We start from the raw sequence: 66277 nt of genomic DNA, 5'->3' as shown, positions 1-66277 counted from the left end.
AAATAATCTCAACACCAATTCAGGATTAAACACTAGTTAGATGTACTAGTTAAATTGACGCTTGACCGTTAAAATGGCAAACCAAATAAAAATAGTTTGATATGAAATTTTGGTTATATCACTAATAAATATGTCTATTGACATCCATACGGTTGGATCATTGAAAAATATTTTTAAAATAATCGAAATACTAATTCAAGATTCAACACTAGTTAGTTGTACTAGTCAAACTGAAGCTTAACTGTTAAAATATCAAACCAAATAAAATTATTTTGATATGAAATTTTGGTTATATCACTAATATATATATATATATATATATATATATATATATATATCTATTGACATCCATACAGTTGGATCGTTGAAAAATATTTTTAAAATAATTGAAACACTAATTCAAGATTTAACACTAGTTAGCTATACTAGTCAAACTGATGCTTGACTGTTAAATTGTCAAACCAAATAAAATATTTTTGATATGAAATTTTGGTTATATATCTATTAACATCCATATGGTTGGATCGGTGAAAAATATTTTTAAAATAATCAAAACATTAATTCATGATTCAACACTAGTTAGTGTTGTACAAGTCAAACTGATGCTTGACTGTTAAATTGTCAAACCAAATAAAATTATTTTGATATGTAACTTTGGTTATATCACTAATATATATTTGTTGACATCCAAACGGTTGGATCGATGAAAATTATTTTTAAAATAATCAAAATACAAATTCAGGATTAAACATAGTTTGTTGTACAAGTGAAACTCATGATTTACTGTTAAAATGACAAACCAAATAAAATTATTTTTATATGTAACTTTGATTTTATCACTAATATATATATCTATTGACATACATATGGTTGTATCGATGAAATGTATTTTTATAATAATTGAAACAAAAATTAAGAACTAAACACTGGTTAGTTGTACAAGTCAAATTCATGCTTGACTGTTAAATTCATAAAGCAAATAAAATTATTTTGATATATATATATATATATATATATATATTGACATCCATACGGTTGGATCGATGAAAAGTATTTTTAAAATAATCGAAACAATAATTGAGGATTAAACACTTGTTAGCTGTACTAGTTAAACTAATGTTTGACTGTTAAAATGATAGACCAAATAAAATTATTTTGATATGAAAATTTGGTTATATCACTAATATATATATATATATATATATATATATATATCTATTGACATCCATACAGTTGGATCGTTGAAAAATATTTTTAAAATAATTGAAATACTAATTCAAGATTTAACACTAGTTAGCTATACTAGTCAAATTGATGCTTGACCGTTAAATTGTCAAACCAAATAAAATTATTTTGATATGAAATTTTGGTTATATATCTATTAACATCCATATGGTTGGATCGGTGAAAAATATTTTTAAAATAATCAAAACATTAATTCATGATTCAACACTAGTTAGTGTTGTACAAGTCAAACTGATGCTTGACTGTTAAATTGTCAAACCAAATAAAATTATTTTGATATGTAACTTTGGTTATATCACTAATATATATTTGTTGACATCCAAACGGTTGGATCGATGAAAATTATTTTTAAAATAATCGAAATACAAATTCAGGATTAAACATAGTTAGTTGTACAAGTGAAACTCATGATTTACTGTTAAAATGACAAACCAAATAAAATTATTTTTATATGTAACTTTGATTTTATCACTAATATATATATCTATTGACATACATATGGTTGTATCGATGAAATGTATTTTTATAATAATTGAAACAAAAATTAAGAACTAAACACTGGTTAGTTGTACAAGTCAAATTCATGTTTGACTGTTAAATTCATAAAGCAAATAAAATTATTTTGATATATATATATATATATATATATATATATATATTGACATCCATACGGTTGGATCGATGAAAAATATTTTTAAAATAATCGAAACAATAATTGAGGATTAAACACTTGTTAGCTGTACTAGTTAAACTAATGTTTGACTGTTAAAATGGTAGACCAAATAAAATTATTTTGATATGAAAATTTGGTTATATCACTAATATATATATATATATATATATATATATATATATATATATATATATTGACATCCATACAGTTGGATCGTTGAAAAATATTTTTAAAATAATTGAAATACTAATTCAAGATTTAACACTCACTACAAGAAAAACGCAATCAGACAACACCGATTAGACAACACTCTACCAAAAAAGTGTTGCCCGAATTTTTCATACAACAGTTTTTTTGCAACCAAAAAATTGGCGTTGTCTGACGTTGATTACTACAAGCGATAAAAAAATGTTGTCTAGTAAAACAAATCAGATAAGTGTTTTCAAAATTAAGATGTTGTGTGAATGGGAAGGCTTTAGTATTACTACAACGCTTTAAAATCCATTGTCTAGTTGATGGAGACAGACAACCCTTTCTAAGGTGATGTTGTGCAAATGAGTAAAATCGTACAACGATTTTTAAAATCCATTGTCTGAAAATGATTGAGATAACGTCTTGTTTAACGGTTGTGGAAATGAGACAAGTATTTTTTTCTACTAGTTAGTTAAGCTCGAATCACACAATGTACAAATTAGGTGTTGTCTAAATGATACTTGATAGACAAGTGTTCTACATATATTATATGTCACCTATATTAGACAATAGTCTAATTCTTAAAACCGTTGTCTTTCTTACTAAATTTAAAAACGTGTTGCACAACAAAATATTCAAATAAATCGTTGTCTAGTTTATTACAATAAAAATAGTAATAATTTCAGAAAAAATAATTTCCAAACAATTCATTTTAAATTTTTTAAAAACAAAAAACTCTAATAAATTCCACTTTCATCTAGATTAAATATTTAAATTTTATATTACAAAATAGTTTAATTATCTACTTTATAATTAATAAAAAATTAATCACAAGTGCTTCAAGTTTACATTGTTAATTGTTCAATCCAAACAAGTGTTTTTCGAAAAAGCACGTTATATTAATCTACCTTATACAAGTATTTTTAAAATAAAACACTTGTAACAGTTAGACAACGGTTATCGATATTTATAATCTGTTGTAAAATATGTAATACTACAACAATCTTAAAGAAAAAACTGTTGTAGAATTCCAACAACGACATTTCCTAAAAAACACTTATGTAAAGTAACTTACCACAACATGATTTTAGAAAAAAACGTTGTCTATATTTTTACTAGTTTTAAATTTTTTTCGGAAAATTTATATGCCACCGTTAATTAATTTATACGAGTAACCAATAACTTACACTAAATTAATTTGTGTGTATTAAGATTTCAAATATACCTAATAATTACAACCTACTAATAACATAATACCGATAACGTGTATCAGATCGTTAATAACATTAAATAATAAATATTTATGAATAAATAAGCTAAAAAATGGGCACATTTTTACAACGGTTTTCTTTCTCAGACGTTGTCGTATAAAACTATGCACAACAGGCTTTTTTAAAAATACCATTGTGTGATTCAACAACGGTTTTTTTCTTGAAAACCGTTATTGACATTGTTTTTAAATAACCTTTTTTGGTTATAAACCGTTGTATGAATTTGGCACTATTTATTTGGTTGATATTACATCCGACAATTATTTTATATTAAAAACTGTTGTATGACTTTTGTTAAGACAACACATTTTAAATTTCAGACAACAATTTTTAATGCCATATATTTTTTTGACTTTATTAATATATATTTCTTAAACTGTTGATGTTAATATATATTGTTTTTATTCACTTAAAAAATATTTTAAAATTTTCAAATATATCTTGCTTGAAATTATACCGAAAATGTAATTAAAGTGGTAGTTCCTAAATATTAAAAAAAATACCCCTCCCGACAACGAGACTCGTTCCCGATTTACATGATTAATTTTTAAAATGATTTTCTCGACGATGCAACCAGTGTTGCTTGTGATGAGGTGGCAGGATGTGATTGGTGAAAAAACATTCACTTGGATTGTTGAGTTGGTATAATTAGAACCGTTGATTAAAAGTAGATTTAATATCAGGCTTAAGATTTAAAAAAGTTGATCATCTAAGACAACGGTTTTTTTCAAAAAAACTGTTGTCACAATTTATTTCAGACAAAACTTTTTCATAAAAAACCGTTGGGTGTTGCCTCTTACTAGATTTTTTTCATACCTGAAGAAAAAAGATAAATTTTTTTAATGATTTTTTAGAGGATCCAACCGTACGGATGTTAAGAATTACTCATTTTAGTCACATGAAAAAAGTATTAAAAAATTTGAAATTCATCTCGAATGTTAGGATTAGAAAAATCTGGTAAAAGTACCCCTCCCAACAACGAGACTCGTTCCCGATTTACATGATTAATTTTTTAAAATATTTTTTCGACGATCCAACCGTACGGATGTTAAGATATATCAATTTTAGTCATAAGAACAAATTATTAAAAAAATTGAAATTCATTTTGCATGCCAGGATTAGAAAAATCTGGTAAAAGTACCCCTCCCGACAACGAGACTCGTTCCCGATTTACAGGATTAATTTTTTAAAATGATTTTTCGACGATCCAACCGTACGGATGTTAGGATATATCGATTTTAGTCATAAGAAAAAATTATTAAAAAATTTGAAATTCATTTTGCATGCCAGGATTAGAAAAATCTGGTAAAAGTACCCCTCCCGACAACGAGACTCGTTCCCGATTTACAGGATTAATTTTTTAAAATGATTTTTCGATGATCCAACCGTACGGATGTTAGGATATATCGATTTTAGTCATAAGAAAAAATTATTAAAAAATTTGAAATTCATTTTGCATGCCAGGATTAGAAAAATCTGGTAAAAGTACCCATCCCGACAACGAGACTCGTTCCCGATTTACAGGATTAATTTTTTAAAATGATTTTTCGGCGATCCAACCGTACGGATGTTAAGATATATCGATTTTAGTCATAAGAACAAATTAATAAAAAATTTGAAATTCATTTTGCATGCCAGGATTAGAAAAATCTGGTAAAAGTACCCCTCCCGACAAGGAGACTCGTTCCCGATTTACAGGATTAATTTTTTAAAATGATTTTTCGAGGATCCAACCGTACGGATGTTAAGATATATCGATTTTAGTCATAAGAAAAAATTATTAAAAAATTTGAAATTCATTTTGCATGTCATGATTAGAAAAATCTAGTAAAAGTACCCCTCCCGACAACGAGACTCGTTCCCAATTTACAGGATTAATTTTTTAAAATGATTTTTCAACGATCCAACCATACGGATGTTAAGATATATCGATTTTAGTCATAAGAAAAAATTATTAAAAAATTTGAAATTCATTTTGCATGTCAGGATTAGAAAAATCTGGTAAAAGTACCCCTCCCGACAACGAGACTCATTCCCGATTTACAGGATTAATTTTTTAAAATGATTTTTCGACGATCCAACCGTACGGATGTTAAGATATATCGATTTTAGTCATAAGAAAAAATTATTAAAAAATTTGAAATTCATTTTGCATGTCATGATTAGAAAAATCTAGTAAAAGTACCCCTCCCGACAACGAGACTCGTTCCCAATTTACAGGATTAATTTTTTAAAATAATTTTTCAACGATCCAACCATACGGATGTTAAGATATATCGATTTTAGTCATAAGAAAAAATTATTAAAAAATTTGAAATTCATTTTGCATGTCAGGATTAGAATAATACATTGGTAATGTAAAATTCGTATCACGTGTTAGGGTTTAGGATTTAAGATTTGTACTCGGTGATATTTTATTTATAATAATAACAAATTTAATTTAATTGATAAGAACAATATTTCTTTACACATAGAAGGTTTAATTAAATCAATTTGAATTTAATTTAATTTAATTTAGTCGATAACAACGATATGAACGAAATTTAATTTTTAATAATAAATATTATTAAATTAAATTGAACAAATTAATTATTTTTATTAATACATTTTGGTTCAATATAAAAGTTAGTATAACAATTTTTTACATTTTTTTATCATTATGAAAAATATACATATATGTATAATTCAAATTATTATACTCGAATATATAAATTACTAAATATATGTTTTATTTAAATATTATAATAGATTATTAAAAATATTATAATAGAATATTAATTTAGTACTGGTTAAGTTTGCTTAGGTTTACTTTCCCTCTTTCATTTCTCAATCACAATTTTCATTTCCCTCTCTTTTCAATCGGAGCTCTCATCTTCGGGCGGAGACAGGTCTCTCTCTCTCTCGCACACACAGTCTCTCTCTCGCACACACAGTCTTTCTCTCTCTCTCTCTCTCTCGCACACACACAGTCTCTCTCCCTCCTCTTTCTCTCACACACTCCCCCTCTTTCTCTTTCTCTCTCTCGATCTCTCCTCTTCCTCCCTCTCTGTCTCTCTCACCCCTTCTCTCTCCCTCCCTCCTCGTCTCTTGCTTGATTTATCTTTTTATGTTATACATGCATTAGTGTGTTTATTAGTGTGTTTATTATTGTTTTTCCCTGTGTTTTAGTTTATGTAATTATTGGGTAAGATATATATGCAAAGTGATTTATGCCTACCAAGTGTTTGATAATATGTGATTGTGATTTTTGTGTGAGTTTTGGACTTTGTATTTTAGTTTATGCCATTGTTGTGTAAGATATATATGTATAGTGATTTATGCATACCAAGGGTTTGATAGTATGTCACTGTGATTTTTTTGAGTTTTGGACTTTGTGTGAGATTTTGGACTTTGTGTATGATTTATGTGATATTTGTGTGAGTTTTGGACTTTGTCTGAGATTTATGTCATATTTGAGTGAGTTTTTGACTTTGTTTGTGTGAGATTTATGTGATTTTTGATTGAGTTTGTGACTATGTTTATTTGTTTGTGACTGTGTTTCTTTGTTTGTGACTATGATTTATGTGACTTTGGTTGAGATTTATGTTTCTTTCTCTGTTTGTGTGTAGATTTATCATAGATTCAAGGAAAACAAAATATGCCTCTGCTCGTACTGACTCTGCCCTTTTAAAGGCATTAAAGAAGAACAAGTCAGCCTCACTGACCGAAACACCAGTGCAGCCCTCTCAAAGTAATTCATCCCTTGTGTCTGTTAAAGGGAAGGCCATTTCCAGCAATTTACAAAATCAAATATCCAAGAAAAGGAAACATGGGAGTCAAGCAGTGGCTGAGAAAAAAGAGGGACTTAAACTCTTGAAACACGGAGCTGTGACAATGCATAGGATTGTACGACGTAAGATCCTGGGCATCAAGCTCCCGGTGCCTTTCAATGCAAAGGGTGAGCCCTACGGTGATGCGGGAACTGAAATGCAGTCTTACATCGGAGTTCTTGCAAGAACTAAAGTCGCAGTATGGTATGATTCATGGATACGTATTTCAAAAGAAAGAAAGAATAAAATATAGGATTGTGTGCAGGTAACATTAATTGCCCTTACTAGTACTTAAGTACACATTGTTGCCTACCACCTAACTTGCACTTAAGTAACAATTCTTAAGAATGTAGATGGCATTTGATGTGCCGCTAACAGCAAGGAAGATGGTGTTGAAGTCGGTGTGCCAGAAGTGGAGGGAGTTTAAAAGTCGATTAACAACCGAATACATCCTTCCTTACCGGGATCAACTTGAGTTGTTGGAGTCTCCTCCAGCTGACTACTCATATATAGAGAAAGCACATTGGGATATGTTTATTTCTGATCATCTCTCTATTGAGTTTATTGTGAGTTTTTGACATTATTTGTTTTTAAAGTTCTTACAAGTTACATTAGGCTTTGTTGCTAATTTTTTAACTATCTGTTATGTGAAAAAAAAGATCCACACTACGCAGAAAAAAGAAGGGAGCTGAATGAATACCCTCACTGCATCTCTTGCAAGGGTTATGCTAACCTTGAACAAGAAATGGTTAGTAATATACACTCTTTGATTTTTTACAAGAGTCATATTCAAACGGGTTGATGTTTCTTAATTTTGATATCTCGAACATGGTTATTCATGGAGTCGCAAAGCAATCCTCAAATGGAGATAGATCGGTCAGCTACCTGGGTTCGTGCATGACAGGATAAAGATGGAAACTATAAGGATCCTAAAGTTAAAGAGATTGTTGAAGAGATTGTAAGTTATTCATTTACCTTTTAATTAAATTTCCACATTACCAAAATATTTGTGATCACCCTTTGATTTTTGGTTAAATTTTCAGGCGGTTATGAAATGGAGAACCAGTGAATGGTGACACCACTGTATTATTTCTGTAGTTTCTTGTTTAAGTATATACGGTTTCTCTGACACGGTGACACCACTGTATTATTTCTTCTAGTCAATTGCATTGGGAGACCAGAGAACAGGTCTAGTTGTGGATTACATTATGAAGGTAAGTAAGCGTGAATCATTTTGTTTTATATACATGCATAGATTAACCAAGATATCAAGAACTAGACATTGGACTCAAACTGCATTCAATCACTGACTAGACTGCTGTTTGGTTAGTGACTGAACTAATGACTTCTATGCTAACAGTTACGAGAAATTATAGCAACCATTGCTAGTTTCCAGAAAACAGTTTGTAGAGCCGTGTTTAAGGGTTTTTGAAACTATTTTTAGGTAATCAGCTAGCTACAAAGCAGCTGAACTATTTACGAAAAAAGAAGCATAATTATGGATTACTTTACAAATCTATGTGCCCTGGTTTACAAATTGCCTTTTGTATATGTTTCTGGCCTCCTTTTATTTGGAAATTTTGAGAATCTAGCATGTAGTTTGTCAATCTTATTTTAAGTGAATTTTATGTGTACTTCGACTTTCTCTACAGATTGTCGGGATAGATGATTTGAAAAAGGAGGTTGACAAAAGAGGAAAAGATGAAGATGTTACAAGCAGGACCTCCCAATCTTCACCAAGATCAACTGCGAGGAAAGGTGGTATCTCTAGAAAGCAGGACATTGACAGTCTCTTCATGGAAGTGAGCCAGGTGACACTATGGGCATTTGTTTATTTTCTATTATGTCTTGGTTTGATTTCACTTTATATTAAGAGATCCTGTTCTTTGTTTTTCTTATAATGTAGGAAGGAAAAGAATATTAACTTAAGAGTGGTTGTCGATTTATTTTGAAGATTGTTTGTTTTCTCCAGATTGGGAAATTGCCTATCACATGCTGTGATGATATTGCAAGGACAACATAGCTCTTGCGGAAGACGTGAAGAGAAGCTGAAAAGGCCAAGTGAGCTCTGAGTAGCCAACATCAAATCCTTGTAGACTCTATATTTTCTTTAATTTGTAGTAGAAATCTTACACTCATGAAAGCAGTGATATCAATATGCTTTTAGCTTTTGTATAACTATGTTGTTGTGATTTCCGATCACGGATTAACTTTAAAACTTTTTTTTAGATTTGCAAAGTTAATTTCATTTGATTACTTGTTATATTTTGTGTAAGACAACGCTTTTAAGAACCAAGCTTCATTAAAATATCATGTCTTTAATACTAAAACAATGCTTTCGAACACAAAACTTCGGTGCAAAATTAACTCTCACAACACTAGTAAACCATTGTCTATATAATATTAAGATATTGTATCAAAGGTATTCATGCAATACATTTGGACAAATAAACAGTTGTATGTATCTGATCATGCCATACATTAAAATTCAAAACTGTTGTGTGTAGAAATTTATTACAAGAGTTCTACGAGCTCAATTTCATTTTTGTTGTCTATCTGAATACACAACAACGTTTATACAACAATAAGTGTTGTAGGATTGGTTTTAATGTTATACCTTACACAACGGTTTTCTGAGTTTGTGAGAACCCTTGAGTAATGTCGCTTGTTACGACGAAAACAAGCAAAAAACGTTGTCTTTTCTAGATGTAATACAACGGGCTTAATCCATAATCATTGTCTGTATAATCTCAGACAATGTTTTTTAGCCGTTGTCTGATCCAACTAACAGACGGCGGCTCAATAGTCAACGGAAAAATAGGGTATCAGACAACGGACATAAACCGTTGTTGAAGCTTGTTTTCCTTGTAGTGACTAGTTAGCTATACTAGTCAAATTGATGCTTGACCGTTAAATTGTCAAACCAAATAAAATTATTTTGATATGAAATTTTGGTTATATATCTATTAACATCCATATGGTTGGATCGGTGAAAAATATTTTTAAAATAATCAAAACATTAATTCAAGATTCAACACTAGTTAGTGTTGTAATAGTCAAACTGATGCTTGACTGTTAAATTGTCAAACGAAATAAAATTATTTTGATATGTAACTTTGGTTATATCACTAATATATATCTGTTGACATCCAAATGGTTGGATCGATGAAAATTATTTTAAAATAATCGAAATACAAATTCAGGATTAAACATAGTTAGTTGTACAAGTCAAACTCATGAAACCAAATAAAATTATTTTTATATGTAACTTTGATTTTATCACTAATATATATATCTATTGACATACATATGGTTGGATCGATGAAATGTATTTTTATAATAATTGAAACAAAAATTAAGAACTAAACACTGGTTAGTTGTACAAGTCAAACTCATGCTTGACTGTTAAAATCACAAAGCAAATAATATTATTTTGATATATATATATATATATACATATTGACATGCATACGGTTGGATCGATGAAAAGTATTTTTAAAATAATCGAAACAACAATTGAGGATTAAACACTAGTTAGCTGTACTAGTTAAACTAATGTTTGACTCTTAAAATGGTAGACCAAATAAAATTATTTTGATATAAAATTTTGGTTATATCACTAATATATATATCTATTGACTCCTATAATATAAATTATAATATGTCTTAATCATCTATTGGTCATATTGGTGCTCAATACTCTTTCATTTCACGATAGATTATCGAAAGGCATTGCGAAATATATATAAGGAATTTTTTATTTTAATAAAAAGCTATTTATATAAAAATAAACTAATATTGATATATATATATATATATATGTTATTATTATTATTTCGCAAAGTTAATAGTATACTTCTAAAGTCAATTTTATATTTTTATAGAAATAATATATTTCCTAATAATTTGTAAAATATTTATGTATTAAAAAATTGACATCTAATTTTTCTAATATTTTTTTTAAATAATCTTTTTAATGATCCATCCATGTAAATGTTAAGATATATTTATTTTAGTCATATACACAAATTATCAAATATAAATATACGATTATATATATTTAAAATAATTATAAATTTTTAATCTATTTAAGTTTTAATAAAATTTTATTGAGTTTCCGATTTTTCCAAAAAAAACACCCCGCCTTTGAGAAACTAGAGATTTTTGCCCGCGCTACGCTTTCTAAATATAATTAATTTTTAAAAAAATATTAAATAATATAAAGAGAAATGTTTACGTAACTTTTCAGTTGAACACTAACACAACATCACTCTTTTACGAAAAAAAATTACGCGAATATATTTTTTCACATATGTTAGAAAGATATATGTTGTGTTGTCATAATTTTTTTTAAAACATAATTAACTAATTTTAAATTTTGGGTGTAATAAAATCAGCGCATGTTTCACTTTTTTCATATGACATAGATTAATTTTAAGGTATATTACAATTTTATGAAGGAAATGATCTAAAAATAATTTAATTAATTACTAAAAAATTAAAATAATTTCAACATTATGAAAATTGTAAAATTTAATTTAATAAACTTTACAAAATTTCAAAATTATGTATATTGTAATATTTAATTTAAAAGAATTTAAATTTATATTTTAAGATTTGGTAATTCATACCCAACATATCTTTAACAAAGTATTGGGTTTAGGCCTATTCAACAATACCCGCTAACAAAACATATAACAGAGCTCCGCAGAGGGAGGATCAATGGCTACTACTTCAAATCACGCAAACCAACTCTCTAAATCAGAAGATTATGAATTTTTTTTGGAGGTTAGTAACCCCATCCATCCATGTTTTAGTTGTTGTCAATTGGTTGTAAAGTTCAAGGTGAGTAGATTGATTAAGACTTTAATTTTCATTCAAATATAAATTTTCAGTATATATAATGCTTCATTTGTATGTATAAGAGTATTCCATGTATTGATGTTGATTGCATGTTTTAGTTCGGAGTCATATAGACAATGATTTGATTTCAAATTGATGTAATTACTTCACCGATGGATGCATGTACTTCTCTAGAGCCAATTGTTAAGATTTCCAATAGTAGATTATTCATGATTTTACTAAGATTTCTGCATGAACTGTTTTGTATTGAGTTTTAAATTTGAATGTTCAGGAACATAAGAGAAAGCACGACTCATGGAATGTTGATGGGGATATGGGTAAATATGTTACAAAATGTTTTTCAATGCTTGTTGGAAGCTGAATTAAAAATTTAGGTATACATAATTAATCAATGTTAAATATAGGTAAAGGACGAAAACCGTTAGGCAGTTTTGTTTCTGCAAATGTGGAGAGAGATGAGGATGGAGCATTTATAAGTGTTTGACTGATTGTACTTGAACGTTATTCAGAAGTTGAATTTATATTGTACCTGACTGCATCATTTATCCAAAATTGCAGAGGGTTCCGTCAAGTTTTATTGATAAATTCCAGAGTAAACTTCATTCCCAATTGCACATAAAGTGCAAGACAATTGTTTGGAATGCGAATAATGATAAGTATCGAAAGAAAATATGCGGCCTTCAAGAATTTATGAGATATTATGATTTAAAGATGTATTCTGTTGTTGTTTTTGAATATTATGGGTATGGCAACTTTTCTGTCCAGTGTTTCAATCCTTGATTCTGAACAATCCTTGATGTTGATTAGACAATACTCAAGTATGGAGGACTTGGATAATATGGAAACCACTCTCTCTATCTATACATTTATTATTTTCCTCATATTTATAAACATTGTGTTTACTTATCTTAAATCTAATACTCAATGTGCTCAATTTAACAGAAACTGCCTACTCATTTGGAAAATTTGTATAAGCGATGGAATGGATTGTCCAGGATCTGTTTGAAACATGGCTGCAGAAAATGGGATGTACTCATGCATTGGGTTGAAGAAAAGTGTTGGTGTGGAAAAGGATGGTCTGGAGTTCTGAAGGAGTTGAATATATGTGCAGGTGATGTTGTAGCTATAAATATGGCTCAAAAGCTACCAGAGATTGTTCTACTTTATATTTTTAAAAAGAAAGAAGTAGAAGCAGAGAAAACAGAAGGTATCTCACATTCTTTTGATATTGCTATGAGGGTGCAACACTTTATTTGAAACATCATTTTTTTAATACCTAGAAGATACAAATATATTTACTAATAAATTTAAATCGGATAATTAACAAACAGGGGATAGGAATGGAAGAAGATCATTTTATAAGATTTTTTTAGGGCCCTTTGAAGCTTGGATATCTTATGAGTAACCTATTGTTTTTTAAAATATTCTTGTATCTTTTTAGTAAATGATCAATAATTCTTTTATGTTTTAACATTGTAACAGACAATCCCGAGACTTTTAGGCCAGGAGACTGAAAAGCAGCTCCTTGGTGTTGAACATATTGTAATCAATGGGATTCTGTGAGATGTGAGATACGATGCTAAATTAAGAATAATTTATGGGCAAAAACAACTGATTAAGTATTTTGGTCTTGTGGAGAATGATATGATATTATTTAGTTTTGATGTGAATGGTGAGTTTTGTGGAAGGATTTTTATGTGTGAAGGAAAGAAAATTACACGATCCACAGCGTAAAGTAAGGGGAGGAGAAGGCCTAGTGGCAAATTTTTTCTCTTTGAACATAATGCTACAGATTCACCTGTTGAGATTGGTATGCCATATGTTTTCTTTCCTTATTTACTTTGCAGGCTCCTTTTACATAGGCACTGGTCGTGATTTTAATATTGTCTTATATCTGTACTTAGAACAAAATGTTGAAATTGTGGATGTGTCAACTAAAATGGAGGTGGAAGGATATGATAACCCTGCAGAATATGGAGTTGATGGAAAATAATAATCCACATGATGCGCAAGTTGCAATGAATCTCTAGTTTTCTAAATTATTGGATGGAAGTCTCTTGAACTCTAAATGTCATGGAGCGGTAAATAATAACATATAAGACTATAATATAACTATTTCGAATACCTTGTTGTATTATGTTCAGGAACAGACTGATCAAATTATGCTAACATATTCAACTGTTGTGTAGCACATTCTTAGAACTATAAGATTTCGAGATCAAATATGAAAAAGTGGAGACATGGTGAAGTTCAGAACGGGCCAAGGAGTTTGGGATACAAAAATAGTTCTGAACGGTACAGCTGCCAGATTTTCACGTGGATGGAGCAAATTCAAAGATCTTGACTTAAAGGAAGATGATAATCCGCGCTTCATATTATAGCAAGACGGTGTTGTTCCAACTTTTAACATTGAAATCAATCCTCCCAACTAGTAATTATCCTCCATATATTTCATAGGATATGTTCTGCTACTTTACAATATCAAGGTAGTTTGGAGACTGAGTTTTCATATTCTGATGTTGTTGGAATAATCTTTGTATCAATTTGAACGTGTTACATGTGGTTATGCTTTAAATTACATTGAATGATGTTGTAATTTTGTGTTTGCATATGCGACTTAAGTTTTCAAGCTGGTGATGAGAACTTGAATCAAATCCTTAATATTATTAAGGGAGTGCCGTTTTATTGTCAATAGCAGACTAATATATAGTTTTGATATATTTTTAAGTTGATGACTCATATGCACATGGTAAATTGTACCTTTTTCATTTTGATACTTATCTATAAATTTGGTTTTTTCTCATAAACCTCTCTATATTTGTAATGATTTGCATATTGTAATGTATAAACTTTTTTTTTTGAAAATCACTTATGGTTGAAATGATAAGTGCATTTGAAAAGTTTCCGATTTTTTCCAAAAAAACACCCCGTTATTGAGAAATAGAACAGTCTAATAATCTAATTGCTTCACATCTCAATATATTTTCAGTCCGTCTTTCTTGGTTCTCTCTCCCCTTCACTCTTCCCCTCTCTTTCTCCCCCTCACCTCTCCTGGTTATGCAAAATCTATATATACATAAATGTTTACTTTAATTCTAGCCTCCTTTGATTGATTTGTATGTTTCTTTTATGGGGGCTTTAGTTATGGTTTCGTTTAGGGTTTCAATTTAACTTCAATTTGGTGTTTTAGTCGGTGTTCAAAACTAGGGCTTTAGGGCTTATTTTTGGATTCAAGGGAAGGCGTCCCTGTCTCTCTCTTCCTAGTATGCACATCTCTCCCCTCTCTCTCTATGCTCATATCTCTCTCCCTCTCTCCTTCCCCCCTCTCTTTCCCCCTCTATGTATATATATTTGCGTGGATTTTGTAAATTGTACTGTAATTAGCTACTGATTTTCTTGTAGTGCTTTATCTGGTAGATTTGTATTTTTCTTTTTTTTGTGTTGCGGAGAGAATACAAAATAATTTGAATTGTGATGAACAGCCTTGTGGGAAAATATCAATAAACAACAAATCAGCTAATATAGTTCAATATAACCATTTCTTTATTTAAGAAGGATTTTGTTTTTCCAGATTGGCACTTGCATATCATATACAATATTTTTGGTGTGTGTAATGCTTAGTTTTCTTCCGAGATGCAGAACAAACCCCTCATTCCCAAAGTTATTATGCTTTATGTACCTGGCCTTGACGCAGGTCTTTACTTGTTACAGTCAAAGGTACTTCACAATTTCAAAGAGTACTGTGGCGTTCCAAGAGCAGTGTCAGCTCTAAAGTTGGTGACATTTATCTTTTCTAGCAGAATATTGGATTTATGCATTGCATTTCTTGAAAGTTTATGCTTTTGGTTTTTTGTTTGTTGATAGTTGTGTAGCAGATGTAATACAGACTATAGATGCTCATCTTACATACAAGGTGAAAAGAAAAACGGATATTGCTCAGCCTATAAGAAAACCTGTTCAGAATCAGAGTTCCAATCAAGGTATATATCAGCTATAAAGTTGTAGACTTGTAGTGCTTTCTGGGTTAAAATAAGTAAAATAGTAAACTATCTTCGATGCAGGAACCTGTGATTCTGTTTTTGATCTATCCTTTGGTGATCTCTCGAAAGATTTACCATTTCCCCTGTCATATTACACACTCACAGAGACCGAACTAGAACAAAATGGTTACTTCTGTATTCAACCAGGTGACAATATATATACAGTATACCATTTCCTTTTTATCCTTTATTCCCTTCAGGTTTAAGTTGTTTGGTTGTGTTGATAAAGCTGATGAGATCCATCTTTTGTGCAGATTTTGTTTCAACACTTCCGTGTCCTTCAGGAGCTCCCACCCACGAAATATTGGCGCTTGATTGTGATATGGTAAGGCAGGGTTCAGATGTTCAGTGTTGTTCGATGTTTCAGGCCTGGAAGTACTATATCATTATTATATGTATATTATATTTCTTTTCAAATATTGAAGTTATGTACTATATTCGTTCTTCTAATTAATTTACTGTATAGTTCCAGATCGGATTTTCTTAGTCAGACTTGTTAGTTATTGATGTTGCGGATTGAATTTTGATGGGATAATGACAGTGTCCCTATTCCATATGCTACAGCAGTATATGTGACTGTATATTCGGTACAGCAGTATATGTGACTGTATATTCGGTACATATATTGATTAATAGGGTTGTAGTGAAGGATATGGTAAGAATATATTGCTTTTTATGTGTTCGTTTTGCTTGGTTTAGGTGGAAAGTTCTTAAAAAAACTTGTTTTATTGATTGGCAGGAAATCTGATGAACCAAGCAAGAGGAAGCCATAATTGCCGGTTGATAAACAGTTCTTGATAACCAGAAATGGTAAATTTAATCTCAATATCTCTGGAATGTTTAGTTTCCTGTAAGATGTTTTTTTTTCTTTTTTACTAAGTTGATAGTTTTATTTTTGTTATAGAAACTTATTATTTTAAAATTGATTGTGATCATTAACTTGTATTATCTATTCTAGTTATAGTATCTTTAGTTAATATAAGTATATAATATTGCCCCATGTGTTGTGTTCAATAAATACATTTGGTATGTTGTTGTAAGAGGGCTGTGTCTAAGCAGTGTATAAAACTGTCTGAATAGGGTTTAATAGGTTCTGCGTAAATGAGAGTTTTCCTCACTTGCACAAATTAGTTGAAGGATACTTGTTTAGGGCTGCTCACAGGAGTGATATATTCACGACTATTCTGATATGGTATTTATAGGTGGGAGTTGCTTTTTGGTTATTCTCCCCATTTTAATTAATTAATTAATTAATTTCAGTTTATTCAGAGTTCTAAAGCTTAACTATTATATTTAAGAATGGTAGGGGAAGTCTTGTGAACCAGAGACTGGGAAAGAGTCAAAGGAGAAGGATACATCAGTTGCCCTAAAGGTATACTTATATAAAAAATCAAGGTTCTCATACTCACTAAGAAAATTAATTGTTAATTGTTAATTTTTTTGGTACTCGAAAAATGTATAATTAGATGAGAATATTTTTACTACAAAAACTTATATTCCCCATTCTCTCTGTGCCAATTATCATCCTGGGTTTGTAATATAAATATCCTCTCTGTGGTACCCCACCCCAATATTATCCTTCAAATGATTCTCCTTGGCAATGTTGAATGTGATGAGAAAGATAATAGTTGGAAAAAGACTAAATTTAGTGTTGGTAAATGCTCATCAATATGGACTAAGTATAAATATTTTATGTTTAATTTGTAATGTACTTTAACATTCTGCTCGTATATGTATAATCTTTCATGTTGTGGAAATTGTTTGCAGCACCATTATTAATTCTTCATGAATATTACCTACAAGATTAATATTACCTACAAGATTACATAGTATTTTACTGCTTCAAACTGGTAACATATTGTATGTGTATGTGACTGATAACCTCTGCATATATACTATGCACAATCACAAAAATACACTGTTCTATATTTAGAAAGGTAACAATGTCAAAGAAGTTAATTAGAAAACCATGGCTAGCTTTACAAAAATCATCCGAGTGTGTAGTAAAATTATCAATTTTCTAAACTGATTACTTTAATTTTTTTAACCTCACCTATAAAATTTAACAATAATTTAGTTTATTTAGAAATCTTTCTTTTCTATTTTTCTCCCATCTAATAAGTTATAAATGATTATACACTTATATTATATGTATGTTGTCACTGTGTCACATGCTATGGCTGAACAAATGGAGGAGCTCGACAGCAAGGTATCTGAACTAACTGTTAGATATTAACATGAACCTCCCTATATATTTCTGCTTTCTATGAAGTATAAGTACCTATAGAGTATGTAGTATAAAAAGTCCTATTAAGAATTAATGAATGTAAACAAAAACCTGACCAAACATCCAATATGTACTCCATCTTACAACTCTTTAAATCTTGTACTAAAAGAATAACACTATTGAGATTAGTTTTTATAGATGTATACAAAATGTGAAAAGTTGACCAAACATTAAATGTATTCAAAGACCCTTCAAGTGCTGGTTTGATTAGTTAGGCTTAGCTTGCAGGGATTTTATTAAGTGTGAAAGTACTGGGAGCTATATGAATTATAAATTGTATGATCAGTTCTAATCTTCTATCATTTCAATCATTCACATATTGTAATAAATAAAGAGCCAAATTCTGTTTTACTATTTTGTATTGGCAGGAACGTCATCATGGAGATGTCAACAAACAGCTAAAAATCAAGGTTTCTTTTAAATTATCTTTGGTACTCATTATCCCTATGAATTTAACATATGTATAGACCTGTGGTAGTCTATTTGCTATTTTTAGCGACAAGAAGTAACTTTTTGATTGTTTTGAAAAATATGCAGCAAGAGTTAGGAGGACAAGAGTATAGGGGTGCTCCTACATTTGGATTTTGAAGATTGAAATAATTATGTAACTTTAGATACTTGGGTATCATGTAACATGGATCACTAAAGATCCTTGTTTTATCATTCACGAGTGTTTCACTTACCACTTTGAACTTGTATTTGCTATTGGGTTTGATGTAATAAAACCATAAATGTATATGTTGTTGGAATTATGCTTAGGTCAAATGTCTTTGGTTTAGAGTTTGTGATTGCATTAGACTTTGAAAGGTTTAGAATTTAAATTGGAAGCTGAAAATGGCTGGAAACTGAAAAATCAGAATTTGGCTATTCTGGAAATACAAACTTACGACGGTCGTTCATCACATATTCAGTCATAAGTTGGCCCCAGTTCCTAACATACGACAGTTTTTTCTGTCGGAAGTTTCTAATTTACGACGTAAATTTGCGTCGTATATTTATGTTATATTTTATCAAGGTGGGACCCACAAGAAAATATCCGACGATTTTTCCATCGTAAGTAACTAACATACGATGATATCTTTCATCGTAAGTAGATTTATTATTTTTTTGAGTATGTGGGCCACTTCTTCCTAACTTGCGACATAATTTTATCTTGTGACGAAAAAATGAACTTACTACTCGACCAAAAACGATGATTTTTTTCTGTCATAAATAGCTCAGTTACGACGATTTCAGTTCAAAAAAAACCGTCGTAAATGGCCAGATTTGTTGTAGTTTAATCTATAACACAAGTTTTTGGTTATTATTTTATGTCTTATACAATGATATTTGTTTCGTTAATTCTATAATGCTAATTTTCTTCCTTTAGGATGGATATAAAGTTAATTTATTAAAATTTAATATCTTTTTTCTGATAAATTTATCTGACTAATTTTTTTCGTGTTTTTTAATTTATTGACAAATTAATATTGATATATACTATCACCAGATTTATCATTCATATAAAAACCTTCAAATTACATATTTATCCCGTTGTTATGGGTAAAAAGGTAGGTTGTATTTAATACTATAGTTAATTTTAGGGTTCACGAGCTTCAAGACTCTATTTGAATGCTCTTGTGATTCGTGACTCAATATGTCTTCACAAGATGCCTACGTACCTTGCCCTATACCAAGGATCAAGTCAAAAAATGTAATTCTGAATTTGTGGGGGCCTTATATAGGCATATGATGCCTTGGATTAGATTAGGGTTAGGTGACTTGTTGGGCAAGTCTCAGATTTAGAATAGACACATGAGTCCTAGAATGTAGGGATTTGCTTCCTTATAGGACCGTGTGGCTTGAGGACTATTCTTTTGAAAGTTTGATTCTGATTTTAATTTGTTTTCTCAATCACTACTTGGGCTAATACTAGGCCTACGAATTTTAATAATAAATTCTTGGTTTGCAGGCCCTTTGTGTCCAATCAATGACATACTAATTATTGGGCCTTAATAACTAGGTTTTGTCTTTGGAACAAATCGAGCATAATTAAAAGCTACTCTTTTAATTACCAAATTTTTGGGAATTTGTTTTTCAAATTTCTGCTATTTTCGACCAGGATCCTGGTCGAAAATTCAGCCAACTCGTGTAGCCTAGTCAGAAATTTTTGACCAGGATCCATGACCTGGAATTCGACAAGGATCCTGGTCGAAATTCGAGTCAGCTGTTATATCCTAGTCAAAATATTTCATCCAGGAACGTCGACTTGGATTTTGACCTCAATCCTGGTAGAGCTTATGGTTAAATTCCTGTAGTTTGGTCGAAGTCTATTGACTAGGATCCACGACCTGCAATTCGACTAGGATCCGGGTCAAAGTTCCAGTCGTAACTTGACATGGATTTGGACCTCAATCTTGGTCATATTAATGGTTTGTTTTAGGCCCTCTAGTTAAAGTTTTAGGATCCACGACCTAGAACACGACCTCAATCATGGTCAAATACATGGTCCATTTTGGGGCCTCTAGTCAAATTTTTTTTACTGGAATCCACGATCTAAAACACGACCTCAATCCTGGTTGAATACATGGTCCATTTGGGGCCTCTACTCGAAGTTTTGGTCCATTTTCTGGGTTTTTTCGATGAATATCTTAATAGATACATTGTTTTTCAGATGAATATCTTCATCTCTTCTGGGTTTTTTCTGTATTTTTCAAGCATCAATTCACTATGTTCTTTATTTTTCATGTATTTCTCCGATAGCCAAAATGAACGTGGTTAAAAATTCAAGTGATTTCCTCAATCGATCAAGGTTTTCTTCTTTGATTGATATGACCAATACTAGGGGGGATGAGTATCCGTACGACGCTTACTTTGATGTGTTTGATCACGTCAACGACTTCTACGACGTGAAGGAGCTGGAAAAAATAAACCTCATGTACAAGGTCGAGAAGTCCTACAAGCTGATTTTTGCTAGTGATGTAGACAAGGCTTTCCATCGAAAGAAGGATGTGAATCTTCAGGGATACAATCAGGGCAGGTGCCAGGTTTCCCTTTCACCTCTTTATTCCCATTCTTCTTGCTGATGTTGGGATTAATCCCTGCAAACTTCCTCTAAATACTTCGAGGTTAATTATTTCTTTTTTATCAGAATATGCTAAGCACAATTTGTCTCCCATAGTAGCTAATTTCAGGAAAAAAATTCAGTTTAAAAAAAGCCCTAACAAGAATCCGGGTTGTGTTTTTTTGAACCAACGCCCTACAATCCCCTATATTGTTAATGGACCCTTATATTGTTAATGGAAAGTCTACCCCATTAGGGAACCCTCTTTGATTCATCTTTTATACAGGTAGTCGACGACAGCCCCAACGATATAATATTGTCCGAGGAAGAGGCAAAGGCCTTCAATATCCTCACTAAGGATAATGGCATATCCCATTCATGGGACCTTATTATGGAGACAGTTCTCTTCAAGCGTGGGCTCTCTCATGTCTCAATGAAAAGTAAGTTTTAACATTAGTCATTATTCTTTTTCATACTTTTTTAGACTATTTTTCCAGTTTTAACTCTTGTTTAATCCTTTATGCAGCGGCTGCTAAGATAGTAGATGTCACCAAGCCTAAAGACTTGGAGACCACTAGGATAAAGCGGGCTGTAAAACTCTTCAAAAACTAGCGCCTAGGGGATCACTTCTCTGAGTTTATCTAGTCCAGCATACCTGATATTTATCTGAGTTTCATTATTTTGTGCTTTTTTACATGTTTTTTCATGTTCATTCATGCACACTAACTCAGCTTCTAAAAACTCATTTATTTTGTTAAGCTTCTTATTATCAGCAATCAAACTATCACATTCAATAGTCTTATATTTAAAGGTAACATGCAAAGAGTACAAGAAAGTTTTCAGTTCAGACATATTATCAATATCAACAGGAAATATAACTGAAGGTACCTTATCAATTCCTGAGGCATTCTCTCCATGAGTTGTAATAGGTGCATAGTATTCATCATCATTGTCAGTTTATGATGAATCCATCCATTCTATATTGGAATTTGTCGTGACCAAAGCTTTTCCATTTATCTTGGAGTACTCAATTTCCAGATGTCCCCTTTCATTACAGTTGTAACATGTCACCTTGGTCGTGTCAAACTTCCTTTCCTTGTTATTCTGACCATCACTCCTTCTGAACTTATCTTTGCCTTGATCAGAGAGCCTTCTGTTGAAACAAACTTTTCTCTGTGGTTTTCCATTCATCATCCTTTTGAAACCTTTCACCGGTATTGCAGCCATCTCAACCACTTGAGGATCATCCATTCCGATTTCAGAATCATCGTCAGTATCTGTGTCAAGATCTGATACATCATCAGTATCTTATTCTTCCAAAATGTTCCTTCTTCTTCACCTCTCACTTATCTTTTCTTTGTCTGTGTGAGTCTCAGCATTAAGAGCCACAACCTTCATCTTCTGACCTTTTCTATTCTTCCTTTGCTGGATCTCCTTGTCATGAGTCTTCAGCATCCCATACACTTCATCCAGAGTCAGTAAATCAAGATTATATTGATGCCTGATTATTGTGGCCTGTGTATCCAATCTTTTGGAAGAGCTCTCAGAAATTTGGTATTTGAGTCTTCCCTTTTATATTTTTTTTGATCCAATGATAGATCATTCATCAATGTTAAAAATCTATCATACATGTCAGTAATTGACTCATCAGCGTTGGCATCAAATTGCTCATTTTCTTGCACAAGAACAACTCTTCTGTTTTTCTTTATTTCCATCGTACCTTGACACTATGCTTTCAAGGCATCCCATATTTCATTTCTAGTCTTACATTCAATAACTTTGTTTGACATCACATTGTTCAAATTATTGTGCAGAATATTCCGGACTTTAGCATCTTTAAGCATTGCAACTTTTTCATCTTCTAACCACTTTAATTTTTCATTTATGGCATAGTGTTCAGGAGCATCTGCAAACATAACCACAATTTTTGTAGGATATTGAGGTCCTGTTTTGATGATATCAACATATTCATCAGTAATAGATTCAAGGAATATCAATATCTTTACTCTCTATATAGAGTAATCAGTTTTCTTAAGGATGGGTATTTTCATGTTTTCATACTTACGTTCAGAAATCTTGAACTTTTCAAATTAACAGTCAATTTGACCGCTCATACACCACTTCTTTTCCTGTAAAGTAATTGTTTAAGGGGTTTGGATACAATTACTAAACAAATCGATGTATTATAAAAGTAAAGTAAGAACATATAAATCAAATAACAGTTTATATTGATCTTTAATAAACTATTACAAAACTCTCTCAAAAATAATATTCTTAAGAGCTTCTAGATTATACGAATACTCGAGTTGTGCACTATAAATTGTGATAACCTATTCCGCGTTTATATACTACACAACTACAAATCAGTCCTCTATCAATTATAATTAATATTACACTATAACTCTAATACTTTACATATCTAAATCAACTACGATCCTATAAATCATCACCTTCTGATTTATCTCACAGTCATGACTTATCATCCAAGTCATTCTTCAACAGATAGCTTTGATCAATGGATAAATACTTTAGCTTCAACGGATAATCATTTATGTATATCAACGGGTGATATCGAAGCTTTCAATGGATAATCATATTTCAGTAGTTGATCATATCCTGATTGTGACATAAATCTAGATCTTCCACTTAGCCAATTCTCAACAGCTATATATGTTTCCTCAAATAGTCATTTCAAACAAATAATCTGCTTAGTTAAATAAGATTTTTAAAATTTTTAAGCAACTTTAATATTCCACTATAACATTCATGTCAACAAGTTCCCTTTTCTAGTAAGTGTTAAATAGATTTGTGTACAAATAATGGAACCGATCATATTTCAAATAAATAATTTCCTAATATATCATATTAATTTTACCTTGTCAAATAAAATTCCTATGAAGTATAGATTTTTTATGATTAATATATCGGATTTTGACTGCGCACTAAATTCACTAAATTTTATATATTACTTATGCCCGAGTCATTTACAATATTGAAGTCATACATCATTAGTATAATACCCTGAATGATGGTGGAGGGGTCACAAATTTGGTATTCAATAAATTTGCACTAGTACAAAATGAGTTTTTACATGGCCTATTTGACGTCACACTTACACAAAATCAGAAATATATGGTAGTATTGTAAGTCATACTATTTAAAACTGAACTAGGTTTACTTTTCGAAAAATGGATTTAAAACTAGCATATACATGTTGTGTACATCTGTTATTTTCTTTACATACGTCACTTTCTCTAGATCATATCCGTGGGTTTTTGAATTTTTTACATCACATTTTTACCTAACGCATATTTTTACATATAATTTATCGTTTACGTCGCTCTTTACCCAATTTAATACTCCATACTAAATATATCCACCATTATAAATTATTATTTAAGCGACATACATTATCTATTTACCCGACACAAATTTCTATTTTTTACTTTTACTTTCTACAATTTTACTTTTCGTCAACTGATATTTTACCGGAAAAATATCATCACTAATAAAGAAAGAATATCATTTAAATAAATCAACACTTGTGATGTTGTTCATAAGACTTTATAATTATTATTTAATAATAATATTTTTATAAAAATAAATAAATTCAATGAGAATTTGAAAATAAATGAAATAATATTATAAAATTTAAAATTTATATATTAATGAATAGAAATATATTTTCATGTTAAATGTTAGAAATCATTAAAAGAAAAAAATTAATACATTAAATTTTAACAAAGAAAGTTGGGCCGAGCTTTTTAATTTGACAAAAACTTGGGCCTAGTTAAAACCTGGTGGGCGGCGGGTGAAAATTAGAAAGCTCGGGTTGAAAATTTAACAAAAAGAAAATAAAAGGGGAGCCGCTCAAACAAACACACATCTCACCCTCTCACAATCGAATTTCAAACGCACATCTTTGGTGGTAAGTGTAATTAGGGTTTTGATTTGGGGTTTTCAAATTATTGATTTCGGGCTTCAAGATTTGGGGTTTCGATTGGGGCTTCTCTAATTGGTGTTAAAGTTCTTCTAGTTTGAGGGGCTTTGATTGATGTTTTCATATTTTATCGGGTATTATTCTTAAATTGAGCTCGTACTAGTTATTCAAAGTTGATGTGTATTGAAGTATTAGTCTCTTTATACTCAAGTATGTTTGTTTGTATGTTTCTGTTTATTTAATTAGGGTTTTCTTAATCTCATGAGAAATCATTCTGCTCCTAATTTGAGTTCCTGTATGGTATATTCAATTATGTTTGAGTAATGAATGGTCTAATTTTTTTTGTTATTTTCACTCTCTCTTTTTATTGTCTATCTATCTTCATTTCTCTCTATTTCTCTTCATTAATGGTGGCTATTACATCCATATTTTTTTACCGAGAACAAAGTAATGTGATTTTTTAGTGAAGAGGAAAACATTTTGTTAACACTTGACAGTACGATGGGTATTATTCATGTTGTAATTCACTTTACACACAAAATTTGTTAAGTTCTTTGATATTAGCGTTTTCATTACTGCAGTAGATTTTAGTTACAGAGGGAGGGGAACTGGGGAGATGAGGCGAGAAACAAACTCTAGACGTGATATCCCCCTAGGAACAATTTTGCAAATGCTGACTGTTATGTTTGATATATGAGTACATAAATGAGGTTTCATATAAATGAAGGTTGTGGATTTGAATCCAGGAGCAAGTACTTATTTGGTAATGCTAGTTTACAGGTCAAATTATGTCCTTAGCTACATGTTAATGGGACCTTGAACAGATTTAGGCTACAAAATGGATGGTCAACAAAGTTCATCAGTGAGGTTTGTTGATTTATGCAAGAGTATCATTAGTTATGGTCTGGTCTTATTAAATTCATTTAGAATATGTGATCAGTTATCTTTTGTGCAATATATCTTTCACTATAATGCCTTGGTTTTTATATTCCTAACCGGGTTATATGGTGCTCTTAACACGTATAAATATTATGATGTTCTGTAAGTTGTGACTTTATATAGATTAATCTTCCTATATATGTTTGCTTAAATTTTTTATTGCTTTCTTGCCTAGATTTAAAATTTACAATTCTCCTCAATCTAGATAGTTTGAAATATGAGATTTTCTAGTAATTGGTAATGCAAAAATCTATTCAAAAGTATCCGTAGCTTGGTTGACATATTATTACTTTTGTAAAAATAATGCTTGATGATTACTCTCTTGACATACTTTCTGTCAAAATTGATGTGCATGAAGTTAAAACTTTTAAGCAATTTTAACATTCCACTATGACATAAAAGTCAACTAATTCCCTTCTCTACTAAGTCTCGAATAGATTTGTGTACAAATAATAGAATCTGTAATATTTCAAATAAATCATTGCCTAATGTATCATATTAATTTATCTTGTCAATTAAAATTCTTATGAAGTATTAATTTTTTATGATTAATATATTTGATTTTGACTGGGCACTAAATTTTATATATTACTTATGCCCCAGTCATTTACAATATTGAAGTCGTACATCATTATTACGATACCCTGAATGATGCTACACAGGGCACAAATTTGGTATTCAATAAATTTGCACTACTACAAAATGAGTTTTTACATGGCCTATTTAAGGTAACATGTAAACGAAAAAAAAAATTGTAGTATTGTAAGTCATACTATTCAAAACTCAACTAGGTTTACTTTTCGAAATATGGATTTAAAACTAGCATATACTTGTTGTGTACATCATTTATTTTCTTTACATACGTCACTTTCTCTCGCTCATATAAGTGGGTTTATGATTTAGAGTAAAAACATATTATAAGTACAGTTATCTTCCATTTTACTTTTCATCAATTGATATTTTACCGGAAAAATGTCATCAATAATAAAGAAACAAAATCATTTCTAATAAAGCTACACTTGTGATGTTGTTCATAAGACTTTAAAATTTTAATTCAATAATAATATTTTTATAAAAACAAATAAATTCAATGATAATTTGAAAATAAATGAAATAATTTTATAAAATAGAAAATAAATATATTAATGAATAAAATTATATTTTCATGTTAAATGTTAGAAATTATTAAAAGAAAAAAAATTAATACATTAAATTTTAACAGAGAAAGTTGGGCCGAACTTTTTATTTTGACAAAAATTTGGGCCTACTTAAAAACTGGTGGGCGGGGGTTGAAAATTAGGAAGCACGGGTTGAAAATTTAACAAAAATAAAAGGGAGCAGCTCAAACAAACACACATCTCACGCTCTCACAATTAAATTTCAAACACACATCTAAAACTCTTACATCTTTGGTGCTAACTATAATTAAGGTTTTGATTTGGGGTTTATAAATTATTGATTTCAAGCTTCAAGATTTGGTGTTTTGATTAGGGCTTCTCTAATTGGTGTTGAAGTTCTTCTAGTTTCAGGGGCTTTGATTGATGTTTTCATATTTTATCGGGTATTATTCTTGCTTGTACTAGTTATTCAAAGTTGGTGTATATTGAAGTATTACTTTGTTTAGATTAAAGTATATTTGTTTGTGTGTTTCTTTGTATTGAATTAGGGTTTTTTTAATCTCATTAGGAATAATTGTGCTCTTAATTTGAGTTCCTCATTTGGTATATTTGATTATGTTTGAGTAATGTATGGTCTGGTTTTTTTTTATTTTCACTCTCTCTTTTTGTTCTCTATCTATCTTCATTTCTCTCTATTTGTCTTCATTAATAGTGATAATTGCACCCATATTTTTTTTACCGAGAACATGTTAATGTTTTTTTTTACTCAAGAGGAAAACATTTTATTAACACTCGACAATACGATCGGTATTATTCATGTTGTAATTTAGTTTACACACATAATTTGTTAAGTTCTTTATTTTCAGTGGTTTATGTAACTCCCCCAAATCCAGGGTCAGAGAATTTGGTCATCACGATAAAACCTCAATTCAAAATAACTTGTTTAATCGATAAGTAAATGCCAACAACTGAAATATAGCATCTGTGACCCCAAACTAAACCCAAGATCTTTTCAGGTTACTGTTCTAGAAACAAGATATCCAAATTGCACAAATAGATTTTCACTTTCTTTTAAAACACTTTTTCAACAAATTCCAATTCAATATTAACCCGCTAGTATAACTTCGAAAAGAAGTATACTAGGCCCAACTATAAAATAACATAATTATAATATAATATTAAATATAAATAACTTTATAAATAGAACTTACATTAGTCCACAAACCTTGGACCAACCACCTTCCAAGAGCTTCTTCTTTGCTTCATCGAATTACGCGGCTAAACCGCGCAAGCTAATCCTCACTGGAGGAGAAATTTAAAAACAAGCAAGTATGATCGAAATAAATGCTCATCAAGTTCATTATAGCATATATATGGTTGTTTTGATATAAAACCAACATCTGCATTTGAGCAGAACATTTAAAAACCATAATTGCCGAATCAGAAGTTTGTTAAAGAATTGTATCATTGTTTCTCACTGTATTTAAAACTCTTTTTGATATTTTCGAGCGAAATACTTCAGCAATACTTTGAATTTTGATGAGAATAAAACTCGTAAAACATTATTTACGAAAATATCATAAACAACAATAACAAGAAGCAATGATTATGGATTGAATTAAAAACCTTATTCAAAACTGAACTCTTGAAATTAATACTTCTTTTGTTGTCATATCAAATTAGATATCAATACGAACTTTGATGCTCAGAAAATCTCATATTGAAGTAACATCATTCATCTATACTAATACCATATTTGATATTTAACAACAAAGTAAGTATCAGCATAAATCAGAAACTGATTTGAAACCGCATTTCACCTTTAATCTAAAGCAGAAACAGTTGATAAATCATTTATTCTATGAATATCAAAACAATTTAGAAACATCATTTTAGATTGGAACCAATTATATTTCATGTTGTTCCTGATGATCAGTCACGAAATAACACTGGTATCTCGCAGCTATACCGTAAATATAGGTACTACCTGTATCACGCAGCCATATGGTACCTATATGGCGCCAGAAAAGGCATATACTCGCCTTGAAATATATTATAGATGGACCGATATCTTGATCACCTATGCTATAATCAGTAACCATTCCAATCTTTAAATCTTTTACTGAAAAAGGAGTCGAATCAATCGACATCCTCAATAATTTTATTCCCCCATTCACTTGGACATGAATACTCGCAACAAAATCAACTTTCTCAAAATCCAAAACATTTATAAATCGAGTAATTTGATAAGTAAAACATTTAAGTATTCTGAACATAGAATAACAGAGTGTACTTGCATGATAAGCATTTTAATTCAGCGATATGTAGAACATTTGTCTATTCTGAACTAAGAATAGGGAAAACAATACTTGCATAATATGATTCAAAATATATATCACTTGAACAATAAATAATTATAGAAATACTTTCCTTTGGGATTTAGTAGTTAGTCACACTCGTAAAGATGCATCTATTCAGACATTCTGTATCAAAATATCACCGTCCTTCTTTTCAACACTTCACTGATATGCTGCTCCTGCGATTGCTAGAAGCCAGATATCCAATACCATTCCATCTCATTCTTTATCCAACACCTTGTCCTGATCACTCGAACAATCTGTATCTATAATTAAAAGATATAATTTAATCGTCTATTAGATAATAACTCGACAAATTGTGTGTCAAAACCCTATCGTCTACCCATACGATAGCCCACACATAAAGGAAACACTCAAACACATGATTCTTGACCCACGCAAGAACGTAATTCACATAGAACATAAGCATATAACTCACATATACATAATTTATATCACATATGACTCGGTTCGTCAAAAGGTTCGACTGGGTACGTTTAAACCTAAAATCGGGTCAATGTCAATTGTCAATTAGATATCGATTCAGAATAACTCGCAAATCAAAAAACCTTGTAATACAAAAGAATTTAGGCCTCAAAAGTATTTTTATTGAAAGCGTAGTATTTTTCTGAGTCTGTACGCGTTCGTTTCGTATTAAACCGACGAACAGTTTATTTATTACGAATAAAATAAGAATTTAAATAAGATTAAAGCAATTAATAATAATACTAATTGATTTCAAATACAAAAATATAAATTTTAAAATCTGAAAATAATTTTTAAATAAATATTTAGGAAAAAGCATAATTAAAAATGACTTTTTCATAATTTTAGGAATTAAAATAAAAATAATACAAATTATCTAAATAAACTGATTAATTATCTGAAATAATTAATCAATTTAAATGAATAAATTTTTTTGAATTTTTGAAAATAATAAAAGAAAATAATTTTTTGGAATTTAAAATAATTAAGTAAATAATTTTTAGAATTTTAAATATAATTAGATATAACTAAATTGATTTTTAAAAATAGGAAAAGGATTTTTTTAATAAAAGTAAAAAGAATTTGTCAAAAACGTTTTTCAGAATTGAAAAATAGGATGTGAAGGATCAAACCCGGGTCAAATGACCGGGTTGAAACCGGGTTTAGGGGAACCTACCGGATCGGGATGAACTCCGACCGGTTTCTTGGTAATCCCCAGATTCCGGCAGAGCTTCGCCGGACTCCGGCGGTCCCAAACAACCACAAATCGGCTGTTCTTCCTCCTACTTCTTCCCCCAACACAAACCCAGTTTGATTAAAAGCAATTACCGGACATGAACGACCTCAAACGAAGCTTAATGCTCTGTTTTCGATCAAAACCGGCCATAACATCGGTCGTCTTCTTCCATTAACGACGGCGAACTCCGGCCATAACCCAACTTCTCCATTTCTGAACCAAAAACGATGATACCTATCTCAAATCGAAGCTATTTCATTGTACAACAGGTTCGTTTAATAAAAAACAATCACCAATCAATTAAAGATTCTGAAAATTGAATTAAAAATTCAAGAACACTCAAGAATTCGAACTTTAAGAATCCTTAACCAAAATTAACGAAATTATATACAAAACCAATCCTTAGGTCTCGAAGAATGATAATCTAACATCAAATGAAACAAACAATTCCTTAAAATCAAAAATCGAATTTAACTAAAAAAATGGCAAGAAATGAAATGATAGAATAATCAACTTTTGTTGATGATTGTTATACCAAAAGTACGGGCTCTGCAAGAGCTTCAAATTGGATATTCAAGCTTCAAGACCGGATTAAAATCACTCTAAAAATCACCAGATTTGTGTTAAGAACAAAATCACACCCCCAAAGATATTCTTGAATTTTGTTTTATTTTCTGAATTTTTTATAGAATAAATGAATAAAGAAATCAGTTTTCAGCTATTCATATTTTCTGAAAAATAAATATCCAAAATCAATTTAGGGTGTTTTCATTCCCAACATTAAAATAATTTAGCCATAAAATAATAGTTACGGAGAATAATTTTAAAAGCGATAAAATATAAAATTTGTATCAAAATTTCCCAAAAATTGCAAATAATGCAAAAATACAAAACTAAAGGGTATTTGAAATACAGATAATTATATAAAAATAAAAACACGAATTTTGTGGGTTTTGACGTCCCGTTGGGGTCCCCGTCGGTTTATTTTTCAAAAACAAAAATGATACTTAAATTAACAGAAAAACCCGAGCACATATAAAATACATTCAGATGTACATAACCGAGATAAGTCGAATACCTCGATAAAGATGCTAATAAACACACATCCAAATTACGGTTTGATTCATTTAAAATACATAACAAATATTCCATTGGATCATATCAGATCCGAAAATAGATTACTTAGCCGCTAAGTAACTATAAAACGAAACAATTTAATACCAAAAGTGGATAATTATCAAAACCGAGCTTCTTATAAGACACCCTATGAGAAAATAATGTAGAAATATCCCGTCTCTCAAGAATACGGGTTTTATTGATTTACCAAAATGATTATCGTATTGGAATTTTTGCGCCGGGATGCGCACGGGTCAAACCGTAATCCGTATCGAAAAAGTTAAATCATGGAAAATGTCCGGAATTACCTGATTAGGTTAGGAAGAAGTTTTCCGAAGAGTTTCGGGTTATAAAAACGTAAAAACGATTGAAGTTGGACGATTCCCGGCTTTACAAAATAGTTTTATAAATACTCAAAAATAATTAATAAATCTATAAATCATTATAAAATCATATAATAGTCCAAAAATTACCATAAAATATAATTATTATGTATATTTTATTCTGGACATATAAAAATTAAAATACTCACAGAATATCACATATAAACATCCTAAACATCAATTCCAATTACCAGATAATTCACTAAAATTCATATAAAAAATCGCATAAACAACTTTAAATAATAATAATAATATCTGAAAATCTGAGATATTACAGTTTACATTTTCATTACTGCATTAGATTTTAGTTACAGAGGGAGGGAAACTGGGGAGAGGAAGCGAGAAACGAACTCGAGACCTGATGTCCCCCTAGGAACAATTTTTCCAATGATGACTGTTAAATTTTCTATATGAGTATATAAATGATGTTTCATATAAATGCAGGTAGTGGATTTGAATGCAGGACCAAGTGTTTATTTGGTAAAGCTAGTTTACAGGTCAAATTATGTCCTTAGCTACAGATTAATGGGACCCCTGAACAGATTGAGGCTACAAAATGGATGGTCAATGAAGTTCATCAGTGAGGTTCGTTCATTTATGCAAGAGTATCAAATTGTTAGTTATGGTCTCGTCTTATTTAAATTCATATGGAATATGTGATCAGTTATCTTATGTGCAATATCTCTTTCACTATAATGCCTTTGTTTTTTTATTCCTAACTGTGTTATATGCTGCTTTTAATAAAGTATAAATATTATGATGTTTTGTAAGTCGTGACTTTATATAGATGAATCTGCTTATGTTTGCTTAAATTTTTTGTTTCCTTTCTTGCCTAGATTGAAAATTTACAGGTCAGTATAGTTCTCCTGAATCTAGATAGTATGAAATATGAGATTTTCTAGTAATTAGCAATGCAAAAATCTATTAAAAAGTATATGTAGTTTGGTTGATATATTATTACTTTTGTCAAAATAATGCTTGATGATTGCTCTCTTCACATACTTTCTGTCTAAAAATTGATATGCATGAATTTAAACGCGCAGTGCAAGTTTTAGAAGCAAGTCAAAGCATAAGTGATCCGGTGGCTAATTTTTGTTGAAATGTTTTTCTTTGTTAGATTAAAAAGTGAACATGAATGAATTTCACTTAATTAAATTACCTACGATTAGTAATTAGTAACATGCTAAACTAGAATTTTCAAAAATGGAATTAAATTTTTATTTTGAATTACGTATTTTTCCACCGGAAGAAAGAAAGTTTAAGAGACTGAGATTCGGTGTTGGCAACAAGCTTACCAGGATCTGAATTTTAACTGTAATATAAATTTGGATCACTACTGTTCACTACTATTCAATACTGATATAAATTTGGATAAGTATTGTTCACTGATCCAAATTTGGATCACTTGGTTTAATATAAAATAATGGTTTTGTTATTCGTAGTTTGTGAGACTTTAAATTAATTTTTATTTTTTTAATTATATAGTTAATAACAAAATATAATTAATAGTTAAAAAAAATTATTTTTAAACTAAAACATAAAATAATGAGAAAACATAATTTTATTAAAATTTATATAGAAGTAGATTGAAGAGTCAGAAGTGCCGGATCCATAAGTTGAGACTATTCCGATCAATTAAAATACTTGATTCCAAGTATTTATCCGATAGAAGTACATTTGTATAAGCATCTACTTGTGGGTTTACATGTTGAAAAGGAAGGACGAGGCATTGGCAATGTTTAAAAGGTCCAAGGCACAATTAGAGAACGGAATAGAGACACGAGTTAAAGCACTTGGGACTCATCGTGGAGGAGAATTATGTTCTAAAGAATTAAAGAATTTGAAGCTTTCTGTGCAGAAAATGGAGTCACATAACAATATACGGTTACGTGAAGTATGATGGGTGTTCGAAACTTTGAATTAAGAGAAGGTGTTGAAATATAATTCAAAGTTTGATTTAGTCATATTATTTGATATTAGTATTTCTATATTTCAGGGTTTGTTTGAGTCAAATAAATTGTGGATACTATTTCTACAATTAAGCTAGCTAGTTGGTTAGTGGGTGTTGTGGATTTATCCAGTAGTCCGTTAGTTGCTAGAATTTCTCTATTCTTGTTATAATGTAGCCTATATAAATGGGCATGTATTGTTTGTTTAAAATTAATTGAAGTTAAAAAGAATAACTCTTTATTCTCTCTGGTATTCTACTGCTACATATACACATACATTATCTATCTGTTAATTTTCTCAACAAATTGGTATCAGAGCCATAGGCACTTCAATTCATTCCAATGGCAGGTACTGGAAGCAGCTTGAGTGCAGCACAACCACTAATTCCAGTTTTCAAAGGAGAGAGTTATGAGTTCTGGAGCATATGTATGAAGACTCTACTTAGGTCTCAGGAACTTGGGGACATAGTAGAGAATGGGTACAAAGAGACGGATGAAGAAAACAAATTGAGGGAAAACAAGAAAAAGGATTCCAAGGCGTTAGTTATCATTCAGCAAGCGGTGCATGATAGTATTTTCTCGCGCATTGCAGCGGCGGGTACATCAAAAGAAGCCTGGTCAATCTTGCAGAAAGAATTTCAAGGTGACTCAAAAGTGAAGGTCGTGCGGCTACAATCTCTTCGACGAGATTTTGAGAACTTAAATATGAACAATGGTGATTCGGTAGCTGATTTTTTGTCAAGAGCAATGGCAATAGTCAGTCAAATGCGTTCTTTTGGGGAGACGGTAAAGGATCAGACTATTGTTGAAAAGGTACTTCGTAGCTTAACTCCTAAGTTCGATCATGTTGTAGCAGCCATAGAGGAATCTAAGGACCTCTCAGTCTTTAGTTTTGATCAGCTAATGGGATCCCTTCAAGCACACGAGTCAAGAATTAATAGATCACTTGGTAAGAATGATGAAATGGCATTCCAAGTGAAAGAATTTGGAAAACCAAGTGAAGGTGAACGTTCAGCCGGAAGAGGTCAGGCACGAGGAAGTTTTCGTGGAGGAGGAGGTTTCCGTGGAGGTTTTCGTGGTGGCTTTTATGGGCATGGACGCGGAAGCTATCAAGGAAGAGACGTATATGATGGACAGAGGCAACAGAGGCAGTCCAGTGAGCAGAAAGTTAACAAGAATGGCATTCAGTGTTATAACTGCAAGGGCTATGGTCATATGAAGGCTGATTGTTGGTACAGAGATCAACGTACAAATTATACAGCAGAAAATGATGATGAAGATTGTTGGTACAGAAATCAGCATGCAAATTATGCAGCGGAAAATGATGATGAAGAGGGTAAGCTTTTTATGGCTCTTATAAGTACTAATTCAAAATCAAGCGATGTATGGTTTGTAGATAGTGGTTGTTCAAATCACATGTCAGGAGATCACACAATATTTCAAGATCTCGATGAGTCACACAAGCTAAAGGTGCAACTTGGAAATGGCAAAGACTTACAAGTAGAAGGAAAAGGTACTGTGGGTCTTAACACTAGCCATGGTAATGTCAAAAATATCCATGATGTTCAGTTTGTACCTAAATTGGGATACAACTTATTAAGTGTTGGACAACTAATGGCTGAAGGGCATTCTGTATTGTTTGATGATGATGCTTGCATTATTAAAAATAAGCAAACAGGGCAGGTGGTGGCAAGAGTTTTGATGGCACAAAACAATACATTTCCGTTGGAAGTTTCAAGCAATGAAGGCATGGCGCTTGTCACTGGTGGAGTAGATAACTCAAAGTTATGGCACTTGCGTTACGGACATCTGAATGTCAAAGGTCTGCAATTGTTGAACAACAGAGGTATGGTCTTTGGACTACCAAAAATTAGTTCTATTACTTTGTGTGAAGGTTGCATTTATGGAAAACAATGTAAAAAACCATTTCCTGTTGGTAAAGCTTGGAGGGCTTCAAAGTGTTTAGAATTAGTACATGCTGATCTATGTGGGCCGATGCAGACTAAATCATTTGGTGGGAGTCGTTATTTTTTACTCTTTACTGATGATTATAGTCGTATGAGCTGGGTTTATTTTTTGGAATGTAAATCAGAAACGTTTGAGAAGTTTAGGCACTTTAAAGCGATGGTGGAAAAACGCAGTGGAGCCTGCATCAAGATTATCCGGACAGATCGCGGGGGGGAATTTGTGTCCAAAGAATTCAGCTCATTTTATGTGGAAAATGGCATTTGAAGGGAGTTAACAGCACCTTATACTCCAGAGCAAAATGGCGTGGCGGAGCGAAAGAATCGTACTGTCGTCGAGATGGCAAGAAGTATGTTGAAAGCAAAGGGTCTTTCGAATCAGTTCTTGGCCGAGGCCGTTGCGACATCTGTTTATTTACTGAATCTCTCTCCAACCAGGGCTGTAATGAATCAAACACCGTATGAAGCTTGGAAAGGCAGGAAACCAACTGTAAGTCATTTGAGAGTATTCGGTTATGTTGCTTATGCTTTGGTGAATTCACAAGTACGTCAAAAACTTGATGAAAAATCAGAGAAATGCATATTTGTTGGTTATTGTATTGCATCCAAAGCATATAGATTATATAACCCTGTGAATGCAAAAATGTTGATAAAAAGAGATGTTGTTTTTGCTGAAAATACAAGTTGGGATTTTTGTGAAAGTAAAGAAAAGGTGCAACAGGTTCCATTATCTGCTGAAATTCCAAGTGAAAGTCAGGATTCAATTCTTGAATCCTCGAAAAATAATGCATCACCAATTAGAGATTCAGCATTCACTCCTAGACAAACTTCAGATGAGACAACACCAAGAAAGTTCAGACCCTTGGTTGACATCTATGAGGCATGCCAATTTGCTCTTGCTGTTTCAGACCCTTTAACCTATGGAGAAGTATCTGTAAAGAAGAGTGGAAAAAGGCAATGATGGAAGAAATGTCATCAATTGAGAAGAACAGAACATGGGAGTTGGTGGATTTGCCGGAAGGAAAGCATGCAATTGGTTTAAAGTGGGTTTTTAAAACAAAATTTAATGCTGATGGAAGTATACAGAAGTATAAAGCGCGGCTTGTGGCAAAGGGATATGCACAACAACAAGGTATTGATTTTGAGGAAACTTTTGTGCCAGTAGCTCGGTTTGAGACGGTGAGGATTGTTCTTGCACTAGCTGCACAACTACAGTGGCAAGTTTATCAACTCGATGTCAAGTCCACATTTCTCAACGGCGATTTGAAGGAAGAAGTTTTTGTTACTCAACCAGAAGGGTTTTTCATCAAAGGCAATGAAACAAAAGTATACAGATTAATTAAGGCGTTGTACGGACTAAGGCAGGCTTCTCGAGCATGGTACACCAAGATTGACAATTATTTTGTTAAAAATAATTATCGAAGGAGTGACAATGAGCCCACTCTGTATGTGAAGAATGAAGGTACTGAATTTATCATTGTATGTGTATATGTTGATGATATCATCTATACTAGTTCTTCAAGTAAAATGTTGAATGAGTTCAAGTTGCAAATGAAGAGCAAATTTGAGATGTCAGATATGGGGTTGCTGCACTATTTTCTTGGTCTTGAAGTGCAGCAACGTAATGATGGGATTTTTATCTCACAAAGAAAATATGCTAAAGATCTTCTTAACAAGTTTGGTATGCTTAACTCCAACCCTGCTGACACACCAATGATTTTTAATGAAAAGTTGCAGCAAGATGATGGAGCAGAGATGGTGGATCCTAAAAAATTCAGAAGTTTAATTGGTGGTTTAAATTATTTAACTCACACTCGTCCCGATATTGGATATTCTGTTGGTTTGATTTCCAGGTTTATGCAACAGCCTTCGAAAATCCATTTTGGTGCAGCAAAGCGAGTCTTGCGTTATATTGCAGGAACCATGAATTATGGGATTATATATTCAAAGGTGTTAAATCCCAGGCTATGCAGATTTACAGACAGTAATTGGGCAAGTTCATTGGATGATAGAAGAAGTATCTCAGCAAGTGTGTTTACTCTGGGATCTGGTGTTATTACTTGGAGTTCAAAGAAGCAGCCTATGATGACCTTGTCATCAACTGAAGCTGAGTATGTTGCCGCTACATCAGCAGCTTGTCAAGCTATCTGGCTAAGAAGATTGCTAGCAGAGATTAATCAAGAGCAAGAAGGTGCAACTGAAATATTCTGTAACAATGTTGCTGTAATTTCCATGTCAAGGAATCCGGCGTTTCATAGCAGAACAAAGCACATTGACATTCGCCACCATTTTATTCGTGATTTGGTTGAGGAAGAAAAGATCACATTGGAGTACTGTAGTACACATGAGCAGATGGCCGACATACTGACAAAAGCTTTGTCCAAGGAGAAGTTCTGCTACTTTAGAAGTATGATGGGTGTTCAAAACTTTGAATTAAGGGAGGGTGTTGAAATATAATTCAAAGTTTGATTTAGTCATATTATTTGATATTAGTATTTCTATATTTCAGGGTTTGTTTGAGTCAAATAAATTATGGATACTATTTCTACAATTAAGCTAGCTAGTTGGTTAGTGGGTGTTGTGGATTTATCCAGTAGTCCGTTAGTTGCTAGAATTTCTCTATTCTTGTTATGATGTAGCCTATATAAATGGGCATGTATTGTTTGTTTAAAATTAATTGAAGTTAAAAAGAATAACTCTTTATTCTCTCTGGTATTCTACTGCTACATATACACATACATTATCTATCTGTTAATTTTCCCAACAAACAGAACGGAGTGGTGGGGTGTAAAAATCGCACTATAGTGGCTATGGCTCGTAGTCTCCTAAAACAAATGGAGATGTCATTCACACCATGGGGAGAAGTTGTAAGGCGGTAAATTTATCTCCTTAATAGGTTGACCACACGTTCCATGAACGAACAGACACCATATGAGGCATGGAAGGGTGAAAAGCCAAATATTGGGCAGGTAAAGGTCTTTGGATGCTTGGTTAACATGAAGGATCCAGGGACTCACACACGGAAAATGGAAGACAGGAGCAAGGTGGTGGTGAGCCTTGGAAATGAACCTGGAACTAAATCATATCGGCTATATGATCCAGAAAAGGATTGCATATTGGTAAGTAGAGATGTGATTTTTGAGGAGGGAAAAACTTAGAAGTGGAGTAAAGATCAGCAAGGTATCCATACATGTAATCATAAATACACATTCACTATTGTTGAAAACTTCACAAATGAAGGACAGGATCTACAACTTTTTAGCAACTGCATTCAAATTTAGATAGTGACATGGCAACGCCGCTATCACAGTCAAGAACGCAAGGCTCATCACAATTGAATCGACAAAGTTTTGGGACTGAAGCCAACCGTGAACCAAAACGCTTTAGGTCCATGGTTGATATATACAACAACACCGAAGAGATCGAGTTAGAGGATGAGTTGCTTTTGATGGTAGAGGATGATCCAAGAAACTACGAGTAAACTATCAAAGAGATAAGCTGGAGGCACGAAATGCAGCAAGAGATGGATCCTATCGAGCTAAATGACACCTGGAAAATAACAGAGTTGCAGCTGGAAGAAATATGATAGGACTGAAGTGGGTTTATAAAATTAAGAAAGATGCAAATGGTGAAATAGTAAAATACAAGGAGAGGCTCGTGGAAAAGGGTTATGTTCAAGAATGGGGGTGGATTTCAATGAAATTTTTGCCCAAGTCACAACGCTAGAGACTGTTAGTCTATTATTGGCTTTGGCGGAAAAATATGAATGAGAGGTACACCATTTGGATGTTAAGACAAAGCTCTTGAATGGATAAACAAAGGAAGAAGTTTACGTGACACAACCACAAAGCTTTGTCAAGAAAGGGCAGGAACATCTAGTGTACAAGTTGATAAAAGCAAGTTATGGTTTACGACAGGCGCCACTTGCATGGCATACCAAACTCAACCAGAGTCTCGAGGACATGGGTTTCACCAAGTGCCCATATGAACATATTTTGTATACAAGAAGTAAACGAAGTGATACACTCATCATTGGAGTGTACGTAGATGATCTGTTAATTACAGGTTCCAAGATATTGAAGATTTCATGTAGCAGATGATCGATCAGTTCAACATGAATAATTTGGGGAAGTTGTCTTACTACCTGGGAATAGAGGTGAAGCAAGAAAAAGATTTCATTGAGCTAAGACGGACTGGATATGCTCGAAAGGTGTTAGAAAAAGCGGGAATGGGAGAGTGTAATCCTACCAAATATCCTATGGCCCCAAAGGAGCACATCACTAAGGATGAGGGTGGTACACTTATAGACCCAATGGAGTATAAAAGCATGATCGGGGGGCTTCGATATCTAGTTCACACCCATCCTAATATATCCTATGTTGTGGGAATCATTAGTCGCTTCATAGAGAAGACCACTATTAAGCAAAAACATGTTGTAATACGCATTTTCAAGTATGTAAAAGGTACTTTGGAATATGGTTTAGTGTATTCCAGGCACTGTGCAAATAACATGCTCGTAGGATATTCGGACAGTGATCTAGTCGGACAACCACATGACAAGAAAAACACAGGAGGATTGGTTTTTTATCTGAATAATAGTCTCATAATCTCGGTCTCTCAAAAGCAACAGTGTGTTGCATTATCAAATTACGAGGCAAAATTCATGGTTGCCACTGCAGCCGCATGTCAAGAGATTTGGTTGAAGAAACTATTGAGCAAAATAAAAGGAGAAAAAGTAGGACCAGTCTTATTGTACATCGATAACAAGTCTGCTATGATTTGGCAAAAAAACCCAGTGTTTCATGATAGGAGCAAGCATATAGATGTAAGATACCATTTCATCCGGGAGTGCGTGGAGAGAATGGAGATAATCATCAAGCATATAAACTCATAGTTGTAATGTGCAGATATAATGACATAGGGACTTACCATAGTAAAATTCGAAAGGATGAGAAAGTTTCTGGGCGTAAAGGAGTTAAACAAACAAGTTTCATCTTAAGGGGTGATTATTGGATTTTCTTTAATATGAAACTTGTATTTATATATTTATCTTGTGTTTAAATCAGTTGGATAGTACACTACATGGTTGAATAAGTTATTGCATATTTGTTTTAGTCAAGTGTTTGTGGAAAAGTTATATGAGATGCATATTAGCAGTTAGAGTCATTGTGGGAGGAGGTTACTCTTTGTGATCCTAGTATCTAGCCATTTTCTTATCTATAACTCTGTATTTGGTAGTATAAGGATTAGTAATAAATATAGCTTCCATGTAAAACTTTTGTCTCTCAGTTTGTACATTTAAACACCTATATCTATACATATATTTTTTTGTTTTCTATACCATTATGGGTTATTGTTTTGCAAATTCCACACCAAAGCTACACCCGATCTCCATAAAAATAATAGAGGAAAATTTTGGTAGAATGGAATAAGGAGCATTATCACTTAGAAAATTAATTCACTTCTCACTTTTATTAGAAAAATCACTAAAATCAAAAGGTATAATTGTTGAACTCTTATAAGATTAACAAAATATCTGACAAGAACAACACTAAATAATCAAATACAAATAAATCATGTTGGTCTTATGGACATGTGGGTTATTGGAGTAAGGATTATCTCCTAAAGGTTTATGAAATGTGGGGTGGTACTACAACTTGTGGATAACATGATTATTGGTGAGTTTATTGCCTCTCAAGCCAAGGACTATATATTACCTACAAATATATACTACTTTTCAATTATCTATCACTGATACCCCACATAATGTGTATATTTGGGTTGGTATTCCTCTCTTTATATATAAGAATATTGCAACTGCTTAGAACATAAATTGCAGTATATTTTCCTATAGTACATCATGTGTCTTATAATATAAAAAATATAATAAGCCTAAAATGTTTAGTTAAAAATATCTTTAAACTTTGGTTTAAATGTGGTAGAACTGTAATTTTATACATATTTTCTTTTTTTAGAAAAGGTTACTTATTAGTTTTATTAAGAATAATATTGTACTTTTTTTAATTATGAATGCTAAAGAAGAGAATATTATAATTTAACATTAATGTTATTGCTTTAGAATAGAAAAATGATGTGGGCAAGAAATGTAAAAGTGACTACAAAAATAGTATATGTTCTTGCTTATAGGTCGAGATAAAATGATTAATTTCCATTTAAAACTTAAAGGGTTTTTTGTTGTAAATTTTATCAAAATAGTATTTAAGAACTTCACATGTATATGTATAGAAGTTGATGGTGGTTATTTTTAAAAATTATTTAAAATTTTATTCTGACTAAATAATATCAAACATTATACACATACTTTTTTTATGTGATAGAAGTCAAAATAACGTACATATAAATAAAAATATTCAATAATTTTGAATCTTTATTAATACGCACTTATTTTAAAGTATAACACTATTAAATAATAAATGATTAACAGTGCAAAAAAAATTACATCTACTATTAAATCAAATAAAAAATAAGAAAAAAACTAAAATAAGTAAAAATAATATAAAAAATCATTGTTATATCTAGAATGTTCTACGTCCTTCTCTAGACTTCTAGTCATATCTCTATGGTTCCATATTCATTTATAAAAAAATCCGCCTTCACATTATATAAGTATTCCTCTTTTCTCTATTTTCTTTTATTCTTGTGTGATCTTGATCTTTGGTCGCAATTTCCTTCTATAACCTTTTTTTCTCTAAGCTCCTATGACCTTCTTCTTTGTTTGTAAATGCCTTTTATATTAGATTAGGAAAAATAAATGAAAGATGTTTAGACAGAGGAATAAGTTTGAAAAGGTAAATCCCAATCTTTTTATGCTCTCCTGTTATACTATAGATCTCCTATTGTGTCTTTCATTTTTCATATGTTCTGGTCATCATGATCATCGCCAATTTGTTAATCTCTTATTATGTAGCTGAACAATTTTTATTGGGAATTTTTTGATGCTATGTGTATGTGCGGTTCAGATCTGAAATTTTAGTGGCATGGGTTGAAAATTCATTGCTGTCCTGATTTTAGTGGTAATGAATCTACGATTCAATTTATTGTGATATCTATTTATGAGGTGTAGGCTAGAGCAGTGGTTAATTGGTTGTGATGTTTACTGATTATGATTTAAATTTTATAATTTGGGGGGAGGGGTAATTGTTGGGAAAGTGGATCGGTACACCGCTGTTTTTTTGGTTAAAAAAATATGAGTGTTTATTCCCTTTACTTTATCCTTTGCTACTAGATCCAAAACTCTTTGTGTTATACATAATAACTCATCTTCTAGTATTTATTTATGGCCACATGCTAACAGCTGAAAATTATAAGCTTACTTATTTTAATTCCTACATTGATAAAAAAAAACCAATCAAATAACTAAATTATAAAATTTTCGTCTATGCACACATAGTAGACAAACCTTTGAAATTAATTTTATCACGAAATAATACATTTACTAAATATTTAATTAACTTTCCATGTAATTTAAAATATTTTATTTAATAAATATGTTTTTTGTTATATATTTGCAGCAAACAATGAAGAAAATGCTACATGAATTTTAGATGCAAGATTAATATGTTTAGGTGGAAGCCTAAACCAACCGATTAGGCCAACCCACTAGCACTCATGGAAGGTCATCCTAAGAAGGTTGTTATTTATGCATTAACTATAATAACTTAATGTGACATTAGGTTCGTCTGTACAATATTTACTTAAATCTTTTTCTTTTGTACAACACTGTAATCAGATAAATGCTATGAGGCCATCTGTGAATCAAACAGAGTCACTGCACTAGGTGCATTGCAAACTCTTGAAGATAGCGCCAAACTGAGAACAAACAGTATCCCAAAAATGCTCCATGTGAACGTGCATTAGTTTAAGGTGGATTCGTTGCAACTGCTGAACTTGACAATCAACTCTTCAAAGGGAATCTATAGGTCTATATTTTATATTGCTTTTAATACTCAGTTTATTTTTGTTTTCATAATTTCAATAATAAATGAATATGTTTTTTTTTTACAGGAAAATAAATGAATCAGATTTCAAGCACAAGAACAGTACTCAATGAGGTGGAGAATATAATTCAAAAAAGTGAAGGAATACTGTCACATTATTTGAAGAAAAAATGAAACAAAATGAAATATATTTTGCATAAGATTTGTAATTAAAGACTAATCATATTTTTCCTTGTACATATATAAGGGGTTCGGTCCGTTTTTGACACATCTAGAATTTTTGTTCGTAATCTTAATTTAATTTATGATAGAGAAATTATAAAAAAATATGATTTTTCTAGTTTTTTTTGCGATTTTATTATCTTCCAATATTTTTTGCAAAAATATGAAATTAACTGAAATCAACCAAAATCTAGCAAATATGCAACAACGTTCCTAATTGGATGTCTTGTGCTTTTAATTTGATGTATGCTTATTTTAAAGGTAAGCATGTTTCTAGTCATAAGACTACTCCTCGTCCGCATGTGAATAATAGGAAGCATGATAGGTCTAAGACTGCTAGTCCTCATAATGCTAGAAAAGAGACATTTGACCTTGTAAACAACCTTAACAATTTTCTGTTTAGGCTTAGGCACAAATGTCATTAGGAGCACTATTAGTCTTAGACCTATCATGCTTCCTATTATTCATATGATAACGAGGAGTAGTCTTATCACTAGAAACATGCTTACCATTAAAATAAGCATACATCAAATTAAAAGCACAAGACATATAATTAGGAACACCACATACTTAATGAGAGAGATTAACAACAGGCAAATTATGCATGGTAGGCGATATTTTTATACTGGGGTATTTTTTAAAAAAGCCCTTTATAATATAAGTTACTTTTATTTTGCGCTGGCTTATCTCTTTCCAGATTTTACTATGTTTTCTTTTACTTGTACGTATAAAACAAAAATGAAAATTATTTGAAGTTGCGACGATTTAAACATTTCTTCGTAAGTTAATTATTTTTATTAAAAGTTTAAATTAAAATTGAATAAAAAAATATTTTATCTAAATTTATATCTATTGACATCCATACGGTTGGATCGTTGAAAAATATTTTTAAAATAATCGAAACACTAATTCAAGATTCAACACAAGTTAGTTGTACTAGTCAAACTAAAGCTTGACTATTAAAATCTCAAATTAAATAAAATTTTTTTGATATGAAATTTTGGTTATATCACTAATATATATATATATCTATTGACATCCATACAGTTGGATCATTAAAAAATATTTTTAAAATAATCGAAACACTAATTCAAGATTCAACACTAGTTAGTTGTACTAGTCAAACTCATACTTGACTGTTAAAATGTCAAACCAAATAAAATTATTTTGATATGTAATTTTGGTTATATCACTAATATATATATCTATTGACATCCATATGGTTGGATCGTTGAAAATATTTTTAAAATAATCTCAACACCAATTCAGGATTAAACACTAGTTAGATGTACTAGTCAAATTGACGCTTGATGGTTAAAATGGCAAACAAATAAAAATAGTTTGATATGAAATTTTGGTTATATCACTAATAAATATGTCCATTGACATCCATATGGTTGGATCATTGAAAAATATTTTTAAAATAATCGAAATACTAATTCAAGATTCAACACTATTTAGTTGTACTAGTCAAACTTGACTGTTAAAATGTCAAACCAAATAAAATTATTTTGATATGAAATTTTGGTTATATCACTAATATATATATATATTCACATACATATGGTTGGATCGTTGAAAAATAGTTTTAAAATAATCGAAACTCTAATTCAAGATTCAACACTAGTTAGTTGTACTAGTCAAACTGATACTTGACTCTTAAATTGTCAAACCAAATAAAATTATTTTGATATGAAATTTTGGTTATATATATATTGACATCCATACAGTTGGATCAGTAAAAAATATTTTTAAAATAATCGAAATATTAATTCAAGATTCAACACTAGTTAGCGCTGTACTAGTCAAATTGATACTTGGCTGTTAAATTGTCAAACCAAATAAAATTATTTTGATATGTAACTTTGGTTATATCACTGATATATATCTATTGACATCCAAACGGTTGGATCGATGAAAAATATTTTTAAAATAATCGAAACACAAATTCAGGATTAAACATAGTTAGTTGTACAAGTCAAACTCATGCTTTACTGTTAAAATGACAAACCAAATAAAATTATTTTGATATGTAACTTTGATTTTATCACTAATATATATATATATATATATATATATATATATATATATATATATATATATATCTATTGGCATACATACGGTTGGATCGATGAAATATAATTTTAAAATAATCGAAACAAAAATTAAGAACTAAACACTGGTTAGTTGTACAAGTCAAACTCATGCTTCACTGTTAAAATGACAAAGGAAATAAAATTATTTTGATATATAATTTTGGTTATATCACTTATATATATATATATTGACATCCATATGGTTGGATCGATGAAAAGTATTTTTAAAATAATTGAAACAACAATTGAGGATTAAACACTGGTTAGTTGTACTAGTTAAACTAATGTTTGACTGTTAAAATAGTACACCAAATAAAATTATTTTGATATAAAATTTTGGTTCTATCAGTAATATATATATATATATATATATATATATATATATTGACTCCTATAATATAATTTATAACATGTACTAATCATCTATTGGTCATATTGGTGCTCAATACACTTTCATTTCGGGATAGATTATCCAAAGGCATTGCGAAATATATATAAGGAAATTTTTTATTTTAATAAAAAGCTATTTATATAAAAATAAATTAATATTGAAATATATATATATATGTTATTATTATTATTTCTCAAAGTTAATAGTATACTTCTAGAGTCAATTTTATATTTTATAGAAATAATATATTTCCTAATAATTTGTAAAATATTTATGTATTAAAAAAATGACATCTAATTTTTCTAATATATTTTTTTAAATAACCTTTTTAACGATCCAGCCATGTAAATGTTAAGATATATTTATTTTAGTCATATACACAAATTATCAAATATGAATATACGATTATATATATTTATATTTAAAATAATTATTAATTTTTAATCTATTTAAGTTTTAATAAAATTTTATTGAGTTTCCGATTATTTCAAAAAAAAACACTCCGCCTTTGAGAAACTAGGGATTTTTGCCCGCGCTACGCGTTCTAAATATAAATATTTTTTTAAAAAATATTAAATAATATAAAGAGAAATGTTTACGTAACTTTTCAATTGAATACTCACACAACATTACTCTTTTACGAAAAAAATTATGTGAATATACTTTTTCACATATGTTAGAAAGATATATGTTGTGTTGTCATAATTTTTTTTAAAACATAATTAACTAATTTTAAATTTGGTTTGTAATAAAATCAGCGCATGTTTCACTTTTTTTCATATGACATATATTAATTTTAAGGTATATTACAATTTTATGAAGGAAATGATCTAAAAATAATTTAATTAATTAATAAAAAATTAAAATAATCTCAACAATATGTAAATTGTAAAATTTAATTTAATAAACTTTACAAAATTTCAATAATACGTATATTATAATATTTAATTTAAAAGAATTTAAATTTATATTTTAAGATTAGGTAATTCATACCCAACATATCTTTAACAAAGTATTAGGTTTAGGCCTATTGAACAATACCGTTAACGGCCAACAAAACATAGAACAGAGCTCCGCAGAGGGAGGATCGATGGCTACTACTTTAAATCATGGAAACCAACTCTCTAAATCAGAAGATTATGAGAATTGTTTGGACGTTAGTAACCCCATCCATCCATGTTTTAGTTGTTGTCAATTGGTTGTAAAGTTCAAGGTGAGTAGATTGAATAAGACTTTAATTTTCATTCAAATATAAATTTTTAGTATATATAATGCTCCATTTGTATGTATAAGAGTATTCCATGTATTGATGTTGATTCCATGTTTTAGTTCAGAGTCATATAGACAATTGTTAAGATTTCCAATAGTAGATTATTCACGATTTTATTAAGATTTCTGAATGAAATATTTTGGATTGAGTTTTAAATTTGAATGTTGAGGAACTTAAGAGAAAGCACAACTCATGGAATGTTGACTCGGATATGGGTAAATATGTTACACAATGTTTTTCATTGCTTGTTGAAAGCTGAATTAAAAATTTAGGTATACATGATTAATGAATATTAAATGTAGGTAGAGGACGAAAACCGTTAGGCAGTTTTGTTTCTGCAAATGTGGAGAGAGATGAGGATGGAGCATTTGTAAGTGTTTGACTGATTATATTTGAACGTTATTAAAAAGTTAAATTTATATTGTACCTGACTGCATCATTTATCCAAAATTGCAGAGGGTTCCGTCTAGTTTTATTGATAAATTCCGGAGTAAACTTCATTCCCAATGGCACATAAAGTGCAAGACAATTGTTTGGAATGCAAATTATGATAAGTATCGAAAGAAAATATGCGGCCTTCATGAATTTATGAGATATTAAGATTTAAAGATGTATTTTGTTGTTGTTTTTGAATATTATGGGTATGACAACTTTTTTGTCCAGTGTTTCAACCATATGGCTGTTTCGATTACACATTCCTCAGTTGAGCCAAAAAAATTTTCAATAAAGAGAACTATAACAATTGGATGATGAATTAGTTTATATATTATCGTAATCATGATGTTACTGAGAGGTACCTTGCTTGTATTCACTACAATTCTATAAGACTTGATTATGAACAATCCTTGATGTTGATTAGACAATACTCAAGTATGGAGGACCTGGATAATATGGCAACCACTATCTCTATCTATACATTTATTATTTCCCTCATATTTATAAACATTGGGTTTACTTATCTAAAATCTAATACTCAATGTGCTCAACTGAACAGGAACTGCCTACTCATTTGGAAAATTTGTATAAGCGATGGAAAGGATTTTCCAGGATCTGTTTGAAGCATGGCTGCAGAAAATGGGATGTACTCATGCATTGGGTTGAAGAAAAGTGTTGGTTTGGGAAAGGATGGTTTGGAGTTCTAAAGGAGTTGAATATCTACGCAGGTGATGTTGTAGCTATAAATATGGCTCAGGAGCTACCAGAGATTGTTCTACTTTATATTTTTATAAAGAAAGAAGTGGAAGCTGAGAAAACAGAAGGTATCTCACAATCTTTTGATATTGCTATGAGGGTGCAATACTTTATTTGAAACATCAGTTTTTTAATACCTAGAAGATACAAATATGTTAACTAATAAATTTAAATTGGATAATTAACAAACAAGGGATAGGAATGGAAGAAGATCATTTTATAAGATTTTTTTAGGGCCCTTTGAAGCTTGGATATCTTGTGAGTAACCTATTGTTTTTTAAAATATTCTTGTATCTTTTTAGTAAATGATCAATAATTCTTTTATGTTTTAACATTGTAAAAGACAATCCTGAGATTTTTAGGCCAGGAGACTGAAAAGCAGCTCCTTGGTGTTGAACATATTGTAATCAATGGGATTCTGTGGGATGTGAGATTCGATGCTAAATTAAGAATAATTTATGGGCTAAAACAACTGATTAAGTATTTTGATCTTGTGGAGAATGATATGATATTATTTAGTTTTGATGTGAATGGTGAGTTTTGTGGAAGGATTTTTATGTGTGAAGGAAAGAAAATTACACGATCCACAGCGGAAAGTAATGGGAGGAGAAGGCCTAGTGGCAAATTTTTTCTCTTTGAAGATAATGCTACAGATTCACTTGTTGAGATTGGTATGCCATATGTTTTCTTTCCTTATTTCCTCTGCACGATCCTTTTACATAGGCACTGGTCGTGATTTTAATATTGTCTTATATCTGTACTTAGAACAAAATGTTGAAATTGTGGATGCGTCAACTAAAATAGAGGTGGAAGGATATGATAACCCTGCAGAATATGGAGTTGATGGAAAATAACAATCCACATGATGCGCAAGTTGCAATGAATCTCTAGTTTTCTAAATTATTGGATGGAAGTCTCTTGAACTCTAAATGTCATGGAGCGGTAAATAATAATATATAAGACTATAATATAACTATTTCGAATACCTTGTTGTATTATGTTCAGGAACAGACTGATCAAATTATGCTAACATATGCAACTGTTGTGCAACACATTCCTAGAACTATAAGATTTCGAGATCAAATATGAAAAAGTGGAGACATGGTGAAGTTCAGAACGGGCCAAGGAGTTCGGGATACAAAAATACTTCTAAACGGTACAGCTGCCAGATTTTCACGTGGATGGAGCAAATTCAAAGATCTTGACTTAAAGGAAGATGATAATTCGCACTTCACAATATAGCAAGACGGTGTTGTTCCAACTTTTAACATTGAAATCAATCCTCCCAATTAGTAATTATCCTCCATATATTTCATAGGATCTGATTCTGCTACTTTACAGTATTAAGGTACTTTGGAGACTGAGTTTTCATATTCTGATGTTATTGGAATAATCTTTGTATCAATTTGAACGTGTTACATGTGGTTATGCTTTAAATTACATTGAATGATGTTGTAATTTTGTGTTTGCATATGCGACTTAAGTTTTCAAGCTGGTGATGAGAACTTGAATCAAATCCTTAATATTATTACAGGAGTGCCGTTTTATTGTCAATAGCAGACTAATGTAGTTTTGATATATTTTTAAGTAGATGACTCATATGCACAGGGTAAATTGTACCTTTTTCATTTTGATACTTATCTATAAATTTGTATTTTTCTCATAAACCTCTCTATATTTGTAATGATTTGCATATTGTAATGTACAAACTTTTTTTTTTGAAAATTACTTCCGGTTGAAATGGTAAGTGCATTTGAAAAGTTTATGATTTGTCAAAAAAAACACCCCACCGTTGAGAAATAGAACAGTCTAATAATCCAATTGCTTCACATCTGAATATATTTTCAGTCTCTCTTTCTTGCTTCTCTCTCCCCTTCACCCTTCCCCTCTCTTTCTCCCCCTCACCTCTCCTGGTTATGCAAAATCTATACATACATAGATGTTTACTTTAATTCTAGCCTCCTTTGGTTGATTTGTATGTTTCTTTTACGGGGGCTTTAGTTATGGTTTCGTTTAGGGTTTCAATTTGACTTCAATTTGGGGTTTTAGTCGGTGTTCAAAACTAGGGCTTTAGGGCTTATTTTTGGATTCAAGGGAAGGCGTCCCGGTCTCTCTCTTCCTAGTATGCACATCTCTCTCTCCCCTCTCTCTATGCTCATATCTCTCTCTCTCCCTCGGTCCTCTCCCCCCTTTCTATGCTTTATCAGGTAGATTTGTATTTATTTGTTTTTGTTTGTGTTGCCTAGAGAATATAAAATAATTTGAATTGTGATGAACAGCCTTGTGGGAAAATATCAATAAACAACAAATCAGCTAATATAGTTCAATATAATCATTTCTTTATTTAAGAAGGATTTTGTTTTTCCAGATTGGCACTTGCATATCATATACAATATTTTTGGTGTGTGTAATGCTGAGTTTTCTTCCGATATGCAGAACAAACCCCTCATTCCCAAAGTTATTATGCCTTATGTACCTGGCCTTGACGTAGGTCTTTACTTGTCACAGTCTAAGGTACTCCACAATTTCAAAGAGTACTGTGGAATTCCAAGAGCAGTGTTAGCTCTAAAGTTGGTGACATTTATCTTTTCTAGCAGAATATTGGATTTATGCATTGCATTTCTTGAAAGTTTATGCTTTTGGTTTGTTGTTTGTTGATAGCTATGTAGCAGATGGAATACAGACTATAGATGCTCATCTTGCATACAAGGTGAAAAGAAAAAGGGATATTGCTGAGCCTATAAGAAAACATGTTCAGAATCAGAGTTCCGATCGAGGTATATATCAGCTATAAAGTTGTAGACTTGTAGTGCTTTCTGGGTTAAAATAAGTAAAATAGTAAACTATCTTCGATGCAGGAACCTGTGATTCTGTTTTTGATCTATCCTTTGGTAATCTCTCGAAAGATTTACCATTTCCCCTGTCATATTACACACTCACACAGACCGAACTAGAACAAAATGGATACTTCCGTAGTCAACCAGGTGACAATATATATACAGTATACCATTTCCTTTTTATCCTTTATTCCCTTAACATTTAAGTTGTTTGGTTGTGTCGATAAAGCTATTGAGATCCATCTTTTGTGCAGATTTTGTTTCAACTCTTCCGTGTCCTTCAGGAGCTCCTACCCACGAAATATTGGCGCTTGATTGTGAAATGGTAAGGCAGGGTTCAGATGTACAGTGTTGTTCGATGTTTCTGGCCTGGAAGTGCTATATCATTATTATATGTATATTATATTTCTTTTCAAATATTGAAGTTATGTACTATATTCGTTCTTCTAATCAATTTACTATATAGTTCCAGATCGGAATTTCTTATTCAGACTTGTTAGTTATTGATGTTGCGGATTGAATTTTGATGGGATAATGACAGTGTCCCTATTGTATATGCTACAGCAGTATATGTGACTGTATATTCGGTACATATATTGATTAATAGGGTTGTAGTGAAGGATATGGTAAAAATATATTGCTTTTTATCTGTTCGTTTTGCTTGGTTTAGGTGGAAAGTTCTTAAAAAAAACTTGTTTTATTGACTGGCAGGAAATCTCGTGAACCAAGCAAGAGGAAGCCATAATTTCCTATTGATAAACAGTTCTTGATAACCAGAAATGGTAAATTTAATCTCAATATCCCTGGAATGTTTAGTTTACTGTAAGATGTTTTTTTTTTCTTTTTTACTAAGTTGATAGTTTTATTTTTGTTATAGAAACTTATTATTTTATAATTGATTGTGATCATTAACTTGTAATGTCTGTTCTGGTTATAGTATCTTTAGTTAATATAAGTATATAATATTTCCCCATGTGTTGTGTTAATTAAATACGTTTGGTATGTTGTTGTTAGAGGGCTCTGTCTAAGCAGTGTATAAAGCTGTTTGAATAGGGTTTAATACGTTCTGAGTAAATGAGAGTTTTCCTCACTTGCAAAAATTAGTTGAAGGATACTTGCTTAGGGCTGCTCACAGGAGTGATATATTCACGCATATTCTGATATGGCATTTATAGGTGAGAGTTGCTTTTTGGTTATTCTCCCCATTTTAATTAATTAATTAATTAATTTCAGTTTATTCAGAGTTTTAAAGCTTAACTATTATATTGAAGAATGGTAGGGGATGTCTTGTGAACCAGAAACTGGGAAAGAGTCAAAGGAGAAGGATACATCAGTTGCCCTAAAGGTATACTTGTATAAAAAATCAACGTTCTCATACTCGCTAAGAAAATTAATTGTTAATTATTTATTTTGTTGGTACTCGAAAAATGTATGATTAGATGAGAATATTTTTACTACAAAAACTTATATTCCCCATTCTCTATGTGTAAATTGTCAGCCTGGGTTTGTAATATAAATATCCTCTCTGTGGTACCCCCACCCCAACATTATCCTTTAAATGATTCTCCTTGGCAATGTTGAATGTGATCAGAAAGATAATAGTTGGAAAAGGACTAAATTTAGTGTTGGTAAATGCTCATCAACATGGACTAAGTATAAAGATTTTATGTTTAATTTGTAATGTACTTTAACATTCTGCCGGTATATGTGTAATCTCTAATGTTGTGGAAATTGTTTGCAGCACCATTATTAATTCTTCATGAATATTAACTACAAGATTACATAGTATTTTACTGCTTCAAACTGGTAACATATTGTATGTGTATGTGACTGATAACCTCTGCATATATACTATGCACAATCAGAACAATACACTGTTCTATATTTAGAAAGGTAACAATGTCAATGAAGTTAATTAGAAAACCATGGCTAGCTATACAAAAATCATCTGAGTGTGTAGTACATTTGCGTCGTATATTTATGTTATGTTTTATCAAGGTGGGACCCACAAGAAAATGTCCGATGATTTTTCCGTCGTAAGTAACTAACATACGACGATATTTTCCGTCGTAAGTAGATTTATTATTTTATTGAGTATGTGGGCCCCTTTTTCGTAACTTGCGACGCAATTTTCCGTCGTAAGTAACTAACATACGACAATATTTTCTGTCGTAAGTAGATTAATTATTTTATTGAGACGTAATTTTATCTTGTGACAAAAAATGAACTTACTACTCGTAATTTTATCTTGAGTATGATGATTTTTTTCCGTCATAAATAGCTCAATTACGACGATTTCAGTTCAAAAAAACCGTCGTAAATGGCCAGATTTGTTGTAGTGTAATATATAACACAAGTTTTTGGTTATTGTTTTATGTCTTATACAATTATATTTGTTTCGTTAATTCTATAATGCTAATTTTCTTCCTTTAGGATGGATATAAAATTAATTTATTTAAATTTAATATCTTTTTTCTGATATATTTATTTGACTAATTTTTTTAGTGTTTTTTAATTTATTGACAAAGTAATATTGATATATACTATCACCAGATTTATCATTCATAAAAAACCTTCAAATTATATGTTTATCCCGTTGTTATGGGTAAAAAGCTAGGTTGTATTTAATACTATAGTTAATGTTTGGGTCGCGAGCTTCAAGACTCTATTTGACTGCTCTTGTGATTCGTGACTCAATCTGTCTTCACAAGATGCCTACGTACCTTGCCCTATACCAAGGATCAAGTCAAAAAACGTAATTCTGAATTTGTGGTGGCCTTATATAGGCATATGATGCCTTGGATTAGATTAGGGTTAGGTGAATTGTTGGGCAAGTCTCAGACTTAGAATAGACACATGAGTCCAAGAATGTAGGTATTTGCTTCCTTATAGGACCGTGTGGCTTGAGGACTACTCTTTTGAAAGTTTGATTCTGATTTTAACTTGTTTTCTGAATCACTACTTGGGCTAATACTAGGCCTACGAATTTTAATAATAAATTCTTGGTTTGCAGGCCTTTTGTGTCCAATCAATGACATACTAATTATTGGGCCTTAATAACTGGGTTTTGTTTTTGGAACAAATCGGGCATAATTAAAAGCTACTCTTTTAATTACTTAATTTTGGGGAATTTCTTTTTCAAATTTCTGCTATTTTCGACCAGGATCCTGGTCGAAATTTCGACCAGGAATTTCGACCAGGATCCTGGTCAAAATTTTGACTAGGCACATGTTCGAAATTTCTGCCAACTCGTATAGCCTAGTCAAAATTTTTTGACCAGGATCCATGACCTGGAATTCGACAAGGATTCTGGTCGAAATTCGAGTCAGCTGTTATATCCTAGTCGAAATATTTCGTTCAGGAATGTCGACTTGGATTTCGTCATCAATCCTGGTAGAGCTTATGGTTCAATTCCTGTAGTTCGGTCGAAGTCTATTGACTAGGATCCACGACCTGAAATTCGACTAGGATTTAGGTCAAAGATCCAGTCGTAACTTGACATGGATTTGGACCTCAATCTTGGTCACATTAATGGTTTGTTTTAGGGCCTCTAGTCAAAGTTTTATGATCCACGACCTGGAACACGACCTCAATCCTGGTCGAATACATGGTCCATTTTGGGGCCTCTAGTCAAAGTTTTTTACTAGAATCCACGACCTGAAACACGACCTTAATCCTGGTCGAATACATGGTCCATTTTGGGGCCTCTACTCGAAGTTTTTTGACTATAATCCACAACCTGAAACAAGACCTCTATTCTGGTCGAATAGATGGTCCATTTCAGGGCCACTAATCGAAGTTTTTCGACTAGAATCCATGACATAAAACACGACCTCAACCCTAGTCTTGTTTTCTTCCTTTTAACCATAATTTGTTTGGACTTCTATTTTGTAAATTTTATTTGGGCCGATGGGTCTACCTTTCCAAATCCAACTTGGATTGGGAAAATCAGCTTATTTTCCCAAATCCAACTTGGATTGGGCCAATGGGCTTATTTTTCCAAATTCAACTTGAATTAGGCCCATGGTCCTTTATAATTTCTTTTGGGAACTTTGAGAACTTTCCAGACTTTGGGCTTTAACTTTTGGGCCTTTAGCTTTATGGGCCTTTGACGGTTCATCTTCCCCAAATTTTCCTATATATTATAGTGAGTGAATTCACTTTTTTCTCCCTTCTCATTCGATAAACCTCTCCTCAATAGCTCTCTGTAATTTTCAGCTTTCTTCATCTTTCTTTCTTTAGTCTTATATTTTTCCAGCGAAATCTTCAAATCTTCATATCTTCTCCAGGTATGTTTATTGCATACTTCATACTTTTTCAGTTTTTTCCAACCACACGTAAATTTATCTCCTTAACAGGTTGACCACACGTTCCATGAACCAACAGACACCATATGAGGCATGAAAGGGTGAAAAGCCAAATATTGGGCAGGTAAAGGTCTTTGGATGCTTGGTTAACATGAACGATCCGGGGACTCACACACGGAAAATGGAAGACAGGAGCAAGGTGGTGGTGAGCCTTGGAAATGAACCTGGAACTAAATCATATCGGCTATATGATCCAGAAAAGGATTGCATATTGGTAAGTAGAGATGTGAATTTTGAGGAGGGAAAAACTGGGAAGTGGAGTAAAGATCAGCAAGGTATCCATAGATGTAATGAAAGGAATATGTCCTAAGTCCAATCATGTATGAGGATTTAGAAATAAGTTTTATGTAATCTGTTTTGATTTCATTGATATTAATAAAAGACTTGTTTTGTTTTTATTACGGGCTTTATCTATTTAAGTGTTTAAATAAGATATATCATAGTTTAGAGTAAAGCTTTGTATGGATTATGATGAGATCATAATAGTGAGACCTAAAAGATGATAACTCTAAACTTAAATAGTTCCTGGTCGTAGGATTACTAACTGGTAATTAATAATCCGGAAAGATCGGTACATACTATGCTTGCTTCATTATGAAGGATGTCTGTTCTCATAGACATTTGTGTGGTGACACTATAGCTAGTATGTAGGTGCTTATTATAGAATAAGTTCACTGAACATGATTCGCCCAACTGAACAACTGATAGAGTTCACTCACGTGTCAGCAGTTGTTCACATAGTGATAGTTGTACAAGTATCCTTAGACTTGAGGTCATCATAGTCATCTTTTGTACACTGAACTATGCTTTGGTTTAGTTCTTAGTCTCCAGGGACAATTATTAGAGCTCTACTGGGTATAGGAATTTGTACACGAAGATAGTGTATGATCAATAAAGGATCTACCCCTTCCAGTGAAGGAAGCGAATGTTCAAGGCTGATCCACTTATGCTAGTTCAGGAATCTCTGGCCAGAGTGAATGAAATTAGAAAGGAGTTTCTAATTTGCATAGAACTACGCATAGTAAATGGTAAGCAAGTGATTAAATTAGATAGGCTTGACACGAGATCCATGCCTTGTATTTAATCGGGACATTGTAGGGTAGAAGGAGTTTATTGTACGGTAACTATTCACTGAATAGGTTCTTGGTATTCTAAGCAGTGAATTCATATTATCCGGATAGTCGCGATATGCTGAGAAGTATCCCTCACGATGTAGAATAAATGTGATTAATTAATTAATCATATTTAATAAATTAGAGAATTTATATAAATAATGATAAAATAGTTTTATTATTATTTATTTCTACTACCGGCTTAATATTGAACCTACAGGGTCACACCATAAAAAGAGAATGATTTAATGGTGGAGGAATTAATTAATAATGGCTGATAATTATTTATTTATGAAATAAATAATTAATTGGTAAATTTAATAATTGATTAAATGAGATTTAATTGATTATAAATTAATTAAGAAAAGTTCTTAATATTATTAATTAAAGGATTTAATTTTTGGAAATTTAATCAAGAGAGAGAATTATTTCTAAAGTGTTTAGAAAAAGGATTAATAATTAAAAGGTGTTTTAATTATTAATGAGAATAATAAATGGGATAATAATAATATTATTTATGGGAAAATTTCAGCTGAAAATTTTGCCTATAAATATACTATTATAGACCCTATTTTATTCGAACCCAAAAACCCAAAAGTTTTAGAAAACCTAATTCTTTCCACCTCCTCCTCCTCCTTAACGTCATTTTCTTGGTGGATACCGGTGGAGTGCTTCACGTTTGAGGAGCAGCTGCTAAGGATCTCCGATCGTTGCTTTTGGATCGCTTATTAAAGGTTAGTAATCGATCCCTACATTTTTACCACGATTTATATACTTTTATTTGGATTTTATATGTGTAAAAGTGTTTTACAATGCCCCCACTGCGATTAAAATCCTACAATGGTATCAGAGCATAGGTTGTATGCATATAGATCTGTGGTAAAAATTTCAGAATTTTATGGGCTTGTATGAATTAATTATGATTTTTACAAGTTATATCATGGATTAATTTTGTCTGATGAGAAATTGTTTCTCAAAATAATTTTGAATGTTGATCTGGGATCTACAAGAGTTGTAGATCGTCTGGGTATTTTTTTCATAATTTTATGATGTATAGATTTTTTATTATGAATTTTTGAAGTTGTATCATTAATAATTCGTAATTAAATAATCATATATTTATGTAAATTGTAAATCTGTTGTATATATATATATATATGTTTGTATATCTGTTTTGTGGCTGCTGTGTTGATTGCACGGGAAAAGACAGACCAGAACAGAGAACGTCAGGCGGCACGTTGTTCGAGGAGGAAAAACACGGCGGCTGCTGCAGGAAAGGAAAAAAAAATAAAAAATAATAAAGGGGTGTCGCGCATTCCGGGAATGCGTTACACCCTGTGGCGGATTCACGGAATGCGTTACACCTTTTAATTGGTTAAAAGGGTTGTAACACATCACCGGAATGCGTTACAAGGCTTGTAACGCGTTCATGTAATGCGTTACAACCCGAATGTCCAGATTAAAATTGATTTTCTGGGAGTTTCGTAACTCCGTTTTGGGCGTGCAATATACCGTTAGATTTGTTTTTCTGAGACGGATCTAATGAAGTGATCAATTTTAGTTTATATAAAAGTTTTGAACTGATTATATTCCATGAAGTGTTTTAAAGCTGTTTTTTGACTATTTTAATTGCTTTTAAATGCTTCATGTGATACATAGAGATGTATAATGCTTAGACCAATATGCTAGATGATGTAACATGCCTACCTTGATGTTTATTCATGTTTTTATATGTGATATATGCTTAGTTTATCATGCGATGATAGATTTAGGTGAACTTAAATGAACATAAGGCGTTTGTTAGACAACCTAGTATAGTGAAATTGTTTCATAACCTTAATAACAATATTATGAATACAATCATGAGATTCTTGTGTTTGTGAAACACGTAATTGAATATGAATTTTCGATATGAGAGAAAGATGATTCTGTCAGCAACAGATTTCGATGTGTAAGAAAGGGTTATTAAGTGACGCCTCTTGACAATGCTCCACCCGATCTGGGAATCATCTGATTATCGATTATTGATTTGAAATATTTAATTTAAAAGGAATAATCTCTTTATAATATGATTATAATTGTAACGTAATATAATCCCTCTAAAATTAAATAATATCAAGTAGTAATTGGCCAATGATACAACGGGCTTGTGTCGGTCATAGCCTTCCAACATGACAGAAAGTAGTTCTTATTTTTGAATCATTATCGGTCCATGCTACAGCCGAGGGCTTTGATTTCGAAATAAGAAATACATGTCTATTACATAGAGATGTGTACATTGAATAAAAATCTAAAGGTCGGTACGTGCCACAGCCGTGGGCCTTTGGGGACTGATTCAACTGTACGTAATGTTGGGTTAGACTTGACTTAGAATATTGAGTTTGTCGTGCCACAACTGAGACTCAATTATTCAAGAGGCTAAAGTTTGATTAGGGAATAACATAAGATGTAATTGACAAGAGTTGTCTGCCTATTGAACATTACATGGCAGTTCGTGCCACAGCCGGGGTTGTGTAATGGAATGTAGGATCCCTATTCCCACTAGCATTATGAATGCTTAATTTTTCACGTAGGGGGTTGAATAAATTAGATAAACTAGTGGGAGCCACTTATGAATAAAGACCCAATTCATATAGTGTTTTAAAATGAAATCGAATATTTGCTAAGTGTTGTTATGTGTTTATCATTTACAGATTTACAATATACATTATGTCTTCTGCACTATCACTCAGGAGCATACTAGATGCTCACAAATTGACTGGTCCTAATTATGCTGACTGGCTTCGAAACTTGAGAATTGTTCTCAGGATTGAGAAGCCGGAATACGTGATTGACTCACCTAAGCCTACTGAACCTGCTAGTGATGCACATAATGATGAACATGTTGTGTATCGTAAGTGGATAGATGACACAAATGTTGCTCAATGCATCATGCTAGCTTCCATGAACATTGAGCTACAGAAGCAACATGAGCATATGGATGCTCACACTATTCTAATGCATCTACAAGAGTTGTATGATGTGGCGGGGAGGACAACTTGATATGAGATATCGAAGGAGTTGTTCGGTTGTTGGATGCCTGAGGGATCATCTGTGAATGACCATGTACTTGAGATGATCAATTTGATTGAACGTCTTGGACAACTTGGTTTTGCCATGGATGGGGAGCTGAGCCAAGACTTTGTCTTGCAATCACTTCCGAGTTCATTCTCGCAGTTTGTTGTGAACTTTCACATGAATAAGTTGGATGTCAGCCTGCCTGAACTCCACAACATGTTGAAGACTGCGGAATCGAATTTTCCCCCTAAGAAGAGTTCTGTTCTTCTAATTGGTGAAGGTTCCAATCCTAAGAAAAGGAAGAGGAACCCTTCCAAGAAGAAGAAAGTAGGTGAAGAAAAGCCGGTTCCACCAAAAGCTGAAGACCCCAAGAGCAAAGTTGTTTGCTTTCACTGTAACAAGGTGGGGCACTGGAAGAGGAACTGCAAGGTTTACCTTGCAGAATTGAAGAAGAAGAAGGGTAGGGAGACTACCGCTTCTGATTCAGGTATGTTCATGATAGAAGTGAATATGTCATTAAATCAAATTTCTACTTGGGTATTAGATACCGCCTGTGGTTCTCATATCTGCAATTTGTTGCAGGGACCAAGGAGAAGTATGACTCTTGAGGAAGAGGAGGTGATTCTACTGATCGAAATGGAGCAAGAGTTGCTGCTGAAGATGTAGAATCATTTCATTTAAATATGCCTACGGGCAAGACTATTATTTGAAATAATTGTTATTTTGTTCCCTCGAATGTGAGGAATATTATTCCCATATTAGACTTGGCTGGATTTTCATTTATTATTGAGAATAATGAATGTTCTATTCTTAGAGATAATATTCTTTATGGACGTGGTACTTTAAATAATGGTCTGTATAAATGTGACATAATTTACTTCAGATTGAACAAACTAATAAAAGAAAAGGGATGATGAAAATCTCACTTTATAGTGGCACTGCAGTCTCCATTTAGTAGACATGGAGAGAGGACTGCAAATTTGCTAGGAATGGTACACACAGATGTATGTGGACCATTGTCTAAGCAAGCCATGGGTGGATTTTCATACTTCATTACTTTCATAGATGATAGATCTAGATTCGGATATGTGTTTGATGAAACACAAGTCTGAAGCCTTTGAAAAGTTCAAAGAGTATAAGTATGAAGTGGAGAAACAAACCAAACATAATATTATAATTCTTCAATTATATCGAGGTGGTGAATACTTTAATGGAGTGTTTCTAGATTATCTCAAAGTAAATGGTATAGTCTCCCAGTGGACTCCTCCAGATTGGTATCTGAAAGGAGAAATCAAACTTTGTTAGACATAGTTCGGTCCATGATGAGCAATGCAAATCTTCCAGTATTCCTATGGGGTTATGCATTGGAAACCTCAGCATATTTACTGAATATGGTGCCTTCCAAAATCTGTTCCTCAAACTTCGTATGAGATATGGAAAGAAAGGAAACCGAGTCTTAAACACGTTAAGATTTGGGGATGTCCAGCTTATGTCAAGAAAGTTGACCCAGATAAGCTGGAATATCGATCCGTAAAATGTAGTTTTGTGGGATATCCTAAAGAGACTTTAGGGTATTACTTTTGCACCGATCATCGGGTGTTTGTCTCCAGACATGCTACTTTCTTGGAAAAGGAGTTTATCCTTGAAGGAAACAGTGGGAGCAAAATTGAACTTGATGAAGTTCAAGAAGCACAAACTACTACAGATCGAGTGGAAACACCTGTTCTGACTGAACAACCTTTTGTGGAACAGCCCATTCATAGATCAGGGAGAGTGTCTCGCCAACCTGAGAGGTATTATGGCCTTGTCATTGAGAATGACAATGAGTTATCGATCATTGATGATGACGACCCTGTAACCTATAATGAGGCTATGAGTAGTGTTGACTCAGAGAAATGGCATAGTGCCATTAAATCCGGAATGAAATCTATGTATACGGGATACAAAAGAATGATTGGAGCAGATGGCCAGGTGGAGACCTTTAAGGCCAGGCTTGTGGCAAAAGAATTCAAACAAAGGCAATGGATTGACTTTGATGAAACCTTTTACCTGTAGCCCTGTTATAATCAGTTCGGATTTTGCTTGCGATTGCTGCTTACTACGACTATGAGATCTGGCAAATAGCCAGATGGTTTTCTTTCCAAGAGAAATGAAAACCTAGTGTGTAAGCTGCTGTGAACCATATGTGGTTTAAAGCAAGCTTCTCGAAAGATGGAACATTCATTTTGATGAGACAATCAAAGAGTTTGATTTTATCAAAAACGAAGATGAAACATGCGTCTACAAAAGGGTTAGTGGGAGCGCGGTAACATTTCTTGTATTGTATTGAATTAGAGTTGACATACATAACAACATAGCAGACCCACTCACAAAGCTACTTTATGAAAGTCATTTTGATCGTCATAAAGACAAAATGGGTATTATATACCAGAGTGATTGGCTTTAGTACAAGTGGGAGATTGAAAGGAATATGTCCTAAGTCCAATCATGAATTAGGATTTAGGAATAACTTTCTGTGTAATCTGTTTTGATTTCATTGATATTAATAAAAGACTTGTTTTGTTTTTTTATTACGGGCTCTATCTATTTAAGTGTTTAAATAAGATATACCATAGTTTAGAGTAAAGCTTTTTATGGATTATGATGAGATCATAATAGTGAGACCTAAAAGATGATAACTCTAAACTTAAATAGTTCCTGGTCGTAGGATTACTAACTGGTAATTAATAATCCGCAAAGATCGGTACATACTATGCTTGCTTCATTATGAAGGATGTCTGTTCTCATAGACATTTGTGTGGTGACACTATAGCTAGTATGTAGGTGCTTATTATAGAATAAGTTCACTGAACATGACTCACCGAGCTGAACAACTAATGGAGTTCACTCACGTGTTAACAGTTGTTCACATAGTGATAGTTGTACAAGTATCCTTAGACTTGAGGTCATCATAGTCATCTTGTGTACACTGAACTATACTTTGGTTTAGTTCTTAGTCTCCAGGGACAATTATTAGGGCTCTACTGGGTATAGAAATTTGTACACGAAGATAGTGTATGATCAATGAAGGATCTACCCCTTCCAGTGAAGGAAGTAAATGTTCAAGGCTGATCCACTTATGCTAGTTCAGGAATCTCTAGCCAGAGTGAATGAAATTAGAAAGGAGTTTCTAATTTGCATAGAACTACGCATAATAAATGGTAAGCAAGTGATTAAATTAGATAGGCTTGACACGAGATCCATGCCTTGTATTTAATCGGGACATTGTAGGGTAGAAAGAGTTTATTGTACGGTAACTATTCACTGAATAGGTTCTTGGTATTCTAAGCAATGAATTCATATTATTCGGATAGTCGCGATATGCTGAGAAGTATCCCTCACGAAGTAGAATAAATGTGATTAATTAATTAATCATATTTAATAAATTAGAGAATTTATATAAATAATGATAAAATAGTTTTATTATTATTTATTTCTACTACCGGCTTAATATTGAACCTACAGGGTCACACCATAAATAAAGAGTGATTTAATGGTGGAGGAATTAATTAATAATGGCTGATAATTATTTATTTATGAAATAAATAATTAATTGGCAAATTTAATAATTGATTAAATGAGATTTAATTGATTATAAATTAATTAAGAAAAGTTCTTAATATTATTAATTAAAGGATTTAATTTTTGGAAATTAAATCAAGAGAGAGAATTATTTCTAAAGTGTTTAGAAAAAGGATTAATAATTAAAAGGTGTTTTAATTATTAATGAGAATAATAAATGGGATAATAATAATATTATTTATGGGAAAATTTCAGCTGAAAATTTGGCCTATAAATATACTATTATAGACCCTATTTTATTCCAACCCAAAAACCCAAAAGTTTTAGAAAACCTAATTCTCTCCACCTCCTCCTCCTCCTTAACGTCGTTTTCTTGGTGGATACCGGTGGAGTGCTTCTCGTTTGAGGAGCAGCTGCTAAGGATCTCCAATCGTTGCTTTTGGATCGCATATTAAAGGTTAGTAATCGATCCCTACATTTTTACCACGATTTATATGCTTTTATTTGGATTTTATGTGTGTAAAAGTGTTTTACCATGCCCCCGCTGCGATTAAAATCCTACATGTAATCATAAATACACATTCACTATTGTTGACAACTTCACAAATGAAGGACAGGGTTCTACAACTTTTTAGCAACTGCATTCAAATTTAGAAAGTGACATGGCAACGCCGCTATCACAGTCAAGAACGCAAGGCTCATCACAATTGAATAGACAGAGTTTTGGGACTGAAGCCAACCGTGAACCAAAATGCTTTAGGTCCATGGTTGATATATACAACAACACCGAAGAGATCGAGTTAGAGGATAAGTTGCTTTTGATGGTAGGGGATGATCTAAGAAACTATGAGTAAACTATCAAAGAGATAAGCTGGGGGCACGAAATGCAGCAAGAGATGGAACCTATCGAGCTAAATGACACCTGGAAAATAACAGAGTTGCAGCTGGAAGAAATATGATAGGGCTGAAGTGGGTTTACAAAATTAAGAAAGATGCAAATGGTGAAATAGTAAAATACAAGGAGAGGCTCGTGGAAAAGGGTTATGTTCAAGAATGGGGGTGGATTTCAATGAAATTTTTGCCCAAGTCACAACGCTAGAGACTGTTAGGCTATTATTGGCTTTGGCGGAAAAATATGGATGAGAGGTACACCATTTCGATGTTAAGACAAAGCTCTTGAATGGATAAACAAAGGAAGAAGTTTACGTGACACAACCACAAAGCTTTGTCAAGAAAGGGCAGGAACATCTAGTGTACAAGTTGAGAAAAGCACGTTATGGTTTACGACAGGCGCCACTTGCATGGCAGACCAAACTCAACAAGAGTCTCGAGGACATGGGTTTCACCAAGTGCCCACATCAACATATTTTGTATACAAAAAGTAAACGAAGTGATATACTCATCATTGGAGTGTACGTAGATGATCTGTTAATTACAGATTCCAAGATATTGAAGATTTCAAGCAACAGATGATCGATCAGTTCAAGATGAATAATTTGAGGAAGTTGTCTTACTACCTGGGAATAGAGGTGAAGCAAGAAAAGGATTTCATCGAGCTAAGACGGACTGGATATGCTCGAAAGGTGCTAGAAAAAGAGGGAATGGGAGAGTGTAATCCTACCAAATATCCTATGGCCCCAAAGGAGCACATCACTAAGGATGAGGGTGGTACACTTATAGACCCAACGGAGTATAAAAGCATGGTCGGGGGCTTCGATATCTAGTTCACACCCATCCTAATATAGTCTATGCTGTGGGAATCATTAGTCGCTTCATAGAGAAGACCACTGTTAAGCAGAAACAT

The 66277-nt window shown here is 31.9% G+C and overlaps 2 protein-coding genes across 2 annotated transcripts; both read left to right on the top strand.

Annotated features, from left to right (window-relative positions):
- Positions 1-15686: 15686 nt before the first annotated feature.
- On the top strand, positions 15687-18968 carry LOC141666135 (small RNA degrading nuclease 5-like). The gene is made up of 7 exons (XM_074472130.1): positions 15687-15826; positions 15918-16033; positions 16115-16240; positions 16348-16418; positions 17400-17465; positions 18749-18811; positions 18918-18968. The coding sequence occupies exons 1-7, from the start codon at positions 15687-15689 to the stop codon at positions 18966-18968; spliced, it is 633 nt and encodes a 210-aa protein (XP_074328231.1).
- Positions 18969-40525: 21557 nt separating this feature from the next.
- On the top strand, positions 40526-41305 carry LOC141666133 (secreted RxLR effector protein 161-like). Its single transcript, XM_074472129.1, has one exon. It carries the CDS (start codon positions 40526-40528, stop codon positions 41303-41305), a length of 780 nt encoding a protein of 259 aa, XP_074328230.1.
- The last annotated feature ends 24972 nt before the right edge of the window (positions 41306-66277 follow it).

Source organism: Apium graveolens, chromosome 6, assembly GCF_009905375.1.
Source record: "Apium graveolens cultivar Ventura chromosome 6, ASM990537v1, whole genome shotgun sequence".
NCBI lineage: Eukaryota > Viridiplantae > Streptophyta > Magnoliopsida > Apiales > Apiaceae > Apium > Apium graveolens.
Note: the sequence above shows the minus strand (reverse complement) of the source record. Positions and strands in the feature narration are given on the sequence as shown.

What these genes read in the sequence shown, in the direction of transcription:
- LOC141666133 (XM_074472129.1), top strand. Translation starts at nt 40,526, where the DNA reads ATGAATAATTTGGGGAAGTTGTCTTACTACCTGGGAATAGAGGTGAAG.
- LOC141666135 (XM_074472130.1), top strand. Translation starts at nt 15,687, where the DNA reads ATGCAGAACAAACCCCTCATTCCCAAAGTTATTATGCTTTATGTACCT. An exon ending in GAATCAGAGTTCCAATCAAG is followed by an intron (nt 16,034 to 16,114) that starts GTATATATCAGC and finishes TCTTCGATGCAG; the next exon opens with GAACCTGTGATTCTGTTTTT. An exon ending in TGGCGCTTGATTGTGATATG is followed by an intron (nt 16,419 to 17,399) that starts GTAAGGCAGGGT and finishes TAAGAATGGTAG; the next exon opens with GGGAAGTCTTGTGAACCAGA.